Raw genomic sequence first — 72089 nt, forward strand, 5'->3', positions numbered from 1 at the left:
TCAGGGTTCCGTTCACCTCCCGTTCACCTCCACCACCAAAGCACCTTGCAGATCTGCACTTTTGACACATGCATATACTGCAGCTATGATATTGGATTATGGGACTGAGTGGGGACATGAAGTGAAATGTTTTATTGTATCAGAGTGTCTCTCGCGACTCGTGCGAGTGGAGTTCCGCATCATATGCTCGGAAATCTTACGGTATCAAAACCGTGGCTGTTTACACCGTGGTAATACCGTAATACGGTATACCGTTGCATGCCCACTCTGGTGTACTCTGAGGTGTACTAGTATACTGATTTATATCTTGCCTGTTGTCTTATATTCACCACTTGACAGGTCACTGATGAGACACCATAATTGACTCAAAGCAGACCGTTTCACAATTATAAACATGTGATATTTACCATTTGAGTACGTAAACAATTACCTGAAATAAGTGGAGTGCAGGTATGTTATCAAATTGTAAATATTGTAAATATTTGGAATTTTGTTACATTCATTGAGATGGGTGCCTTAAACTGAAGTAAATACGAGACCATTTTAATATTCGGGTGTTTGTGTGTACTATAGAAAAAGCACTGCAATGCAGAATGCCTGCAAAACACTCCAGATTAAACACAGCCTTAAGGCGCACGGCTCAACAATATCATGAAACTGAGAAAACAGCCGGCAGCCAGCGTTTCAACCTAACAGGTCTTCCAACGCTGAGGAAGACCTGTTAGGTTGAAACGCATCTGTTGCTCTATCCGTGTGGAGATGTAAAATAACACTGTGTGAAAAGGACATTTACTGATGTGTGCTGGCTGTTTTCTCAGTTTCGTGTGTGTGTACTATAATAGGCCTACTGCATTCTTGTCTGTGAGATGTTGCCACATTCCTATTCAATAATTGTCATAATTGAATAAACACTGTCAATGGGTACTGTTACAAGGACTTGTATTTATTATTACAATAGAATATGTATATACAGTAGACGGCGACGGACAAATATATGGGTGAAGGGAGGTTGGTTTTGTTTTTAGAAGCATTTCCTGTGGACGATGGAAGGGCCAGCCTCATCATACTCCTGCTTGCTGATCCACATCTGCTGGAAGGTGGACAGAGAAGCCAGGATGGAGCCACCGATCCAGACAGAGTACTTCCTCTCAGGAGGAGCAATGATCTAAGAAGGCAAGAGAAGAGAAGACTCCAGTCAGGACTCTGTACCAGTGTTGCCATGTTCGCTTATTATAAGCGACTTTGGGCTTATTTTTCTGTAAAAGCTGCTCGTAAATATTTGGGCTTGTTTCTAATGTTGTATAAACCAGTGGTTCTCAAACATTTTCATGCCCCATACCAGATTTGTCATTTTTTACAAAGACTCTTTTGAGCTTTTCGATCGGCTATTGTCCAATAGCCAAATAGTCACTTGTTCTGGGCATATACCTGGTTGCTAATTTCTCTCACAAAGTTTGGCAACACTGCTCTGTACATCAAGTGGTTCTCAAACTTCATGTCAAATTTGTTTTTGTTTTTCTTGTGACCCCCAAATGTGTGTTTAGCCATAGAAACCCATCTGAATATATTTTGTGCCAGGGACCCCCATACAAGGTTTATGTTGTTGTTAAAATGTTTCAAAAAAATATTAAAATATTTTCAAAACTATTCAAGATTTTTCAAAACTATAGCAGATCTACAAGTGGTGGAATAAGTAGCAAGACATTTACTTAACCACATAAACCCTAGCATCCCTATTCTGGGGCAAACATTCTGTGAAAATAGCCGATCTACAAGCTCAAACACACATATTGCGATGTTCTCTGAGCTTGTAGATCGGCTAGTTTAGGTGAAGAGATTTGGTATACAGAGGGAAGAAGTAAGGGCTATAGAATCTTGGGATCTCCAGTCAAGTATATTAAGTAAAAGTAGGAATACCACGGTGTAGAAATATTCTGTTACGGGTAAAGGTCCTGTATTCAAAATATGACAAGTATTCAAAAGTACAAGTATTCTCATGAAGAATAGCCCATTTTAGATGAATAAATATGACTTTATTGTATTATAACTATTGATGCCATAATGTGTAGTTAATGTTTCATCTGGAAAAGGATGGGCTTATATAAAACAGTTAATATACTGCAGGGCAAAATGGATCTATATAATACATCCTAATTTATTTATTGATCATATTCTATATTATGTGAATCTGCTAAATAACTAAAGGTACTATATCAAGTAAATGTAGTGGAGAAATAAGTACAACATTTGCATAAAAAATGTAGAGGAGTAGACTTATAAAGTAGCAGAAAATGTACAAGTACTGTACCTCAAGACTGTCCAGTACTTGAGTAAATGTACTTGGTTACATTACATTTCTAATGCTCTCACCTTAATCTTCATGGTGCTGGGGGCCAGGGCAGTGATCTCCTTCTGCATACGGTCAGCAATACCAGGGTACATGGTGGTACCACCAGACAGAACGTTGTTGGCATAGAGGTCCTTGCGGATGTCGATGTCACACTTCATGATGCTGTTGTAGGCGGTCTCATGGATACCAGCAGATTCCATACCTGGTAGGGAAAAGGCCCAAATGATGAGTTTTGAAAGACAAATAAAACATGGGGAGAGAGAGGGCAAACAGTGTAGGCAGGTGATAAGAGCCAAGATTCAAGAGATTGTATTCATCACTGATCACTGGCTCAGACATGTCAAGTCAAGGCACATTTTATTATAGCCCAAAATCACAAATACTGTCCCAAAGGGCTGTAAATAAAAACAGAACAATATTAAAAGCAACAATAATTAAAACCAAGGAGGGCAAAGTTTAAGTATAAACATGAGTGCAATGTATATACAGTACATACAGTACACGGGCACACAAGACTTTTCACCGGCATGTTTCACCGTTTATCCTGTACTGCCGATACATGGGTCATTATTAAATATAATATATAATAATATAATAACTCACCAATGAAGGAAGGCTGGAAGAGGGTCTCTGGGCAACGGAAACGCTCATTACCGATGGTGATGACCTGACCGTCAGGCAGCTCGTAGCTCTTCTCCAGGGAGGAGGAGGAGGCAGCGGTGGCCATCTCGTTCTCAAAGTCCAGAGCCACGTAGCACAGCTTCTCCTTGATGTCACGCACAATCTCACGCTCGGCTACGGGGTGAAAGTTCCCATAGTGAGAAAGAGAATTTTGACAACTGTTGACCAAGTTAAGCCTGATTTATACTGTCGATGATGGGAGTATACTGTACATTCAAAATAAGTATGTTTACTACATATAAGGCGAAGCTGTCTCGAGCATACCAGTTGTGACGAAGGAGTAGCCACGTTCAGTCAGGATCTTCATCAGGTAGTCAGTCAGGTCACGACCGGCCAGATCCAAACGCATGATGGCGTGGGGAAGAGCATACCCCTCATAGATGGGGACGTTGTGGGTCACACCATCACCGGAGTCCAGCACAATACCTAAAAGCGTGCGAATAAGCCCCAGGGTTATTCAGTGTTACATGCATGTCAGGGACAATTGGCTGCTATCTTTAAGTCATTTGTCACATCATAAACTGTGCAATGCCGATGACATCTGACAGATATTCTCCTCGTGACCCTGCCAGGGAGGAATTAACACCATGCCCTCGACAATGAGACAGTGATTCATCTGGATGAGTGTGTGTGTTCGACACTTGCCCTGGCATTACACAGGCTATAAATAAGTATCGGAGCTCTACTATTTCAGGAGACTGGATCAACCCGCCCGCATACTCTCTTAACACTGTGTACATATGGCATAGCTGAAGTGGGCCGCCGAGAGATGCTGCATGCGCGTACTGACCTGTGGTACGACCAGAGGCGTACAGGGACAGTACTGCCTGGATGGCCACATACATGGCAGGAACGTTGAAGGTCTCAAACATGATCTGCAACACAGAGCAAGGAAAATCAGTGGAAGCATGAACCAAAGCCTCACAGGCCAACCTCTGGCAACAAACCGCAAGAACAAGTTAGACGTGACGTTTTTGGGAAAATTAGTCGGGCTGCCCCCCTCATAGTGTTTATTTTTTTCCCATGCTGCATGAAATATTTATTGTATAATGATAAGCACATCTCTTCTAAGCTCTAGATATAACCCTTTAATTCAACTAGTCTATAGGCCAATAGTTTGTGAAATCAACATTAGAATGTGCACTTCTCAACCTCATCAACCTGAAAAGGCTGCTCTGCATGATGACGCAGTTTCACAGATTTGCTGATCAGTCAAGAAATTCCTTTAACTATTAGTCGACGAGTAATTTCTTTAGATGAGGACAGTGCTGAAAATTAGGGATTATGAGGAGGACGATGTGGTTGCCTACCTGGGTCATCTTCTCTCTGTTGGCTTTGGGGTTCAGGGGGGCCTCAGTGAGGAGGGTGGGATGCTCCTCAGGAGCCACACGCAGCTCATTGTAGAAGGTGTGGTGCCAGATCTGACATAGAGGACACACAACAACATTCCTTCAGTGAATAAGTGGCAAGCAGGCTACCGAAACAAAATAATTTGATATGTTAATGAGCTGCCTCGCGGAAGCCCCTGTGATGGCGGCCAAGAAGCCGCGAGCGTGTCGGCCACCAAGAATGTTGTCAATGGGTGTAAGCGCTGCCTTTTGCACACCTTCTCCATGTCGTCCCAGTTGGTGATGATGCCGTGCTCGATGGGGTACTTCAGGGTCAGGATGCCCCTCTTGCTCTGAGCCTCATCACCTACGTAGCTGTCCTTCTGACCCATACCCACCATCACACCCTGGAGAAAGTGAGAGAGTGAATGGAGAGATTAGAAGACCGCAATTGGAGATGGAAGATGCTCCTGTCTGCCATTTGTTTTCAAATGCTGAGCGGAGCCAGCGATGTCTTTCTAAAAAACAGCCGATATGTGTTGCTGTACCTGATGGCGGGGCCTTCCAACGATGGAAGGGAAGACAGCGCGAGGAGCGTCATCGCCGGCGAAGCCAGCCTTGACCAAGCCAGAGCCGTTGTCGCACACCAGTGCGGTGGTCTCGTCATCGTCACACATGGTTAGGCTTTATTGGTATGGTCTGTCGGGCATTGGGAAGACAGATGGTGAGATTAGTGTTAAGGTGAGTGTTTAGCGGCAGCTGTCCAAACCAGTGATTCTCACACTTGGATCTGCAAACCCCCAGGGGTCCATAGGATTTCCAGGGGGTCCACGAAACATCAATGAAACATTATTTTTTTGGAAAGGTCCAAACATTTTAAACGTGTCTGTTGATAATTTGAATGTGGTACTGCTTTATTGGCTGAATTACTACACCTGATAGACACTTGAGGCTACTGCACTGCACTGCACAACACAACACACTCTTTGCAGTGCAAAGCAAACCATCTTTCACATTAAAGGTAAACTCCAATTTGCTGAGCACATGTGTTAATGCACAATATGTTGCTAAATTAAAGGCAGATCAATGCAATGTTTTCCTCCATTTCAGGGCACATAAACCACACGTTTCATGCAAATGGGGACCACATAAACATTCTAATCTATAAAGGGGTTCTTGACTCCAAAAATGCCTTGTACTCTTCTTGGAAGCATAGCACAAAAAAAGGCCCTTCAAAGTGAAAAAAATCACAGACCCTTCATCACTGAAGTGCCACAATGAAGCCACTGGATTTGTTATATCCAGGAAGGTGACACAACCATAGAACATTCAAAGGTATTCACACTGTGATCAAGAGAGCCGTTTGAAATGTTGCCACGTCTGTCTCAAAGCTATTTTGAGAGAATTATCACTTGCAAACACTATAATGCAGGCCACTTGAATGGATGCTATGTATAGAGCGCTAATTAGACATGCCTTTGGATGTTATTTTGGTGCTAACCTTGCTGTGCAACTACTGATAGCATATCTCTACAGTCATGATGGTTCCTGGGACATCTCAGTGTTGCTGAGGTAGCACCAAAAAGGGGCATAACACTACAGACACAAGGCAAGACCTGTGATCTATTTTAAGGTCTACACCCCCCCTGTACCTAAAGAGGGTGAAACAAGTGACACAATGGAACCCCCGCAGAGCCTCTATCTGCTGCAGTTATTTCAGGTTTAAGAACCTGTGTCAGATCCAGGCCAGTGTCCAGCTGTCAGCACATGGGGGCATATTGTTTAATTACATGTCTCGTTGACCGAGCTGCCAAATAGCTTCATTCATTATATAAATATGTCAATTCTGCCCCCTTTTCTTTTTTTAGGTTTGTCATTTGTGACTTGTTTACAAAAAGCCATCTCATTCACAAGCTGATCTGCCCTGCAGAAATTAACTTTAGAAGCACAACATTGTTCCCTTTGCTATTTACTTCAGTGACTATTTACCCTGAGAGTTCATGCCATTTACCATGATTTTGCACTTGGAAGTCGCTCTGCATAAGCGTGTCTGCTAAATGCCTACATTGTAATTGTAATTGAACAGATCAACGACAATGTGTCTTGAATATATCATAGCTGTCCAATCATCTGATTACACATAAGCAGCGACTCCACTGATCAACGATTGCAACTAGTAATTCATTACTATATGAAAAAATATTCTCTAAAGCTGTTGAAATCACAACATCCATTCATTGCTCTAATACTCACTATTGGACAATCCAAACTATTCCAACACATGTGTGGACCACAGGAAGAGTAGCTGTTGCCATGTGTAACAGCTAATTGGTGATCCCAAAAACTTAAAAAACTAAAAAAAATCCATCCATGCTATGCTACATTGTTCTCCCATAGAAACAAGTTGTGAAATGTACTCACCAAGTTATGCTGGAGGACTGATGCTTCCACTGGGACGAGGAGGGAGGGTGAGGCTGGAGCTCTTAAATAATGCTCAGCCTGGGACCAAGGACCAGGGGCGGGGCTTAGGGTTCACACAAGTCCAAATAAGAGCTGGCAGCAAAAATCAACAAGCCATGAGGAGGCGACTGCCTCATCCCATACAGAGGGATGGGAGCCTCCTCTAAAATGGAGAGATGCTTCATTGGAAGGCAGTACACACAGTAAAAACCAGTGGTGGAAAGTAACTGAGTACATTTACTAAAGTACTGTACTCAAGTACAATTTTGAGGTATTTTCTTTACTTTACTGGAGTACTTCCAATTTTCAATAGTTTTACTCCACAGCAATTCTTTGAAAACTTTAGTTACTAGTTAGTTACTTTGTAGATTTTGATTATTATTACAAAACCAATTCAGACCGATATTCTTGCTACTTTCAAAGGATTTTTATACAGTTGAAAACTTAAATCGGACCTTCTGCATAATGAGTACTTTTTTTGGTACTTTAAGTATATTTTGATGCCAATACTTTTGTACTTACATTTTGAATACCGAACTTGTACTTGTAACAGATTATTTCTATAATAGGGTATCGATGTGACTACTACTTCCATCACTGGTGTCAGAAGAGTGTACAAAGGGAAACAAATGGACCCATTTGTACACTCTTCGGAGTTACATTAACACTAAGGATTTTACTGTGTACTGACTCATTTTTGATTAAATTACAGTGGATTTTGATTGCTACACAACAAAATCCTGAGTGTCAGTTTAACTGTAACTATAATCATTGACTCTTACAGGTCTCGTCATAAAGGTGGAAGCTCCAAAAACATCTAAAGATTTTGTCTTCACTGTATTGACATCCTAACAACAATGCATTGCCACAAAGTTCTGTATTTTGACTTTAATGACTGTAATGTAATGTAATGTATTTTAGTTTCCAATGTAACAATAATAATAAAGTCTAGTGTAGTATCTTTTATACAACAGAACATACTCAACCTACAAGGAATGAATGATATAATCATTAACATCAACATAGAACTTCACACACACACACACACACACACACACACACACACACACACACACACACACACACACACACACACACACACACACACACACACACACACACACACACACACACACACACACACACACCACACAGTTAAATCCTTAGTGTTCATTTATCACTTTGTCAGTCTGGGAACCTATTTGAAAGAGAGTCTTGAGAGATTATCCCTTTGTTACCCTGAGAGCATACAAATGGAAGCAAATGGACACGTAAGCGTCCATTTGGTTTGATTTGCACACTCTCAGAGTTAAATTAAAACACAGGATGTTACTGTAGTGTGTACTTATACAGATAATCCCATTAAATGGGATTATTTGTATAAGTACACAGTAACATCCTAATATAATAAGGACCAAAATAAATGCTGACGTGCAACACAAATTTTGTGTTGCACGTCAGCATTTATTTTAGTCCATGAGATGCATCCTATTCACAGGATTGAGTTGTAGTTTTTCTGTTTTTAGTTACAGTGACACACATTGCACCGTCGGTGTGACACTGCGGGTGGGAACCGCCATACAGTATCATAATACAACAGACACACACACCTATAGTAGGCCGGGTGGCCCGGCAGGGACACTGTCACTAGTGACTGGCAAAGGAGACGAATCAGACACCCATTCCTGGTGAGAGGCACTCGTTTCAACTCCCAGACAGTCGTTAGAACATTGTATATGTCAGTGGGCCGTGCTGCGGGGGCTGGTATGCGTGCTGAGCCCCCTTAACGCGTGGAACAGCTGATGGTAATGCCAGCTGGGGCCTATCTCTGATCTGACTTGTCTGAGTGGGCCCTGCTGGTCTGGATGCTCAGCCCCGATTGGCCCGGCATTCTCCTTGTAGGGTCATTGGTGAGCCACGGTGTCATTGATGTACAGCCCCTGAGTTCCCCCCCGGGTGGGGAGTTAGCAAATTGGAAATTCCTTATTTGTTCTTTTCCATTTTCAGGGACATTTTTATTGATGTATATTGTACCGTGTGTGGTAACACTCTCATTTCTTTAAGCAATGTTCCAAACTTGTATATGCTTTTAATTTAAAAAAGAACTATGCATTCCTTTTTAAAATGTAATGATGGGCTCTGAGGTACGGGCAGTTTGTAGCAGTGCCTCATTATTATACTTTGTCGTATAACAGAGTCGCGCACCAAAAATTGCAGATCTACAGGCTCACAACACACCACGGTGCATCACATAGTGAGCTTTTAGATCTGCTATTTTTGCTATATGTATGATGGAGTATAGCTTAAAATAAGCATTAGGTTATGTCATCATTGCAGAGAGTATGTGAGAGCATTCCCCTGTTCCAGGCAGGCTGTCCCACCAGAGTCAGACCCCCAAAGCCTCTTATTTATAGCTGTATTTCCTTTCAATATTCAGAGATAGGTGCTGGATGCAGACACTATGGAGAGCTCATAAGCACCTCAGTCTTCTAATGGGCTTTCACCAAATTGTCATATACTGTAAGTTGTGATGAAGTTGAGGTGGGATGGACATTTGCAGTCATCTATAGATGATCCGACATTTTGTTGGTTTGATTACCGTATTTCAACTAACTGTTGGTTTGTTTAAAGGCCTACTGCTTGGTGATTTGAATATTGGCGTTTGTGTAAGCATACTTACTGTTGTATTATCATTTTTACTTTTTACTTACTGACATACTTATCTTTAAGCACATGCTTGTATTAGTTTGTCATTATTCTTTTCTCTACTGATGTAATAGAAACTAAAGGTACTTGTTTTACGAATAAAAATATTTTCCTCTATAAATTCCTGCTAAACACAACAACTTGTCTGTTCGTTGGAGCAAACAAGCATATGGGTTCCCCATATGCTTTTGGGGGGGTCCCCAGATGACAGTTAAGTGACAATTTAAGGACTTTTAAGATATTTTTTATGTGGAAAATAGCAGATCTACAAGCTCACAATATATGTGAGATATTTTCGCAAATAATTATCTGTGGAACCGAGTCAAACTAAATGTAATGCCTCAACTCCTACAATTCCAAGTGCTTGTCAGTTCAAATATGATAATTTTGGGGGGGTCACAGTCAGAAAATGTTGAGAACCACTGGGAGGATATCAGGATGCAATGCATGTTATACAATATTATGTGAAGCTAGCTGTATAGTGAGGACAGTTAACATAACTTGTCTGAAAACATTTATGTGGAATGGTTTGTGACAAATATACTGGTGAATGAAATATCATATCCAAAATAACCTTTTATTCTAATTGAAAAGGTATAGTTGTGGAAAAGGCAAGCTGAAACCATTTATGAACAGCTGATTAGCAATGGGCTACTCAGCCTATCCCAGTTTAACATGACAAAATTGCTAGTTAGGCGAAGCCAATCACCTTAGTTTTGATTTACAGTCAGCTTGATAAGAGCAGTTTACACCTGTTTAAAGTTTATTTTCTGTACAGACCTCCTCACGAAGTGAACATTTTTTGTTGTAAGTATTGTTTTTGCAGATATTTGGGTTTTGTTTGAATGTTTTTAACTCCAGAGACTGTTGGCTAAAGCTAAACCCAAGACTATATATTTTCATTTTTCCCCCCAGTTGACCAAACCATCGGCCGCATGGCCATCAACGGGCCAAACGCCATCCAGCTGATGGCCACCATCAACCAAAACAGGGTGAGACTATGAAACTAAGAGTAAACACATGAATGTTCATTTGGTTACATTTGTACACTCTTGGAGTCACAAATTGCCTAACACTTTAAGAAAATGTAAAACTTTATTTCCTCTCTTTAGGCCCTGGTTGGTAATTTGAGATCAGAGGGCATGGCCTGCTGTCTCACACCCTCAAAGAGGTGAGTGATGATCACAATGCTTCTCAGCGATAACTTTTATACTGTGGGAAAGCCTGTTTATTTCCCTTTTAAATGGTGCTCCATTTTTATGGAACATGCATTTGTGGGATGAGAGGTGGAGGTGTTAGCCCAAAAAGCAACAGCTAGGGAAGATATTGATCTACCACAATGGGTGCTTATCAACAATCCAACTCATTAACACTCTTCTGCTATTTGACGACACCACATGGCAACGGGAAACCTGAGGTGTTTACATATCAAAGTGAGACTCACAAAGCATTCCTCAGCTGTTGTAGTGGGGGGAAAGAGAGATCCATATGTAGGTGTTTTCAAATCACCTTGACAGTTGCGGCCAGAAAAATTTGGGATACATGGAGTACGGGGGTCTAAATTAAGACCTCCAGGCCATTAAGGGGCCTTTCCACTAATCTTATCCGAGGGACAGGCCTTCATTTTCCCCATATAGTTTCGGGCCACTACGCAGCCCTCACACCGCCAATCCGACCAATATGTCTGAGTTATAGTGTTGGGGGCTTTGTCAGAGTACCTGTTGTACCCGTCTGTCTGTGTCCCTTTTGTGGCCATATATGGAGCTATCTGTCTGTCTATGCACATTATCATATATGGGCATAGCAGTCGGATCTGTGGCTCTGGACAACCCGATCTCTGTATCTGTCAGTCGCTGATGTCTGATGCCATGACAACACATTGAGCTTAGACAACACACTCCATACCATTCTATTGGTATCCTATCCTATATTACAATTGCCTAATAATGTTGATGTAGAAAACATTCAGGGCATATTTGCCAGCACTAGGAGATCCCCATAGATGGAGACAATCGACCCGCAAGTCGTCATAGAGACCTAAACGTGCCACATGCACGGAGTCTGACATCAGCAACCTCTGCCCAGATCTCCATATAAAGAGATAACCGTCACGTCCAGGACTGACAGCATAGTCCCATATTCGGGCATAATCCAAGTGGGCGGTGGATGGTGGCTGGGCGGATCGCGGACCTTGGGGGCCCCATCAGTATGACTCAGACATAACCATATATGGAGTTCCCACTGCAGCTGCACCCAAATACGGCATGTGTCATGCTGACTGTGACAGCAGTTAACTATTTAATAGTGCATCAGATCAGCACCTTCTGATGCTTTTCCATAGTGGCATAAAGGCACACAGCATCTCTGTATCTGTCAGTATCTGTCAGTCACTGATGTCTGATGCCATGACAACACATTGAGCTTAGACAACACACTCCATACCATTCTATTGGTATCCTATCCTATATTACAATTGCCTAATAATGTTGACGTCCTTGATGTTAAAGTCGAGAGCAGTTTCAGGTTTGCTGGTACCATGCCAGCTATCTGCCTGTGAGTCACCGAGGTTTGCCTCCAAGAAGTCTGGTGGCAGCAGCAAAAACCTCGGAGGAAAGAGCCCTGGTCGGAGATACGGATTCACGAAATTGGATGGAAACTTTGCCCATGCTGGCAACATCCTTGCGACACAGCGTCTGATGAGGTATCACCCAGGAGCACATGTGGGGATGGGAACAAACAACACGCTGTATGCCCTGGAGGATGGTATAGTAAGATTCACTAAAGAAGTATACATCCCTCCACCACGCAGCCCGGAGACCTGGAAGGTCATCACCAAGCTGCCCAAAGGTGCCGTACTCTACAAGACCTTCGTCAACGTCCTGCCCGTCAAACAGGAGGGCAAGTTCAAACTGGTGGACATGGTCTAAGCCTGAGCGGACTGCAATAAAATGGGACATTATTCCCATTCTGTGGACTCGTCATTGCCATGGCGTCGTCGGCATTATGAAAGAAATGCCGGCATTACACAGAGGCTGCAGAATATTGGATGGAAAAAAGCCAATCAACACATCAAAATTCTAATATACTGAATTGCTGTTTTGTTCAGACTATTGCTGTTGGATTTAAGTTTTTTTTTCTTCTTCGGTTATGTTTGATTATTCTTTCCATCCACACACGCTGCACTACACCATGTTCCACTCATGCACACTTAGGCTACACAACTGATTTACTGACACCTTACTGACACCTACTCCACACCTTATTGGATCCGTAAATTGAAAATCTGCTGTTATAATAAAGGCTTGTTTTGATAAGACAGATTTGAAGTGTGTAGGATTCTCTCTCTCATCTCTGTGTATTAATATAGACAGTTTAACCATTTTTCATCCTGGCGTCCCTATTTTGGACATGCCAAAACTTTACAAATGCTTCAATTTTTTTAAAGATATAAATCGTTTGAAAAAAGTTTTTCTAGAAAATGCTGTATATGTAATGGTCTGTACAACACATTTCATGTCTTCAATGCAACACTGTAACCCCAGTTTTGTTGTCTGCATTGATATGTCCACGCCCCACTATTGCCATGGTAATGTCCTGATCTACAACCCCATATACGCAATGTTTGTCTGTGATCCACCTACTTAGCACTGACGAAGGTTCCAGGACCGAAACGTTTGCTTTTTAATTAACTATGAGCACGCAGCACTTAATGAGCATTTAAAATAAAGAAAATATATTTTCTTAAGTCTCTATTAAAGGATTTTTCCTTAAATGTTTTTTGCAGTGAGCGAGTCTTGTTTTGCCAGTTTTCCTCTCTATATTTTTGAGACCACCGCACCTGCAGTCAGCCGTTACCAAAGGACAAAGAAGGGCGCAACAGTTTTCCCTGTTCTTTAGTGTTTGATATATCACAGCTATTGGAGCAAATATCAACTATACAGTACATCGTTAAGTATTTTTGGCATGATGTTTAGTATGGAGTGAAAACAGAAGGGGGCACAGTATAGAGCCCTGGGGGACTCCGGTCTAATAACTATAGGGGTTTTAGTGGGTCAAAGGCAGGAAAAGCTATGAGCAAGTTTCAAGTCCCTTCAAGTTGATTTGAATATTGTATTCAAATGAATGGATCCAGTGACTTCCTTAAACATAATAAACCACGGTATGATTTGATCCAATATCATTAGCAGCGCATACTTTTTTGTTTGTTTTTATCCTGAATAATAGTTGTGTTTGGCAGGCCATTACATGGATTGTTTATCAACTTAAACACCTTGTGGGTGACATTGGGGTATAGCTCGGTTTGATTGATTGATGTACTTTATTTAGTAAGACATGAGAACAACAGTACATGGAAGTACAAATTCGCAATACAAGGTTTACTAAACTGGAAGACTCATTAAAGCACTGGGCTTGTTTCAAATTAGTTCCCCACGCACACAAATCATGATGACATATAAGAGACAGACAGATATACACACTACTATAGAATGTCATACAATCAGTTTACAGGTTACTGGTATGAAGAGTGAAAAATATGTACAAAAGAAGAAAGAGAGAGGGGGGGTAGGGGGGTAGGTTAGGTTAGGACATGGGGTAGGTTAGGACTTGGACAGGGGCCATTTTTCAATTGCAGCCTCCTGAAGGTGTATCTTTAGGGCAGTTTTGAAAGAGAGTAGGGTTTTACACTCCTTTACTCCTTTTGGTAGGGCATTCCACATTTGAATAGCATGAGAACGAGTTACTTCCCTTTGTTGAGCCAAAAAAGGGTTGGACAAGGTTTGTGGAGCTGCCTCTGGTGTTGTGATCATGGACATCATTAACATTTTGGAAGTATTTTGACAAATACAGGGGGATCCCAATGTTGTGGTGTATCTTGAAGACTAGGCCCATAGCAAGTTGCTGTACTCTGTCCTCAACCCTAAGCCATCCAATCCTAGCAAAGTGAGCAGGGGTTAGATGGGTTTTGTAATTGAGGCCAAGAAGTAGCCTTACAAGTTTGTTTTGGGATGTTTGGAGCCATGTTTTTAAGGCCTTGGAGGTGTTGTGATACCACAAAGTGCATGCATAATCATCTGTGCTGTTACTTTATCTTATTTGCATTTTTGCACAACAAACAAGTTTGATCATTTAAGCTGTATTGTGTATTCAAATTCCCCTCATCATAGTCTACCAAATCCCATCACTGAATTTAACAACTGAGATGGTCACAGAACATATGTTCATCCAAATTATATTAAAATAAGGGAGCTTTTGATGAAAATGTGTCACGGGCGAGTTAATTCTCAAACGGTGTCCATCGACAACATCCAGCCACTAGATGTCGCACTATACTCAACTATACCAAACACTGCTGTCTAGTTGAATGAAGTGGATGCTTTTAAAGCATTAATTTCGAATGTTGTGAGGAAACAGTAGTAGTGAGGAGACAACTGAATATTTCGTGTTCATTTATGTTGCAACCTGCATAGCTATAGGTTTAGTTTAGGCTGTAACGTTGTCCTATCCACACTTTAAGGACAGGCCCCCCATTTCATAAGATTTTATCTCAAGGAAGGGCCCCAATCTACACTGAGCCTGTGGTGTAATGCAGTGGTGTAAAAAGTACTACATTTTTTACTCAAGTAAAAATAGCAATACCACAATATAAAAATACTCTGCTACAAGTAAAAGGCCTGTGTTCAAAATGTTACTTGAGTAGTACAAAACTAACAACTAAGCTAAATCTAAAATATAGCCTAAAAATAAAAACATGTTTAGTTTAATTTTTGCCAGAATAGACATGAAATTGTCTTTTCTTCCACCAGCTTCAGGAGCGTTATCCAGCGAACATTGAGCGGCAAGAGGGACTTAAAGAGGCGCTGTACCTTGGCCAGGACACGGAGGCGAGGCAGTATACTTTTTTTCGTTCTGCCCGTCAAGATGACGAAACTGGCTGATTTGGGTCTGCTCGACGAGGGATGCCACTATATATCCCTTGAGTAGACTCCAGTTTACCACCGCACCGCTGCGCTGAGGTCGAGGTTCACCCAGTTCGCCCATCTGGAGTCTGTACCTCGTGGCTGTGATGGTGGTAAGGGTGACGCTGACCACAAACTGCTGGGCTGAGCCGTAGGCACGGCTCCGTTGGAGGCCAGCGTCGTGCTGCCTGGCCCGGAGGTGACTCTGCTGGTAGCGAGGGTCCACAGCAGTCTCTTCCTCTTCCTTGGTTGTTGCGATGTGAAATGGCCTGGCAGTGACTTACAGGGTGTAGAGGGGAAAAAAGAGCAGACCAAGTACAGAGTGAAAGGTCAAGTTTACAAAGTATTGTGGGTTGAAGTTGTTAAATGTCTGAAAATGCACATTAACATGAATCAAGCATTAAAAAAAACATTTATTGACCCTGGTTGTAATGAATTTGAACAATGTTCAACTTGCTGAGGTCAAAAATAGATAGCACGTTGCTTGTAAGAAAAAAACTACAATTTAATCACATCACATTAAATAACAGCCTTAATAAACTGGAGCTAAAAGAGAGCGTGAGGAGGGAGGTGGGCTGCTTCCATGCCTTACAAAGACCAAAAATAAAGGTTTACCAGAACCAAGGTTCAAACCCACAACCTTCAGCTTTTGGAACCCCTTCTTTTGTCTTGTGCCAGCAGGTTTTTCACACTAATGCACTGTTTGAGGTAATATTTTATGTTGAAGGGAGAGGTAGCCGATCAAAAGATGAAAATCCACAGCAAACACCTCTCCCCCTGACAGAATGACTGCATCTACACAACTGAAATTTAAGTTACTGTTTAAAACCATCCGTTTTAAACTTTTTACTCTGCACCCCGATTTTCTATGTTTCATTTAAGTAATGTCATTAAGTTTATAGTTTTCCTCATATACTAATTTCTTCAGTTTCAGACAGAGGTGTTGTGCTACTTTTAGAATTGGTTTAGGGCATCTATACCGCTTGTTTCCCTTGACACCAAATATCTTTGCCAAAAATAGCCGATCTACAAGCTCACAATGCATCGCAGCGCAATGCGTTAGATCAAGTTCAAGTGGTTTTGACCAAACCCCAAATCCTAACTACACCCCTGCCATAGCTCTATGGTTTAATTCCTTCAGGGCGATAAAGACTAATCACCCTCTCTGGGTTTATTTATTATTGGAACACCAAAATGCATAAAATAATATTATATCCTTAATTGGTATAGAGGAGAAAGGGGTGGGGTACACTGGGTGACTATGTGGGCTGCACTTGCAATCAGGGTGACTTGTGTGAAACTTAACCAGAGAAATATAGGAGTTGTACATGTACAATTCTTGATATTAGTATCAGTATGATTAGAAGTCCAGAATACTGCTTGATAAAATTGACATCAGAAAGTCTATTAAACATGTCTTTAAAAAAAAAGAAAAAAAAGCAGCAACATGTTGAGAAATTCTTGTTTAAACACAGTTTATTTTTTTCCTTCTCTTCAACAAACAGTTATTTTTTGCAATTGTCCAAGTAAGTATCATAAAATGTATAAATAAAAGGCAAGCATCAAGAAAAAAAATATCTAAAAACGTCCAGTCATACCATAATCAATCGTACATCTTTAAGCTTCTTTTCTACTATCTAATACCAAGCTAAATATAAACCCAAAACACATTGTTTTAGGCTGATATGTTTCAATATTGCTAAGCTCCTTCTAAACCCAAACTAAAGTAAAACATGTTTAAGGCAACAGCATAACAATCTTTCCCAATAGACCCTACATACAAAGCAAATAAAATGGAAAATAAATTAAATGTATATCCTGGTTAATCAAAGAAGGAATGTGTAAGACTTACAGTTTCACCAGCCAAGGTCTGAATAGTACACAGTACAAATCCGGTCTTAATTTACCCGTGTAAAAATTAACCACTTTAATACTGTCACCCCTATTTTGGGCACGTTACTGTACATGCGAGCATTTTCAAAAAAAGTATTTTTTTTTCTCATTACAGAACTACAATCTCACAATGCATCGCATAGATCAACGGTTTAAAAAATGTTTTCGTAAAAAAAGAAAATAGGGCTTAAGTGGTGAACAGAGGGTTTGACTGTGTAGGGACACGATATAAGGTTCAAACTACAGATCGATGGGTTTAGTGGCAGACAGCAGCCTCGTTTGATTGAGAGGGTTCCGAGGAGAACCTCTGTAATGACACGCGTCTTTCTCTGCAACCTGTCGCACCCGAGTCTCCACTGAAACCTTACCGGCCAGGACAGAGGACTGCTGCTGGACCTTATTGGTCATATCACTCAAGGCACACGCCTTGGGTTTACGGGCCACGGTGCTGGGCTTTTTGGGCGGGACCGGAGGCGGCTTCTTTATGACCTTAACGGCGCCGGCGTGGGACGGTCCCGGTGGTGGTGCTTCGCCGTGGAACAGCTGGAGCCGAGCGTCAGAGGAGAGACCACTCTCCATGCTCACTGCCTTCGTTACGGGGCTTCTAAGGCTGGAGGGCCTTCTGCTGTCCCCCAGGAGAGAGTTTATCCGGCGGACAGACTGGCGCACGGGGGTACGCTGGAACTTGAGGGGTGACCTGATGTTTTTACCCTTGGAATCTTTGGGAGAGTAAATGGTGAGCTGGTTGAAGCGTTGGACGTGATCGAGCACTCTGAGCCTCTGGGTCTCCAGGCTACCCTGCAATTCAGGTGGCTGCTGTTCTTGGGCTTTGGAAGAGACCTTCGTGGACAAATTGACGTCGCTGCGTACCGCGCTGTGCTCAGGAGGCGTGGCGAGGTCACCAACAAGTTCCGGGCCTGGCCTGCATGGAGTGGACTGCGACCCCAACGAGATGGCCAGTTTGAAGTGAGCGGGACTCTGGATGTCCAAGGCATCGATCAGTCTGCTGCTGTTCACAGTCTCAATCTCGTCCCTCGTCTGTCCGGCTACAGAGTTATCATTATGGCTGCCGACAACAGCGCAAATGGAGGATTCATTGTCATTCTTAGCGGGAGTGCAAAATGCACCCATGTCAAATAGTGCACTGTCTATATGCAAAGGAGACAACTGGGCAATTTCAATCTGGCCAAATGTGATGTTTTGGTCATAAGCTAGCTGCCTCTGCTGTGTAGGGACAGCGGATGTCTTGGTGTCTATTGACTGAAATTGCAGTATAGGAGTCTTTGGCGGTGGCATCAAGACGCTCTCAGAGGGCTCGGTAAGGTTCTCCCCACAGCGGCCGTTGAGGTCCTGTGCGCCAGCTCGCAGGTCACCGCCGGGTTCTGCCAAGCCCGTCTTGATCTTGAGCAGAGTCGGACGGTTCCGGGTGTGCACTTCGGTGATGGAGGCCTCGCTCTCCAGGCTCTCTGCACTGGAGGCACAGCACAGCTTTTTGGGAAGGCTGACCGCCAACGGAGGCTTGGATACCATGATGGCAGGCTCAGAGGAGTAGTAGTTGCTCTTGAGGCCCCTGGTCATGGGGGTGTCTGTGAAGGATCCCCCGCTGAACACCTGGACTCCGTCGGGTGTCTCGGCGCTCCATGAGGTCTGGAGGGCGCTTATATCACACTGGGGCGTCAGCAGGTTATCTTCAGACTTACTGAAGTACTTAGAACCTACAGAGATGAGGGACAGTAGCATCAAGAGATGAGGGACAGTAGCATCAGTCTAAGATCATTTGCAGCATTATGTTGATTATGAACTTCTAATTCTATCAAAGCCGATCGAGTTCTTTATGCAGACTCACTCTTGGACTCGCTTCCCTTATGCAGGAAAGCAGGGCTGAAGTCTTTGTCTTTGGTAGCGCGGAAACTGGTGGTGCTCTCCTGAGTGGCAAGTCGCCAGCCAATGGACTCGGCTCCCTTTGTCAGCAGCATGGAAATGAGAAATGAAGGATGAAAGATGAAGATCGAGAGATTACACTTAGTTAGTTAGTCGTGTTGTTAAAAAGAGCCCTGCAGACGTTATACAAGTGCAATACATCATGTTAATTCTGTGAATTTTTGGGTTAGTTCTTCAGAGGGTGATCACGTTCACTCAGAAGAAATGAGATTGGTTTGTTGCTCATGAATCATTTTATTAAGTCACAAATATACATAGCAGTAATGCAAAAGAAAATGTCCCCAAGGGGTAGCTGGCTCAGACAGCCTAGTGCACACCTTGTGAACCACAAGGATCCGAGTTTGAATCCAACTTGCAAGTTTGGCAAGTTTCTCTCTGCTCTAGCGGCCTCTAGGGTCTCTCCTCTCTCTGTCCTAACAGTCTCTCCCTCTCTCTGTCTCTTTACACTTTCCTATCTAAATAAAAGGATAAGGAAATCCCTAAAACAAACCCCTAACAGCTCATGCAACCCAAGTACCCAAAACCAAGTTAAGCTCAGTTTAAGTCCATCCGGTGTAATATATTACATTATTTCAGTCTGAATGTTAAAACATTGCACATCCTACAAAATTAGGATTGAGAAAGTAAAATGTGTCATGGCTTGTAAGATTATTTAAATTACAAGTGATATTATTTTTTACAATCATAAATGTAAATCTTTTCCAAAAACCTGAAGGTCATGCTCACATTATTAAAAGAAAAACTAGGAGTCCCACTCATAACCAAGCAAATAGCAAATAAATTCCAACAAAAGTGCCACAGTGCAATACTGTACCCTACAAATTGCACCATACATGCATAGATATGGGATTAATGTTTGATTAATACAATTAATTGAAACGGCATCAATTTGGGGCAAATTGTCATTTGTTCATCTGGAATGTGAATGTTTTTTAGGGTTTTTCAGGCAACCACACTTACAGCTTCTTTGCTGCTTTTCCCAAGGCTAAAACGTGAACGTAGAGACTTGCGAGGTGCTTCTTTCTTGTTGACTTTGGGAGAAAAGCAACCAGCTTTGCCAGACTCCACCCTGAAAGATTAAGTAGATTAATGTAATAAATCAGATTATGTGTAAACTGTACAGTTCTCTTTCATTTTTTTATATATATATATATATTAAAAAAAAAAAAAAAAAATATATATATATATATATATATATATATATATATATATATATATATATATATATATATATATATATATATATATATATATATATATATATATATATATATATATATATATATATATATATATATATATATATTTTTTTTTTTTTTTTTTTTTAATTATTATTTTAAGACCGGTTGTGATTACTTTTTCAATCATGGATAGTCGAGATCATGTTGATCATATAGTACCTGTTGACTGCATGCCTGTTGCTCAGTCGTCTGCTCTTCCTCCTTGCAGACTGTCTGCTGGACATGGCGTTATGGGAGGAATCCAAGACCTCTGAGGAACCACACGCTGCAATTATTAAAGAGAGAAAAGGCAACAATATTCAAAATTCGCAAGTTCATAATTATTATACTAGACAATCTCCATCCTTCCTTCAGCCGTACCACTCATAGCCAGTTCTCCATTAAAGACAGAGGTTCTTTACTCTGGAATGCGCACATACTTAATGCCAACTCCTCATCTTCACTTATAGCCAACTCCTCATCTTCACTCAGTAACTTTAAACATAGACTGATGGCCAGCCTGATGAATCAAGTCTCTCCACTTGCTTCTACCATACAATGTAGCCCTACTTCTGCATGCATAGATATACACACACACACACTCAACTCACGCACCCACACATTCAACTGCACTCAAGGTACTTTTTGTTTGTCGTGTCTCATGTTTGATTACTATGTTTTACTACTTGTTTATTATTTTAGGTGAGAACCTTATAAGCCCTATATGGGTTTACTGTCTCACTTGCACGTATATCGGTGTTTTAATAATGTTACTTTTGTACTATTTTTAATTGTGCGAATAAATAAATAAATCAAAATACAAAAACCATACTGTCTGATGTGTAGTGGAAACACAAATAACAGCCCATTTGACCAAACATCCATACCTGATCTGGGAGTGGAGGTTCCACTGAACAGAGTGTTGGGAAGTAAGTCTATACCAAGGTTCTTTTTAATGGATCTACGTTTCTTGTGTGAGAATCCAAAGCTTTGACCCGTTTCCAAGGGCAGTTTTCGCTTGGAGTTCGGCGTTGCGATCACAGGAGTTGCAGAGGAAAAGACTGGCAAAAATCATAAAAGAATCAATGCACCAACAGTATAATGAGATTTAATGATCTCCTTATTTGATCACATCCGCAAACTCATTCTGCACCAAGATAAGTTAACTCATTGAGTGCCATTCACGTGTTTCACATGTTTTACCGCTATGGTGCAACGTGCCAATCACGTGTTTCACGTGTTTTTGAAAAAAATAGTAAAAAAAAACACCCCCAAAAAAAAAATCTGTTTTTGGTCAGAACCCAAGATATCATTATCTGAAGATTTTCAGCTCCATCCACTCCTTGTTTAACTTATAACTGAAAAAGGCTGTATCTCGCTTCCAAAGCACCTTTTTTTTACTTTGGAAAAAAAGAGAAAAAAAAGAAATCGCACTGGCCAGAAATAGCCAGAAATAATTCTTGCACTCAGTGAGTTAAGAGTAGACAATGAGCAGACGTTGAAGCTCCAGGAAGACAATTAGCACGAATGACAGACAGACAGGCAGGCAAAGAGCGAGGCAGCCCAAATCCAACAGGCAATATTCAATTATTCAAATCAAACATATCATTCATTATCAAGGCAGTTGTGAATCAATTGCAATACAGTCAAGCTCATTAAAAAAAATGTAAACAGGTGAAGTGAAAACTCAGTGGATGCGAGCTAGATAAGATGGTTGATCTGTCATCATGCTACGAGTAGGTCTATGCTACGGTTGAACAGGCGGAAAACACTACCAGACCTCTATACCTACCATATCTGTCTGACTGGGGACTATTTGTCGGTGTTCTGTTCGTTTTTAACTTATTCAGAGCACCATTGACCACATCTGAAATGTGAAACAAACCAAACCATATATAGCATCTCTGTGCTAAAGCCATTTTAAGATAGCTACATCTGCATTTAATTCGATAAATTACATTCTCTGTCATAGGGTTGGGCGATACGACTTATATCACAATTATTTCAAACGTTTGCCTCGATTGCAATTAATTAACGATTATAATAAAAATAAATATTACACTGTGACCTTGTAGATCTAATCATTGATACATACCATTTAAAAATATATATATATTTATCAAAAAAAAGATAACTCATTTGATTAACCTACATGAGCAAGATTAAGTTGTTTATTGGTTCTAAATATCAGTTTCTAAATGTTTTCAGTCAATCGCCAGGCACTACTCTGTCATACCTCCCAAACTGCGCCTACGTCTCCTCTTCATCCCCGAGTTTGTGTCCAGTTCCTCGGGTCCGTCTTGTGGAGGGGACAGAACGCTGGCCTCACTGCCCATCATGGCTGGAACTTTCTCCACGAGGAACTGTGGTAACACTCCTATGACACAAACCAGTACAAAAAGTCAACGATTACATTTTAGTAATCAAATGTGTGTTGTGTCATGTAAACGTTTCTAACATGCGCTACAACTCTATGAAAAATGACAATGCTCGTCTTTATTGTACATTATAAATTTGTTTTGCGGGTAAACATATTGTTCCACTGCAGACAGCTTGGTGGGAGACAACAGTTGTAAACAAATACAGGTGATTATCATTAAATTACAACCATGGCCAATAAGCTGTGGCCCTGCCCTAATGGCATATACATTCAATAATATTCGGCGAAAACAACATCTAACTGAGTTTGTAGATCGGCTATTTGAAGTATATAGGGTAGAAAAGTGGTTAACCATCATTTTGTTGTCTAAATTAACCCATTAAACCAGAAAAGCATCTGTCATTTTAGATGTTTGCATTGGCTCTTCAAAAATAGCAGACATACGTGAGCTTGTACATCTGAACTTTTTTTTAAATCTTGAAAGTGTGAGAACTACTGATTTAGAAGGCAATTGTAGCCTCAGGTCTTAAAGGAATAGTTCACCCAAAAAGAAAAAAAAGCTATCCATTTGTCACCCCATGGAGACTTGAATTAATGGATTTTTTTGTTTTTGTCACATTCCTAAGCCAATAATTTGATGACCAGCGGACCAGTAGGCAGCGGTTCCAGTCGGAGACACAAAGGAGACTCTTTGTGTCTCCTACCGGAACTGCTGCTTGTCATCAAATTATTGGCTTAGGAATGTGACAAAAAATAAAAAATATCCATGGATTCAAGTCTCTATGGGGTGACTAATCGATAGGAGAAAAAAAAGTCGTTTTGGGGGTGAATTATCCCTTTAATGTGTTAATGGAATCGTTTAGAAATGAACTGTGAGTCGTACCGAAGTCCTGAGCGCTCTCAATGAAGCAGTGGATGACTGCTGCCTGCAGCTTGAGGCGCTTCTCTGTGCTGGAGTTCATCTTCTCAGTTCCCTCTCCAGAGTGGAGGAGGTTAGGGGCCAGGATCAGAGACAGGTTGCTGCTGTCCATCTTATTCTCTGCACTCCTATAGGGTAGGCACAAGGCAAGGCAGTTGTATTTGTATATAGCACATTTCAACAACAAGGCAATTCAATGTGCTTTAGCAAAGGAAACACAATTATAAAATGCCATTAGGATGCATACAACTAAATAAGTAAACAATGTATAGATACAGTTACAGTGCAGAAGAGAAAAGAAAATAGAGGGGAAAAAAACTCAAAGGCAGCGGCTTTAGTTGTGTTTTAAAAGAAATAAGAGTGGCAGCAGAGCTGCTGTTTTCTTGGAGTTTGTTCCAGATATGTGGTGCATAAAAACTAAATGGTGCTTCACCATGTTTATTTTTGGTTGTAGGGAGAGAAAGCAGGCCTTTCCCAGATGACCTGAGGGGTCTGGTTGGTTCATGATATCGTACAAGACCAGAAATGTATTTTGGCCCAAACAGCAATCACAGAGTACAATTGGAATCGGATTCCATGTATTGGCCAGGGAATTTGACTTGGTACATTGATCTCACATAGAAGAAAAGATCTGGAAGAATATTAAAGGTATGGAAAATGTTAAAAATAAATATAGGCATAAAGGCAACACCGACAATTGGGTCAGACCAGGTGTGAGCAGTATGGGCAAAGTCAAAATCAGTCTAATATTACCTCTTGGACACATTGTGGAGGAAGTCAAAAAAGTAGCGCAGTACGCCGAGGTTTCTGTCGGGCAGTATGCAAGACAGCAGCAGTGTGGCGGCGGTGCGGTCTGCCTCAGTGGTCAGCTGCTGGGCCTTGAGAAAGGCCTCATGCAGCTCTGTGGGCAGAATGGGTTCCGGTAGCTCCCTGAAAAACTGCTTCACCAGGCCGGCCACGTCACATGGAATCGCAGTTGACAGACACTCCTCGCCCGCATCCAGCTTGGCCTGGGGATCGAAACAATGCCCCCCATTGTGTTACGGTTAAATTTATACTCCAACAGTGTCGCTTCACAAAAATGCATGTTTTGAACTCAAACAATGTTCGCCTTTGGACCTCCCTCGGGGTCGCGGTCACCGAATGAAAGCAAGGTCAACGTAAGCCATCACTCACCCTGAGTGCTTTCAGACGAACAATGGAACCTGACTTTCTGAACAGACCCTCTGTGTCTACGTGCGCCAGCAGCAACATACAGGCATCAACCAAAAACCTGAGAAAGCAGAGAGATGAAATTAAATATTTTGAACAGGAACATTAACGGACATTATCTGCTGGCTTTTAGACGAGCTTTCTCCACTTGCCTTGGTACGCCCCCATGTTCGATGTTATACTGTGGTAGACTCTCCAGCGGCACTCCAAAAACCTTCGCCTGAGGGAGGAAAAATGCATTACACACAGCATTTCAGCATTCATAAGTCAAAAGGACAAATTATAATGCATCAAAAGTGACATTGATTGAATGTGCCTCTTAAGTCTCTCAAGCCCAAACATGTGATCTTTAATCTCGGATGAGTGAGTGTGCTTGGAGTTCCCAAGATTCAAGAGGTTTATTCGTCACATGCTCATACAAGTATGTGCAGTCAGTGAAATGTTCTCTGTGAAGGTTAGATGTCCTTTGCCAGAGGCTGTCAGGTCACAGGTGTTTTTAAATCAAATGGATCTTAGATAGACAGTTGGGCTAATCCCTCCTCTGGATGTCAGTTGGTGTGATTTTACAAAATGAGTCCTGAAATGTGGAAGTTCACATTTGAAAAGGAACTGGCTCTATTGCAGAGCACACCTTGTGACACTTTTAATTTGTTTACCAGTATCAAACCCAGAGTTAACATAGGACCTCAATTGTTCATTTTCAAACTGTGCCCATCTTACAGTATATTGAATTAGGCATCATTACTAGTATATCGTTGTTGTCGGGCAGAAACCTCCAATCTCCATATTTTAACATTTTGTGTTTTTTCATAAATGAACATCCTACTTGATCATACTACTACAGTGTCACACACAAAAGCATTAAAAGTAGTACACAAGCGCGTTTTTGAGCTTGTAGATCTGCTACTTTTGAATCTGAATCCTGAAAAGTAACAGTTTGGACAGGTTTACACCCGACAGAGACCACATCCTGTTAAAAGACGTTAGCTAATACATGACATCTAACTACTTCTGAGTCAACTGTGGTATCATATACTAAGGGAGTCTGTTTCCTATGTTTCTGAGAAACTCAAAAACATCAAACCCATAATTATCACCGCTGTGTATCCCTTTGTTACCAAAACAAGTCCATCCACTTTTCTAAATAGAAACTGGTCCAATTTGGCAGATTTCCTAAAACAGTGGGTCTCAAAGTGGGGTCCAGCTAAATTAATATATATTATCAACATCAGTTTACCTACTTTAACCCTATGAACATTGGCTAGTTGAACACGATGTGCCGAGCTTGAGGATCTGCTACTTTCAAAATAATCTTGAACAAAATGTGACAATTTTGGAAATATTTTTACTCTTGTATGGAGGTCTGTGGCCAAATATGTATAAATGTGGGGGTCCATGACATGAAAATGTTTGAGAACCACTGTCCTAAAAAAACATAACACGATTAGGACATAACAGTACATTGTGATCATAACTTTTCCAAAAACTAGCCTTAACCAATTTTTAAAAAAGTGCAATTTTAGATTTGAGTTAAAAAGCATTATTTTATACTTTGGCTATTCAAAAATAGCAGATCTACAAGCTTGTGGCATGGCACAAAGCGCAGCATGAAGGCACAAATACAGCCAATTGTTTGAGAACCACCGTTATAGCAACATGCGTTTTTCAGAAAACTGTTAGGATTTAGAAGACATGCTAAACAAATGAGATGGCGGGTAAACCGACAATATGCAATTGATATCCAATGCCCAGAACAATACAATAGACCGGATCCCTTCTGTTGATTCAGTGACAGTCTGACACAACAAAGTGAGAAAGTAATGTCAATGCGTGCTAGTAGCTGCTAGACCGGTTTGTTTATCCTCACACTCACTGTGCGTGTTGTTGACTTGCAGATGATGGCGGTTTGCTTGGTTTTGTGGTTCCAGTTCTTGACTTTAATTCCATAGGCAGCGCGGAGCTGCTGCACGGCCACCAGCCTCATCACGTTCCTCTCCACCACCTTCATCTCTTCTTTATCTGAAAGGAAAAAAAAGATCTAATTCACTTGACCAGCAGTTTGTTTTTTCCGATGACGTTAAGTTCTGCAGTTCAATCATTCCCGAATGATCCCGAGATTCCCGACTGATCCCGAGATTCCCGACCACCCCACACACACACACACACACACACACACACACACACCCTTCTGTCTGTCTGGACCAAAACAACCGCTGATCTAGTCTTTTAAACTCCTCGTCCCCTATCCTCAGTGGTGAAAAAATGTACTCACATTTTTTACCTTTAAGTAAAAGTATCGATACCACAATGTAGAAACACTCTATTACAAGTAAAAATCTGCAATTCAAAATGTACTTGAGGTTAAGTACACAATTATAAAGTACTCATTATGCAGAATGTCCCATTTCACAAGTTTTCAAATGTGTAAAATGTAATAAAATAAATTATTTAAAAAACTTCAACTACAAGCTGACCATGCCCATTGTGAGCTTGTAGATCTGCTAGTTTCAATGTAAATAGAGCTGAAGTTGTTAATGTGTGTTTTGTAATAATAACCAAAAATCCACAAACTAACTAAAGCTTTCAAATAATTGTAGTGGAGTCAAAAAGTATAATATTTGCCTCTGAGATGTAGCTGAGTAGAAGTAAAGGCACAGAAAAATACTCCAGTAAAGTAAAAGTACTTAAGTAGGAGTAAATGTACACAAGTTACTTTCCACCACTGCCGCCTATCCTTGTCATATTAGACAACAAACATGCTCCACATACAGTCGTCGACTCACTCATTTATACCTCTTAAATTAAACCGTTATAACAGCCGTTACTAAACTAATCAGCATTGAATGATACACGGTCTGTACACAACAACAGAGCCCATGATAGCATTGCATAACGTTGCTTGTTTAGCTGCTACTGCACTGTGTGGCTATTGGCTAAGGCTGTTAGCCGCTCAGCTAAACCTAAACAAAGACGATAAAACACGTAACACAGCCCGAGATCACCACCTTACCTCTTCTTCTGGAAACGGCCTTGTTTAAACGTATACTATTGTGTTCCTGGTATTTATTCTGTCATAATAATAACGGCTATAAACTGGTTCTATGCTATCCTGCTAACCCCTAACTGCGTGTTAACCATATGTGTTGGCCCGGCCGTGGGTTTGTTTTAGTGTCAGAGCCGAGGCTAGGCTAACAGGCAAGGCTAGGGTTTGTTTTCCGTGGACGTTTCAAACGGCTGCGCTCTCTACGTCCTGCGCTGTGATTGGCTAGAACGGGTTCGAATCAGCAACCGGCGTTGCCATATCTTGTGAGAGGAATAAGCAACCGGGTATAGGAATAGAAGCCCCAAATGTTTTTTATGACAACCCACTGACTGCAGCTCAGAATTTACATGGAGAATGGAAAATGACCAATGGTCTTGAACCCCAAACCTTGTGCTTAGCTTACAAACCACTGACTGCAGCTCTTGTGCCACAGGGACATGGAAATGCAAGTGAGATCGAAATACTTGAGAGTGGTCAAAACCACTTGAACCCCAGCATCCATATTCTGGGGGTACGTTAGCCTAAAATACCCGATGTTGGCTCACAACAGGTAACACTGAGATGCATTGTGAGCTTGTAGATCGGCCATGTTTGGCCAAGAGATTTGGTGTAGAGGGAAACAAGCAGTGTAGATGGCTCCCCCACTTCTAAAAGTAGCACTACACCCCCTGGCTATGGGTTAAACATGAGAGCAGGTTTGGATGAAGGACTGTTGTTACCGGTTAGATCCACAAGAGGGAGTCCTACACTCATTCTTTGATGGCAGCACACCTACATCATTGACTAACATGCACACTTGTACTACTACTAATAATAATAATATCCTGATCCTACCGACTAATAGAACCAAAGTGGTCAATTGGTTATAGTCATAAGAAAGAGACAAATAGAATAGGCTGCCACTTATTTATTGGACTCATTTGAACACAATCATTTGATCCATTCTGAATAGGATATAGGGGTCTTCAACAGGGGCTCCGGGACCCATAGGGGGTCCTCAGAGTTACTACAGGGGGTCCACCAAATCTTTGTGTGATATATTATTGTTTTCCTTAACTTGAACCCTAGCATCCCTATTCTGAAGAGAACTTTAGCCAAAAATAGCAGATCTACAAGCTCACAACGCCTCGCGCTGCAAGGCGTTGTGAGCTTGTCTTGTAGATCTGCTATTTTTGGCAAAGAGGTATAGGTGTAGCGGGAAAAAAGAGCAGACCAAGTAAACAAAAAAAGTTTAATCTGAAATTAAATTTTATACAATATAGAGGGGGGTCCCTGCTTCATCTGTATCAACTAGAGGGTCCTTGGGCTGAAAACGTTGAAGACCCCTGGCCTATAGCATTATTTGGGGCTTGGTATCCTTCATTTAATTAAATAAATAACACGTAGGTCCAGTAAAGTCATTTTTCTTACAGCATAATTATAAACAATAATTTTCGGGGTGAGAGGTCATCATCGTCATCATCATATCGCTTTAGATATTTTTACTGAGTTCAAATATGATTATTTCGGGGGTTCACGGCCTGAAAGGTTGAGATTGAACCACTGTCCTATGCTATAGCAGACAGGACGTTATAAGGCCGTATAGCCATGTGTTTAGCAGATGTTTCTTATATGGAAAAGGATGTTGCTGCAAATGTTGCTGCAAGTCACTAACATTTTCACTTTAAAGTAGGCTACAAAATACGAAATATAAATGGTAGCAGCCAGTGAGAAAGTACTCAAATGTTTTACTTAAGTAAAAGTATCAATACTGCAATGTAGAAATACTCTGTTACAAGTAAAAGTCCGGTAATCAAAATTTACTTGAGTAAAAGTATGAAAGTATTGGCATCAAAATGTACTTAAAGTACCAAAAGTAAAACTACTCATTATGCAGAATGTCCTGTTTCACAAGTTTTCACATGTATAAAAATATTTTGAAAATAGCAGATCATAAGCTCACAATATGTCGCATGGCATGCATTGTGTGAGCTTGTAGATCGGCTATTTTCAAATGGCCATTGTAAATAGGGCTGAAGTGTTTAATGTATGTTTTGTAATAATAATCAAAATTTACAAAGTAACTAGAAACTAAAGTTTTCAAATAATTGTAGTGGAGTAAAAGTACAATATTTGCCTCTGAGATGTAGTGGAGTAGAAGTAAAAGACTAAAAGTACTGAAAATTGGAAGTGCTCCAGTGAAGTAAAAAATACTTCAAAATTGTACTTAAGTAGCTACAGTACTTAAGTAAATGTACTCAGTTACTTTGCACCACTGTTCTAAACAAGGCGCACGAATACCTGGCCTAATAGTAGACCTAGACAAAAATCCGTATAATCACATAGAATAGGCCTATATGTCCTAAATTCGAAGTTTTTTTAATACCATTCCCAGTTGAATAGAATTGCTGAAAATATGAATTATTTAATGGTTAGTCCTAACTTGGAGCTCATTAGCCTACATTTTTGTATTTTTATAATAGCTTTATTATCGCCACCAATTTTAGTGGAACGGTTTCATTGTAGGCCTATAGGAGGATATGTTCGTTTTAAATACAAGCTGAAAGTTGACCTTTAGCTTATTTGCTTAATTAAGAGAGATATATATATATATATATATATATATATATATATATATATATATATATATATATATATATAAATATAAAATGTTTTTTATTTGTACTGATGGCTGCGGTTGGCCCTGAACCAGCGCTTTTAATTGGTTCATATCATATCTGTTACAGAGGTCAGGATACAGCCTAAATACATTAGAATAACACACATTTAAAACATGACATAATAATGTAGGCCTGTATGTCAAAGAAACCACACTTACTTGCATAATTCTCTCTCAGATGATATATATAATGATGCGATCAAATGGTATAAATAACGGCTCCTTCTGGCTAAATGACGGCCAGTGATCGATGTCTGTGACGCAGACTGTTTGAAGAAAAGAAAAATCTAGACATGCCGTTTTTAAAAATGTATAGGACTAATAGTAATAAGGTATAGCCTATAGTGGTTCTCAAACTTTTTCACGTCAAGGACCCCCAAAATTAACTGCACTTGGGGAATGTCAGTCACGTACATCTAAATCTTGTTCATAATTCTGTGCAATCATCATGAATCCAACTTTGGGCCTTTTACTTGTAACAGACAATTGTCTTTACATTGTGGTATTGATACTTTTACTTTTTAAGTTAAAAAAAAAGAAAAAGTGAGTACTTCTTCCATCATCACTGCATGCTTGCGCAGTGTTTTCTTCAAGTGGGTTCACAGACAGGGAAGAGTGTTGAGGAGGAGGAGGGCGGATAGTTTTGACCACCCCCCCCCCCCCCCCCCCCCTCCACATCAAGTCTTAGCCAATGATAATGTAGAGGGATGGTGTTGTGATGTAGAGGCACATCTCAGCTGGCAGACATTTAAAAAGGAGACAGTCCGGCGCTGGAGCAATTTGTATTAAAACCCCCACCAGCCTCCCTCTATGGATGGATCCCGCTGGTCTCCCTCCCACCCAGACACCCACCATCAGTCCCATCCAGACACCCACCCCATAGCTGCTCTGTGGCCGTGGACAGTCCACGTTATCGGCTATTATCTCACTCCTCCTCGGAACCAATTCTAAAGGGCCCACGGATATCATCTGATTTGTGGCTATTATACGTGGATGCTCACAACAGGTTAGTGGATTTGGAATATATATTCGGGAGCATGACTGTCTTTAAGGGAAGTCTGTTGAATTTTGATTGGATTTAATATGTATTTATGTTTATTCAGCTTTCAGCATGATCACAGATGTTTAAAAAGACATGTGCCATTAAAACACTGAATTATTTTGCTGATTACAATGATGAAACTTCAAATCTAAAAAAAAAAATGCAATTGCCTATCTAAAAATCCAATAACCTAAAACACAAATATTAGACGTCATAAGAGAAAACGCATGTTTACGTTTATCAGAGAAACGTCAAGGATATAATAAAACACTACAAAGTCGTGAGACTCATTTCCATGGAGTAGCCTATTAGATCAAGTTCAGTATTAGGCTTCTCCCTGGAAAATGGAAACAAATATTATTTCAATTAATTGAATAGACTTGAACACGACCATGGTCACCTATAGTCAACATAATTAGAAAAAAAAGGTTATGCTAATATTGGTTTATGGTTGTATGCATGCGTATTAATAATAACGAATAGGCTTATGGTTGTATATCCATGCGTATTGCGCAATCATGCACAAGTGTGAGGAAAGACCGCATGCTCCAGCAGTCATAACGTGTCAATTAGGAGATGATTATTAATTCTACACGATATCCTCGTTCTGTCCATATAAGTCAATTAAAACTAGTTATCACTGTGCGTAATTACGCAGCGTAAACCTTTGGATCGTTGTTGTTGTTGTTGTTGTTGTTGTTGTTGTTGTTGTTGTGTGTAACACAGTGGTTCTCGGCGGGGGGTCCCAGGGGGTCCCCAGCTAGATGATTGATAGTCAGATCTTCAGTTGTATTGGTTGGTTATTAATGGTTAGTTTGATTGGTTTCACTAGACTTATCTCCATGATGGTCAGAGACAGTAAGGGAATTCTGGACCAAATGACAGACCATACCCTATATCTTAATGGTTCTCAAACCTTTACATTTCAAAGTATCCCCTTAACTCTGACCGTGTACAAATGGAACCAAACGTTGTCAGTTACAGACTTGACCTGAGGAGTCCATGGAATCAACTTTGAGAACCACTGCCCCATCGGACCAAATCATGTATTGACAATTAAAATATTGTGGTCCCAGCCAGAGATACAACATCTAGTCATGAGGGTCTGTGGCCTATAACAGGGTGTCCTTGAAATCCAAAGGTTTTTGAACATGTCTATCACACTCCAACAGTGTTGAAAGGGTTTACAGATTAATCAGAATACCAAAACCCTCGCCCCAAAGCACAGTTACCCCAGGCAAATCCGGTGACCTCGGAATGGTCGCCACCTGGTATTCCTAAACGTAACCTAAAACTATGCCTAAACGGTTTTGGCATAGTTTTACTGAGGTTACATTTAGGAATAAGGTTAGGTTTCGGCTAAACCTAACCTTATTCCTAAACGTAACCTCAGTAAACTATGCCTAAACCTAACCTTATTCCTAAACGTAACCTCAGTAAAACTATGCTTAAACCTAACCTTATTCCTAAACGTAACCTCAGTAAACTATGCCTAAACCTAACCTTATTCCTAAACGTAACCTCAGTAAAACTATGCCTAAACCTAACCTTATTCCTAAACGTAACCTCAGTAAAACTATGCTTAAACCTAACCTTATTCCTAAACGTAACCTCAGTAAACTATGCCTAAACCTAACCTTATTCCTAAACGTAACCTGATTGATTGATTGATTGATGTACTTTTAGTAGGTAAGACATGAGAACAACAGTAGGCTACATGGAAGTACAAATTCACAATACAAGGTCTACTAAACTCATAAAGCACTAAGCTTGTTTAAAATGAGATCCCCATGCACACAAATCATGATACATATAAGAGACAGACAGATATACACACTACTATACAGAACGTCATACAATCAGCTTACAGGTTACTGGTATGAAGTAAACTATGCCTAAACCTATAATCTTATTCCTAAACGTAACCTCAGTAAAACTATGCCTAAACCTAAACTTATTCCTATAACCTTATCGTCAGTAAAACAAATACAAGAATACAAGAACCGCTGGGGGGGTGGGGGGGCAAGCAGTCCACGAGCGTGTTTTGGGGCGAGCCTTCCGGTTACGGCGATTAATCATTCCCTTATCTGTCCCAACAGGATGGCGAGCTCAACACGCCTCCTCTGCGGCATGGCTCTCATCCTGGGCCTGCTGTCCTCTCCCGTGGACTCCAAGAGGAACCGGGGCTCGCAGGCCGGCGCCATCCCTCATCCTGACAAGAACAACCCGAACGAATCGGAGCAGCAGCCTGGGCCTCCTCCTGCTCCGGCTGCTGGAGGAGGAGGAGGAGCAGGAGGAGGAGGAGGAGGAGGCTCATCGGGCTCCTCCAGGCGAAGGCATCAGGGCTCAGCGGCCGTGCCGCCATCAGCCGCCGAGGAGGTAGATTTCCCTTCTCACACATCAGTGCATCTACGGCAATGCCCCCCCCCCTGCACCTCAAAGAACCCCTTGCCCTAAAACCAGCCACTCAAAGCCGCTGCTCTTCCAACACCAACCTTCTCCTTGTATAACACCAACCTTCTCCTTGTCCCCATAACACCAACCTTCTCCTTGTCCCCAACACCAACCTTCTCCTTGTCCCCAAAACCAACCTTCTCCTTGTCTCCGGCCGGCCAACACAACCTTCTCCTTGTCCCCAACACCAACCTTCTCCTTGTCCCCATAACACCAACCTTCTCCTCTCCTTGTCTCAACACCAAGCTCCGCACCATGGGCGACCGGGCCTTCTGCCATAGAGCCCATGTCTGTGGAATGCCCTCCCTGAACACCTGAGAGCACCACAGTCCACTTAAAAAAAAACTACCTTTTTGCAAAGCATTTTCTTAATCATTCTTGGGTCTTTTTTGCCCTGTTTTTACCTATAGTTTTAATTTGACCCTTTTACTTTAGCCTAGTAGTTGGGTCCCATGTAATTGTTTGGTTGCCTATGCTGTTTTTATGCCATGCCCTTTTGCATTTTAAACCACATTGGTTCTCAAAGTGGGGTCCCATATTTTATACTTTGGCTATTCAAAGGTAAAGTTGTGTTATACATTAAAAATGCATTATTATTGTGGGATCGCTTTATGATCACCCTAATGTTATCTTCACTAGTTATTATTATTGTGGGATCGCTTTAGCGATCAACTAGATACTTTCTAGTGTGATACTATCAACATTCTTAGCGATCCCACACTGTTTCTTCAGGAACAGTATACTTTCTAGTTATTATTATTATTCCGCCCGTTTTTGGATTGGTCAAGCTTCACGTGACATCACAATATGAGGTAATTAATTAATTAATTAATCAGGAACAGTATACTTTCTAGTGTGATACTATCAACATTCTTAGCGATCCCACACTGTTTCTTCAGGAACAGTACTTTCTAGTTATTATTATTATCATCATTATCATTAGGTGCTGGAGTCCAGCCAGGAGGCGCTGCACGTCACGGAGCGCCGCTACCTGAAGCGCGACTGGTGCAAGACGCAGCCGCTGAAGCAGACCATCCACGAGGAGGGCTGCGTCAGCCGCACCGTCATCAACCGCTTCTGCTACGGACAGTGCAACTCCTTCTACATCCCGCGGCACGTGCGCCGCGAGGAGGGCGCGTTCCAGTCGTGCTCGTTCTGCAAGCCCAAGCGCTTCACCACCATGACGTTCACGCTCAACTGCCCCGACCAGCAGCCGAGCACCAAGAAGAAGCGCATCCAGCGCGTCAAGCAGTGCCGCTGCGTCTCCATAGACCTGGACTAAAAAAAAGAGATATGTTATTAGCTCCGATCTGGAACCTCTCCCTCCTCCGCTGTGTGAACCAACATGGGAATGGGCACGTTTTTCTTTTCTTTTTACGCACGGCACTTACTCACACATACCAGCAGTGGTGGAAAAAGTAGGCTACTCTTTTTTTCTTTTTTTAAAAAACTTAAGTAAAAGTATCAATACTGCAATGTAGAAATACTCCGTTACAAGTAAAAGTCCGGAATTCCAAGTTTACTTGAGTAAAAGTACAAAAGTATTGGTATCAAAATGTACTTAAAGTAGCCTACCAAAAGTAGAAAGTACTCGTTATGCAGAATGTCCTTGTAGATCAGCTATTTTCAAATGGCCGCTGAAGTGGTTAATGTAGGCCTAGGCTATGTTTTGTGATAAATAATCAAAATCTACAAAGTAATTAGTAACGTCAAATAAGAGTAGTGGAGTAAAAGTACAATATTTGCCTTTATTAAATGTAGTGGAGTAGTCTAGAAGTAAAAGTAGCCTACTGAAAATTGGAAATACTCAAATACCTTCTTTTTTTTTAACTTAAGTACAGTAGTTACTTAGTTACTTTACACAACTGCATACCAGTAGCCTAAATCGGACTGTTTATTGGACTGCACGACTGTTATACCACCATGACGTTCACGCTGAACTGGAACTGCCCCGAACAGCAGCCGGCCACCAAGAAGAAACGCATCCAGCGCGTCAAGCAGTGCCGCTGCGTCTCCATAGACCTGGACTGAGAGAGAGAGAGAGAGAGAGAGAGAGAGAGAGAGAGAGAGAGAGAGAGAGAGAGAGAGAGAGAGAGAGAGAGAGAGAGAATGACTTTTGTGTTATTATTCAAAGACTGGATCAGAGAAGAAGAAAGAATATAGGCTACACACACCTATCTCCATCTGGGGGATATATTCTGCCGATCCGCCCGCGAGGACCATACATACAAACAGACACTAGGCCTACACATTATGTCTGCCCGGGACCCCAAACTATAGTGAAAATATCAGATCTACAAGCGCACAGTGCGATGCTCCACGCGTTGTGAGCTTGCAGATCGGCTATTTTCACTACTTCTTTAAACATTTGTTTTCTAATTTAGGGAATTTCTTTGATTCTTTTTTATTTTATTTTACTCATGATATTGTTCTTAGGAAAATGTCTTTAGGCCTATATGTTTTTAAGGCATGAAAAGGTGTGATTTTTTGTGGAAATCTTTAGAAAATCCTTTAAAAAGAATGAAAGAAAATTAGGAAACAAATCATAAAAGGGATATTCACACACGACCCACGAAAATGGATCCGCCACCAACAAATGGGTCCCCGACCCACTGTTTGGGAAACGCATCCAGTGCGTCAAGCCGTGCCGCTGCGGCTGCGTATCCATAGACTTGGACTAAAAGAGCTGTAGATGAGGTCCCGCTGCGTAGAGTGCTTCTTACCTCTTTCCGCACATCGTATCCAAAGAGTAAAGGTATTCCCTCCTGCTCTCAGATGTTTTACATTTTAGCGGTCAAGAAAATCAAAGCGACGGGTTGAAACAAGCGTTTAAATCGCTTTTTTAGTCAGCCTGTGGCCAGTCAACCCCCCGTCCGCATGCGCTGCCTACTGCTCCCGTTATAAAAGTTGCATTGGGAAAACATGGCCACAGGCTGACTAAAAAAAGCGATTTAAACGCTTGTTTCAACCTGTCGGTAAAATGTTCTTGACCGCTAAAATGTCAAACATCTGAGAGCAGGGGGGGATACGTTTACTTTTTGGATACGATGTCCGGAAAAGGGTAAGATTCAGAATCAACAATATTGACCAAACTATAATAGTCACCATAGTTGAAATAGTGAAAATAGCAGATCTACAAGCTCACAACGCCATGCTTCATGCCATGTTGTGAGCATGTAGATAGCTATTTGCACTAGGCTACTTCTTTAAACATTTGTTTTCTAATTTATGTAATTTCTTCGATTTTTTCCTTTTTTCAATTTATTCGTGAAATTATTTTGGAAAATCGTTGATTTTTCTTTTTATTCATGAAGAATGTTGCTTTTTGGGGGGAGTTATAAAAATGTGAAAATGTGTCCGTGACCTACAAATGGGTCCCGTCCCACTGTTTGGGAAACAGTGTACTACATGCACTCATGTATCTTCTTACACGGTGTGTGTGTGTGTGTGTGTGTGTGTGTGTGTGTGTGTGTGTGTGTGTGTGTGTGTGTGTGTGTGTGTGTGTGTGTGTGTGTGTGTGTACAGATCAGATCAGTGGGCATGTGAGTTGTAAAACAGACTTTCAACATTTCAATTTTTTTTCTCACCAAACTAGAAAACGAGAAACATTGTTGCACGGGGATCTGAACATGGGAATGGGGATGTTTTTACGCATGGCACTCACTCACATACCAGCAGTGGTGGAAAAGGTACACATGTTTTTTACTTAAGTAAAAGTATCAATACTGCAATGTAGAAATACTCTGTTACAAGTACTCATTATGCAGAATGTCCTGATTCACAAGTTTTCAAATGTATAAAAATCTTTTGAAAATAGCAAATCTACAATTAAGCTCAATGTGAGCTTATAGATCGGCTATTTTCAAATGGGCGAAATGTATATAGGGCTGAAGTGGTTAATGTATGTTTTGTAATAATAATCAATATCTACAAAGTAACTTAAAACAATTATAGTGGAGTAAAAGTACTATATTTGCCTTTGAGATGTAGTGGAGTAGAAGTAAATGTACTGAAAATTGGAAATACTCCAGTAAAGTAAAAATACCTCAAAATTGTACTTAAGTACAGTACTTGAGTAAATGTACTTAGTTACTTTATACCACTGCATACCAGTAGCCTAAATTGGACCGTTTTATTTAAGTAACTTGCCGTTATGGGCAAACATAACCCCCCACCCATTGTGACATGAAACTTCCAGTCTACATGTGTAATGTTGTAGTAGTACGTGTTTATATAATGATTGCTTAATGGGTAGTTTCCACTATGTGGAGTATGATGGACGAGTGGCGATGTTATTCAATGTGATGGGATGCTATGACATGTTAAGTGTTCTTAATTGATTCCTGTTGATTAATGTCCAGTTGGCTGGACATAAATATATGAGCAGGGCTATTTTTTGTACGTTGATGCCCTCTCGATTACATAAATCGTTATCAGGCAATGCTCTTTTGACGAAAGCGTACCATGTACATGTCTTGGTTTAGGCCTATATAGGACGTTGTTATTAAATAGTTGTAAAATGTAAAGCCACTACCATTAATGTTACCGATTTATTTGCTCGGAGTAAGTTAATCTTGGACAAAAATAAAATGAAATAGGCTAGTCTGGATGGTTGTGGATATACTGTACTACTTTTATTAGGTGTCAGCTATAAGGTGCAACAAAGTGCCTAAAATGAAAGAGATAAATCATCTTTTGTCATTTACGAATAACCCAAAGTATCAAATAAAACCATATTGCCAAGTTTTCTCTTCCCTTGAGTCAACCCTTACTGTGGTTTACACGTTTATAGCTTTCTTACGTGTTGGAAATAGCCTACATTTATTATGAAAGTACAGACATTTACGAGGAAAGAGGGGGAAAGAAGAGATTACTTGCCGTCCAGAAAACGTTTCCAACCTCTTGGATCGACGTCATTCAGGTTCTCACTTCTGTCAGGATTCAGAAAAAAAATCTAAAGTCCAGTACTTGGCAATGTGGCATATGTTTTTACACCCAAACATTTATTATGACAAACAATATTCCTTACAGTATCAATACATGTATTTATGCTTTGGGATGTATGGAGCACACGTGCATGCACCTATAAACCAATTACATTTTCTGCCTTAATAATCAAAGGGGGTTCAATTGTGAAAATCCCTTGCCCAGTGGAGGGAAATGTTTTCAAAAATGAATCCATAAGGCATTGTGCATTTGTTATATCATTTATCTTGGCCTGTTCGTTTTAAGACTTGCTGTCAAATTATCCACACAAAATGTTTGTTTGTTTTTTAATAGTGATCCTACATCTAAAAATAAATCTCCCAAGACTCAAGTCTCTCAGATGAATATAATCACCTTTATTTGGCTCTGTGTGTATAAAGTAGGCTAGACAGAATAGAAAAGTTGTGTCAACACATCTTTCCATGCATGGAATACTCCATCCAAATGTTTCTTTTAAGAGTTTGTAGGCTAAATCCATGTTTGAATCCATTTCTTTGATGTTTGTACTCTCGAAAACAATGACATAAAATGATAAGAGCACCTACACAAGAGCTAGATGGACATTGGACAGTATAGGCTATAGGCTGGAACAATTTCTAGATCAGCTTCAGATCAATGTGTTTTTTGGAACACATTTAGGGTCAAACATTTGAAGGTTGTGAAATATCTCGTCTTCACACAAAACAAATGACACAAGGGAAAGACTTATAGGAGGGTAAAGCTTAATTTATAGTCCATTGCACGCTGGTGTAGCTTGCCGACAAGTTCAGTTCTTGTCGGTAAGCGACACCGTTGCACAGAATAGGCTATGAATTAGGCTTAAGACTAATAAAAGGTGCAGTCTTACTATAGATACTATTATAACCAACCCTGTGTCTGATATCAAAGCTCACCGATTTTCAGGTGATATGCTTAATTGATTCTAATAACACAACAAAAAATAACTCTTATCCATCTAGCCACATGCAGTCTAAACAGAAAATTTAAAAGCACCACTGACTTCTTTGTATCTGCTGTTCAACCTGCAATCTGAGTTCTAAAGTAAATCATTGGGGATACATCTTGGCATTAACATTCAAGTAACGTCCACATGAAAGAATAACTTTCATCCGTCAGCTTCTTCAAGTCAGTTACAGCAAAACTCATATAAAAATACACCCTCAACGGGAATAAAGCTGATGGTTTTTGGCATAAAATAAACCTTTCTTTACATAAATAGAGGCTTATCCCTAAGCACCCAGGGATATTATTGTTTTGTTCAACGACGCTTACATCTTACATAGTGAAAATAAAACATTTAGTTCAATAAATATACTACAGCTCTCTTAAAAAGTTAAACTAATCAAAAAGGATGTTTTCATCATGAGGTGGCACAATTCATACATCTTATCATTTGCACGGAAATCATATTGCATAGGAAAAGAGGTGCCAAAAAGTGCAATACATCTGAATTATGTACACGGTTACCATAATGGGAATGTGGTATAGCTATAGCTACTACATACAGCTGTTGAGACACAGGAAAGTGCAGAGGACCATGATATACAGAACATATGACAAGAACAGCATTCATTAAGAGGGATTAACAAGTCTATATAATATATGCTTAATGTACTGGATAGATTGCTACTGGGCCAACTAAGATCTGTCATTTTCTCTCCTGGTTATTTGTTCCTCTAGGCTTTGAGCGTGAATGCCTGTCTGTGTGTGTGTGTGTGTGTGTGTGTGTGTGTGTGTGTGTGTGTGTGTGTGTGTGTGTGTGTGTGTGTGTGTGTGTGTGTGTGTGTGTGTGTGTGTGTGTGTGTGTGTGTGTGTGTGTGTGTGTGTGCGCGCGCATGTTCGTGTGCACACGCACACATGTTTTTGGGGCCTAGGCCAGCAGTCTAACACTGTCTGGCGCTCTCCCAGGAGAGGTCAGTCTGGTGCAGTATACAACAGAACATACTCACCAAACATCCACCTAGTGATTAGCACGCACATGATTTCATTTCATGTACAATGTGTCTTTCATCTGGACACACAGCGTGGCCCAGATCATATTCCTTACAGGCCTATATCGGCAGATCATAACGCACGCTCCCCCGCTAACTCTGAGACACAACATGAGACGTATTTACATGACTCGTAATGAGCCATGGTGGACGGAAAGCTGTTTGTTAAAGAGAACTACATTGGCTATTGCTTTCGAACGGTACCTCTAATCATTCTTGGAATACTGCCTTCTGAGTTATCGGTTCTGTCAACAGTGACATTCCTTTGCGCAAACATCACCAGACAGACGTATTTGTTTACATAACACAGCTATAACACAGACTAGTGTGCAGTATTTGCATAATCTAACTATGAAGTTTTGAATATACATTACATTTAGTCTTAAACGCTTGTCTCACGTCGAACCTCTACAGGAATGAATAGGTTTTTCAGCTCTGAGAGGATATCCCACGTGAGGCCATCACTGTGGGCATGTCAGCTGGAATGGCTGTGAACCCAGCTGATCCCACGTGACCTTTCACAAGCTGGGCACGCCAAAGGTCACGCCAGGCTGAATGAATGAGGTCGACCTTTGAGCTTTAGGACTCCCATCACTTCGGCAGTGTCAGCCGTCGCATCCCCGCTGCAGGCCGACGAGGCATCTTCAGAGGAGGGGTTTGTGCCCTAAAGGGCCCCCATGGGGTTGGAGAGCAGTTCTTCCTCCAGGACGAGGGGTCCAGCCTGAGGGAAGCGACCCGCACAAAGTGCATGTTTTCTGGGGAGGTGGCAGAAGGGGCGGTGGTGGGTGTTCCTTGGTCAGTTGGTACCGGAGTGCTTGTGTCCGGTCCAGGTTACGGCAGTGGGTCTCGTGAGGGTCCAGTGAGGTTTTTGGGTGTGATTCCATTAACCACTTAAATCCTACTGTATATATACTTCGTTGACCAGGGTCCCCCCAGGGCTCTATCCTTGGTGGTCCCCTGATTCTTTTCCCTTTACAAAGAAACTCTTCTCTGAAAATAGCCGATCTATAAGCTCACAACGCATCACAACGTGACACCTTGTGGGCTTGCAGAACGGCTGTTTTCGCTGAACGTTCGCCTATTTTCTGCCAAATTATGACCCATTATGCCCAGAATAGGGATGCTATGCTAGGGTTCAAGTGGTTATAAGGGGCACTGAAGGCGGTACACTACACTATGAGGTATGGATTTGGGTCAGAGGCAGGTGGTGAATGTAGGAGGGATGAAGCCAGGCCAGCGGACGTTCCTCACACACGCCATCTTCTCCCCTTCTCTCCATCCGCCACCAGTCCCCCCCCCCCCCCTCCACTCACGCTGTCACTCATCGTCTCGCTCAGCTGGTGGACACGCTGGCTTCCTTCTGCCGGAGTCGCTCTTTCTGTTGGGAGAGAATCGAGAGCAGTGGTGGAAAAAGTACTCACATTTTGTATTTGAGTAAAAGGACCAATACTGCAATATAGAAATACTCTGTTACAAGTAAAAGTCCAGAATTAAAGATTTACTTGAGTAAAAGTACAAAAGTATTCGCATCAAAATGTACTTTAAGTACCAAAAGTAAAAGTACTAAAATCTGCTGAAAATAGCAGATCTACAAGAGCTTGTAGATCGGCTATTTTCGAATAGCCTAGGTATAAAATAGGACTAAAGTGGTTCATGTATGTTTCATAATATCATAATTTATATCTGCAAAGTAACTAGTAACTAAAGTTTAAAAAGAATTGTGGTCAAGCTTCCAAGAGCACCATTTTCAACTCTAACAAGGTAGGGGTTGGTTTCTCTGCTCCGTGTCCTTCATCTCTTACCAGACTGTTGGCGTTGGTCTTCTTCGTTTCGACGCGCTTCTCCGCAGTGATTTTCTTGATGTTCTCCTGAGCTTCCTTCAACCTATACGTGAAGAGCAAAGAGGTTTAGCCCGATATCTGTAAGGGTTTGTTACATCAACGTTCTATCTCAAGGTCTTGGAAAGGGGTCATGAATAGGAATCTGCTATCACTCAAATCGAGAGGATCATCCAAAAGTACCTTGTCAACACAATAGAGCACTGAAGTCTGACGTAATTTACACATCCTACCTGGTTCGCGGTTTTCCACCCCCATTCTGAATCCCCATAGACGTCTTTAATATCGCGTCACGTAAAAACTCTGTTCCAAAAATAAACAAATGATCCTGGCGGTTTGACTCTTATGAATATGAAGCATCAACTGACGGTGAGAAAACGATTACTTCCGCCGAATTAGTTTTGTTAATTTTTGCCAGAAACAGACTGTATCAAATATAAGTGACTGACTATCATAAACGATACAGAGCCACCTCCCTGAAAATATCGCAGAGACAGTTTGTTTATTTTTGGACCACAATTCTTATATGAGACGATTCTAAGATGACCCAATGTTATTCTCCGTAGAGAAATTACTTTACGAACCAGGGGATGAACGAGTGACGTCAGGACTTCTGTACTCTATACAGAGACACAGGAGAGTCAGGCTGCTAATGAGGACCTTCTCCTCTGGCCTGTCCTCACTCTAAAAAACACTAACTCTGCAGTATAAGCCTTGGGGCAAGCATAGAAAATGCACCACACACAAAAACACACACGCACACACACACACACACACACACACACCACGGCACTGACCCCTCAGAGTTTGTGGCTAGTGAAAGCCCCTCCAGTGTGCGGCGGGGCAGAGTGACAGTGGGTCGATGAGATAATGAGGCAGCTTTTAAAAACACTGGGGCTTTTATGAGTGTGCAAACAGTATTTAAAATAAAGTTAATTGTACATAAGCACAATCAGCTGTGGTTAATGTGGGACGTGATTACCCAGTAAACAATTAAGAGAGAGCACATGGATTCACGGCAGTGCCGCGGAATCGTTACGTTCTCTGCAGAGAGGGACGGATGCCTATGACAGTATACCAACGGTATCATGGACCGCAAAACTGACTTGGAACATGTCGGCGCTTATGAAAAGTCCATAACATGCACCCACATCATGCACTCTGTCTGACCCAAAAAGGAGGCATGAATGATCCACTCAGGTTACAACACCAAAGTGTGGCAGCATTTTGGGTGGTCAGTTAGTGACAGTTCATCTCATCGCCTCTGTCCTGCTTAGTTCACCTCAAGATGATCATGTCCGACTTATAACAGATATCTGTTGAAAATCAGCTATTTTAACTACTTAAAAGGTAGTGATTTTCTTTGGTTAAAATAAGTGTTAAATAGCTCTATATTCTTATAGCACTCATTGCTATACAGTGTTTGTTCAGTAACAGGAGTCTCCATGTCTCTCCACCTCTTTATTAAAGGTAGGGTAAGTGATTTTCTTTGGTTAAAATAAGTGTTAAATACTGTAGCTCTATATTCTTATAGCACTCATTGCTATAGAGTGTTTGTTCAGTAACGGGAGTCTCCACGTCTCTCCACCTCTTTATTAAACAGAAAATGCATTTTCAGTTCAGTTTCATTTCCAATTTTATCCAATCAGGATAGAGAACTCAGTCAGGATATAGATTAAACAAGTGCAATTGGAAGTGATGACACTAAGAAATTATTGGACTGGAACACTATAAAAATGAAGCTGATAAAATGGGTGCTTCCTCCTGATTGGCTGAGATTTTGTCACCTACCTGAAAATGAATTTTCTGTTTATTAAAGAGCTGGAGAGACGGGGAGACCCCTGTGACTGAACAAACACTCTATAGCAATGATTACTATCAGAATATAGTGCTTTAACCTTTTAGTACAAAACTTTTTGTTTTAACCAAAAAATATCACTTACCCTACCTTTAAGCCCTATATTCTTTGACTGGAGTTCCCCATTTCGTCTCTCTACACAAATTCTCTTTGCCGAAAATTGCAGATCTACAAGCTCACAACGAGTTGCATTGCGACGTGTTGGCTTGCATGTAGATCGGCTATTTATGCCGAATGTTTTCCCCAGAATAGGGACGCTAAGGTTCACGTGGTTAATATAGAAATAAAAAACGAAAAAAGTTAAGTATTAGTTAGCTCAAGTCTTCTTCTTCACGTGCAGCACTGCATCACGATGCCGCTTAACAGTACTGCCATGACCAGTGGTGGAAAGTTACTAAATACATGTACTCAAGCACTGTACTTAAGTACAATTTTGAGGTATTTGTACTTTACTTGAGTATTTCCATTTTCCAATACTTTTACTTCTACTCCACTACATCTCAGAGGCAAATATTGTACTTTTACTCTCTTACAATTATTTGAAAACTTTAGTTACTTTGTAGATTTTGATTATCATTACAAGACATACATTACCCACTTCAGCCCTATATACATTTCGGCCATTTGAAAATAGCCGATCTTCAAGCTCTGCGACGCATCGTGAGCTTGTAGATCTGCTATTTTCAAAGGATTTTATACATTTGGAAACTTGTGAAATGGGACATTGTGCACAATGAGTACTTTTACTTATATACCGGTATTATATATACTAGACCATACCCGGTGAAAGGCGCAGGTGAAAGTAGTTGCAAAGTTGGGGTTAATGCACGTCCTGTCGCGCGGTTTCTCCCCCGCGCGCGTCCCGTCATGGCTCCCCTCCCCGTCATGGCTTCCCCCCCTCCTCCCCGTCGTGGCTTCCCGTCCTCCTCCCCCCCGCGGGTCGCATTGCGTCACCCCTCCCCACGGGCGTGTATATATATATATATATATATATATATATATATATATATATATATATATATATATATATATATATATATATATATATATCAGCACGGAGAATGGCCGAGAACAGACAGTTTATCAGGGATCGAAAGTGAGTGTGTACTGTGTAGTGCAGTGGTTCTCCAACGTTTTTATGTCAAGGACCCCCAAATTGACACTTGTTAGCCCGCGGACCCCCATTTGATAGATATGCCAGGGACCCCCATAAGAGACGTATTTTTTTACGGCTCTAGCAGTGAATCTTAACCATTTTAATTTCAAGGACCCCCAGTTTGACATGCATTAGGGCTATGGACCCCCATGTAATGGCATTTCTATGTCTTGGACCCCAATTTATATAGTAAAGTCTATGTTTATTTAACTCTGAGAGTGTACAAATGGAACCAAATGGACCCCTTAGAGTCCATTTGGTTCCATTTGTACACTCTCAGAGTGACAGACCCATAAGGGTCCATTTGGTGCCTAATCTATCATTTAGCTGGGGACCCCCTGGAACTCTGGACCCCACTTTGAGAACCAATGGTGTATTCGTGTGTACACACACACGCACATCCTGTCGTGGAGGCACAGAACACAAACACCCGCGCATATAACAGGCGGAGCCGTCCCCCGTCGGGAGCACGCACAAACACAGACACACACACACACACACACACACACACACACACACACACACCACGGTACATCCTCCCGTCGCGAACACACACACACACACACGGGCGTCGCGTGTGTGTGTATAAAGTACAAATTAAGTACATTGTGACACGTGGCTCCCTAACGTGCATGCGCACGTGCGTGTCCACGCATACACGGCCGCGGACCCAAGTTGCAATTGTGGTGCGATCAGATTCATCTCCCCCCCACCCACACACACAGCACGGAGAATGGCGTACACACACACACACACACACACACACACACACACACACACACACACACACACACACACACACACACACACACACACACACACACACACACACACACACACACACACACACACACACACACACACACACACACACACACACACACACACACACACACACACACACACCACGGTACATCCATGCGGCCCGTGGCCTGTCGCGAACACACACGGGCGATCATCTCCCCCCCCAGCCCCCAGCCACACACACACACCACGGAGGCACGATGCTACTCCCCCCCCGTCCCCCCCGTCGTCGCAAACACACACACACACACACACACACACACACACACACACACACGAAACACAGCAGAGTTTTTGACGCACACACGCTCACTTTTAGATCCAGTCCTATTTTAAAAGTCTGCCTATGGGGGATGCACGTATCCGCGCGCCTCGTGTAGCCGGTGTCTCCCGGTTTGGCTCCAATGGGAAACATGGCCACAGGCTGACTAAATAAGCGATTTAAACGGGTAGTTTCGCTGGCAACCTAAAATATTATGCAGCCGACCAAACCTTAAACATCCGTGCGGTTTAGAATCTACCATAAGTTTTGGGATACGATGTATACAAAAGGGTAAACAGCGGAGCCTTGGCGGACGTTCGCCCGATCCTGGAAGAGAACGACATAGAACCGTTCTTTATGGAGCTAATGTGCATCGTGTGGGGGGGGGGAAATCTGGAGTGTTTACTTTCCACAGTAGAGAGTGGGCGGGGTCTATGGTGTAGCGTCGGCGTCGGTGTTGCCATGTCCGCCGATTGTAAGCGCTTTAGGGCCAATGTTGGTGTCATAGGGTTAGTTTGGTTTGGTCTCGTTTTCATAGACCTTGCTGCTTGTTTCTCTCGCGAAACCTGGCAACGACGCATGCGCAGTTTGATCGGAGACCCAGGACTCCATCCACCCACCCACCGTCAGGTTACTAGAATTATAGTAGGATAAGTATATTTTGATGCCAATACTTTTGTACTTTTACTCAAGTCAATTTTGAATTCCTGACTCTAACTTGTAACAGAGTATTTCTTCATTGCAGTATTGATACTTTTACTTAAGTAAAACATGAGTACTCTTTCCACCACCGCCCATGAAGACACACAGAATTTTTACGGCCACCCGGGCCCTCCTGTCCCCCTGCTAGTTAAGCCAGCCGGCTGCCAGGAGGGCCCGCTGTCCCTCGGTGGGATGCCCCCCGATATGTCGCCTCGGGTCGGGGGGGGGGGAGCGTCATAAATTCAGGCCCAGGCTTTCAGACATGGGAACCAATGTCTTGGCCCTGCCCGTTTGCCTTCTCTTTCTGGAGTGACTTACTGAGAAGCTTCATGTCTCTCATGGAGAATTTAGTGTCGATTCGGCTGTGTGCTTGTTTGAGTTGTTCAGCATTGTGTGTAAAGACAAGGCCAGACAAACAGCCTTGTGGCTGAATCGCATGGTGAGCGTCTGTCTTTTAGAGTTGGAGTGCAGCTGTCAACATTGGCTCCAAACTCACCCATAATTCTTTTTTTTTTTTTTTTTTTTAACAACCCAAAGTGGCATCTTAGTGCATGTTTTTCTTGTTTCGTTTCTAAATTAACTTCTTGCGTTCCACTGGACATTTATAGAGCTGTCCCCTCATGGTCAATGAATCGATTGCGTTTGTCGGCCAAGAGTTTGTTCGTTGATTCGTCCACGCCCCCCCCTACCCCCCCCCACCCCGCACAGCTCTGAACTCTAGATATAACCCTTTAATTCTGACAGTCTATGACAACAGCCAGTAGCGACAGTCAGGGAAAACATTAGAGTGTTCAGTTCTAAAACTCACAAACTGACTGAAAAGCCTCTGCAAGATTGTACGTAGAAAACACTATTTCACACATTGAGTGCACCCGTCGAGTGCCATAAACGAGAATTCTCGTGTTTGGATTCTCGTGTTTTTTTTCCCACAATGGGCGCTCTAACACAACTTAGGAATCATCCTAGGTCCCTGTAAAATGGAATGGACGGATGTGACAAGGTCCCAAGAAACGTCTCTTCCGTCCTCTCCAATGATAGGATCAGGAGAAAGACACGTGCGATCACTCTGCAATGGCGGATCGCGTCAGAAATATTATTGTTCCAGTCGTTAGTCGGGACCCTCGACCATCGTGCACGCACCCTTTGTTTACATCGGCGTCCTCGTGGAGGCCTCTACAGCTCTAAACAGGTAAGAACGCTGGCACTGGATGTGTTTTAAAAAACCTCTGGCACTTGATGTGTTAAGTATTTAGTTGACTACTCATTTCTTTAGTCAAGGATACTACTCCAGTTTTCATGACCTTTGCTGAGCCCGGCTTACCTCTCCTTGGAGATGTTCTTGTTCTCCCGTTTCCACATGTTCTTGAAGTCGTTGCAGAACTCGTACCAGAGCATGAAGACGTAACTGGGGGCCACTTCCTTCTCCCCAGACTTTGGCTTGAGCCCAAAGTAGCTCACCATGTCCTGGAACCTGGAGGGAGAAGGTTCACATACTGTTAGCAGGATGGCGTTAGCAGCATGCACCGCATCACATCAGTCAGCCAATCAGTGAAAAGCAGTGGTGGAAAGTAACTAAGTACATTTACTTAAGTATTTCCAATTTCCAATACTTACCCTGAACCGTCCCACCTGATGGTTTTAGACTTTAGAGACACTTTGATGATCACTTCATTTCAAGTGAAGTTTTACGTTTGCTGCTCTTATTGTTTATTATGATCCGTTTTCATTGCTTTGTTTTAATGTACTGGTTTTATGTATTGCACTATGACCCGGGGAACTACACTTCCTACTCGCTTTTTTGCATTACCTGTAAGAATGACAACACAAACACACCCATAAATATGCTCGCATATTATTTCACGCACGCACACACACACACACACACACACACACACACACACACACACACACACACACACACACACACACACACACACACACACACACACACACACACACACACACACACACACACACACACACACACACACACACACACACACACACACGTTTATGGATCCTTGACATTGTCCACACGGTGTGGTCCTGGTCTTTCGTAAAGCAAATTTATACTTAAACACAGTCATACGACTGAGTATAAATGACCCCTGGACAACTCCACCCTTCACGTAGGACCCCTGGACTACTCCACCCTTCACTTAGAACCCCTGGACTACTCCACCCTTCACTCAGGACCCCTGGACTCCACCACCCTTCACTTAGGACCCCTGGACTACACCACCCCACACGGGATCGGCCCTGCAGCTTCTCGTATACGTCAATGAGATCCTCAGCCTAATTCAATTGTAACCAAAATGTGAAACCCGTATAGCGAGGCTCTCAGCGGGGGGGCGCTTTTCTTCTCGAGGCATGAGAAAAAAACGGACCCGCGCTGCTCCGGGGTCTCTGCCTAAACCAAACATTAAAGACATTTCGTGGCCTCTCCTGTCAGAGGGGCTGATGAAGAGCGGGCCGTGGTTCAGGAGGAGGAGGAGACGATGCTCGGCGCGTCCGCACTGAACTGAAATGAACGCCGACAGAGACGCACGCTGACCTCCAGATGCTAGGTGGCTGTTAGCGACGCTAATCCAAGACACGTTGGGGCGCCGTGCGGGCGGAACGGGACAATGTGCTGCGCAGACAGCTAGCTGCCACAGAGAGGAGAGAGAGAGTGAGACACACACACACACACACACACACACACACACACACACACACACACACACACACACACACAGAAAGAGAGAGAGAGAGAGGAGGCTCCTGTCTCCCTTTCCCCAGTGGTGCATCGTAAGACCAATGGGGGGTGTTGTAGATCATCTGTTGCTCTACAAAAGAGAGAAGGGGAACGAGGGGTCCGTGGAGTTTGGCTCCAGCAGCCTGCAGCGTGGTCCACTACAATGAGGTGGCTCTCCATTCCGCTGGCTCCATTATTGATGCATTATGTCAGAGGAGGCGCAATTATTGTAATGCTATGTTAACTACTTTTGCTGGGGACCCCCTGGAACCCCCCCCCCCCCCCCCTCAAGGACTCCTGGGGGTCCCCGGACCCCACTTTGAGAACCACTGATAGCAAGCTTAACCCCCCCCATGGACACAAACATGCATTCGTTGCAACTAAAATAATATTCCTGATTATTTTGCTGAATATTGTAATCACAATGTTTCTATATTTTGTAGAAACAGTTCTAGATACTATAATCTAGATGATCAGTGCCAAATTTATAGCCAAATAGTACGTAATTAATGAATACGTTTATTGTTCCTCCTGCTGAGTTGGTTTGTACAATATTCTTGTGTAATGTGAGGAGATGAGGGCAAGGAGCAACAGCTGGCAAAATAAGATGTTTGAATTAATTTCAAAGTTTAACGATTACATAATTATACAATCTAAGAACGCAATGTTCGATTACTCTCTATTCATTCTGTAATGATAACATGCATACAAATAAATCAAATAAATTGTAACTGTATTTTTGCACAAATGCACACCGACACACACACACACACACACACACACACACACACACACACACACACACACACACACACACACACACACACACACACACACACACACACACACACACACACACACACACACACACACACACACACACACACACACACACACACACACACACACACACTCCATGCTATGATGGTATTGCCGTGCAAGGGTTTACAACAGTACCCACGTCAGGCATTCCTCACTGACAGCTATATAAAAAAAGAGCCATTACAAAACCATGAGTAACCATGAATATCAGAGAAATATTTGGACAGCAAAATCAACATTCCTCTGTTCCCCCTAGTAAAAAAGATTAGAGTGGTAAACTCCATGTTGAAAGCCCCAAAAACTGGATTCCTTCTCCTTGCCTTCCTATCTTGGCTGGATAAAGTAATACCAAACCAGCATAAACAAAAAAGGAGGGAAAAAAACAGAAGAGAAAGGAAGAAGCAGTGGTGGAAAAAGTACTCAAATGTTTTACTTAAGTAAAAGTATCAATAGTGCAATGTAGAAGTACTCTGTTACAAGTAAAAGTCTGGAATTCAAAATTGACTTGAGTAAAAGTACAAAAGCATCAAAATGTACTTATAGTACCAAAATTAAGTACAAAAATGTTTGGAAAAAAATATCAGATCTACAAGCTCACAGCGCGTCGCATCAAGCTTGTAGATCGGCTATTTTCAAATAACCTAGGTATAAAATAAGGCTAAAGTGGTTAATGTATGTGTTTTATTTAAATTCATATCTGCAAAGTAACTAGTAACTAAAGTTTTCAAATAATTGTAGTGGAGTAAAAGTACAATATTTGCCTCCGCGATGTAGTGGAGTAAAGTAAAAGTATAGACAACTGGAAATACTCCAGTAAAGTAAAAGTACCTACACATTGTACTTAAGTTCAGTACTTGAGTAAATGTACTTAGTTCCTTTACACCACTGGAAAGGAGTCATAAGTGCATATTGCATGTGCAACGCAGCAACAGCCATATGAAATGGAGCGTGATGGGGGGAGTAGGAAACTTAATGGGCTGTAACTGTGGACAGAACCAGGAAAACCATAATGGAACCCTCAAACATGAAGCAGACAAATTAGGACTGCATGTTGAGGAAAAGGACTTGTCGCTCAGATACTGGGTACTACTGAAGGCCACCGTTTCCCCAAACCCATCTTTGGGTCCCAAAGATGAGGTAAATATCAATTGTTTTCCGTTTCCATACATTTAAAAAATAATATTCATATTATTTCAAAAGATTTAGAAAAAGTTTAAACAAAAAAAATCACAACTTTTCCTCAACTAAAAACAATTCCAACATTTTTCCAAAGTATTTAATAAAAAAATCACACCCTGTGTGAAGGTAGCGGCGCCTTTGATACATTTTGTCATCGATATGTATGTTTATAATGTGTTTATAGCCATGTGTCACGTGAAGCTTGACCAATCACTCTGTTGACGGGTCTGACCAATCAGAGCGTTGGCGGGTCTGACCAATCAGAGCGTTGACGGGTCTGACCAATCAGAGCGTTGACGGGTCTGACCAATCAGAGCGTTGACGGGTCTGACCAATCAGAGCGTTGACGGGTCTGACCAATCAGAGCGTTGACGGTGAACACGGACAAAGTCAGGTATAGAGCAGGACCCGCTCTATACCTATAGAGTATAGAGCGGCTAGCGCCGCTAAAAATAAAGAAATCAGGGGCGGTATGGTCATCACAGTGGTCATCACAGTGATGGAAGCTCACTTAAAAAAAAGTATATTTTTTTTAAGTGCATAGTCCTATTTAGAGGTTATTCATTTCATCATGTGTGTCGCTAGCCAATCACAGTGCTGAATAGAGTCAGCCAATCACAGTACAGCTAGGGGTGTACTAATATAGGGGTGTACTAATGTATGAGCCAATCACCCCTGTTACTGAACAAACACTCTAGTCTACAGCAATGATCGATGATCAAAATACAGAGCTATTTAACAGTTACTTGAACAAAATATCACATACTGCACCTTTAAGAACTCAAACCTTATATACTCTGCTGACAAAATCTCTCCACCAAAAATAGATGATGTTCTATTTTCACCTCAATGTTCGCCCCCAGAATAGAGCATAGCAGTGGTGGCCATAGTGTGGTGCCACAGATAGAAAGCCCATTAATTTCAATATAAACATTTCAAATTATTTTAAGCCTGGAACCAAGCCACCCAGGGTCCTGGTGGATCATGACCGTAAGACATTTCATTCTGTGTCAAAAAAAAAATTTAAACCGCAAAATAACAGGCATTTATTAAATATAGTATATAATATAAATAAATATTCTTTTTTCTTTACACTGCTATGCCCTAAAGGGATGCTAGGGTTCATGTGGTTAAATGTTTGCAAACTATCACAAACAGTAAGAACAGGTAGTTCTAATCACCACATCAGCCACTGCGGAGTCCCAGAGTGAGTCAGACATGGATGACAGCTCAAATATCATAATATAATAAAAAACCCAACCTTTGGTTAAACAAGACTAAGCGTCTAAAACAGTGGTTCTCACTTTTTCGTGTCAAGGACGGAGGACCCCCAAATTGATATGTATTTGGCCCGCGGACCCCCATCTGAATGTATTTTGTGCCAGGTACGTTCAGAAGAGAAGATTTATGTGTATGTGTGAAGAAAAAACAATCGAAATAAAAAAAATAAACAAAAACAAAATAATAAACATTTTCGTTATTTTTCTAAAGATTTCAAAAATAACAGATGTAAAAGCTTGCAGTGCGGCACGAAGTGACACGCCGTGAGCAAAACAATGCTCTTGAACACACCTCTTAGCCAATTCAACGCTTAGCCAATTAAAGCCGAGAGAAAATTCACCCCGGCAGGCTTGAGAGCAACAGATTCATGGACAGCGGGTTGCCTTCGGGGTCACGGGGATCAAAACAGGAGAAAGCTACTAACTCCTCCCGGGGCTGAGGGTGAGACGTATTAGGTAACAGTAGGGATGTGGTGTCTATTGCCTTTATTAACACCCAGCCGTAACAGAGTTGCCACTGCTGCTCCCGTGTGTGTGTGTGTGTGTGTGTGTGTGTGTGTGTGTGTGTGTGTGTGTGCGTGTGTGTGTGCGTGTGTGTGTGCGTGTGCGTGTGTGTAGATACACCTCATCCAGCACAGATGTGAGAGAGCCCACCCAGAGCCAAGTGAGCCCACCGTCGCCCATATTCATCACCGGCGTGTCACTTTTACGAGGTGACTCTGTGGGAACCCGAGAGAGACAGAGAGACCCCTAGACCCCCCCCCACCCCCACCCCACCCCACCTCTCCTTATATTAGCTCCAGTCAGTCAGCCGTCTCTCCTTAGCCAAAATTAAAGGAAAACTTCATTAAAGTCAAAGGCGCTGTCAGCCGCGGGGCCCTTTTGATCAACACGCCCCCTCCAAGTTCAACACCTTCACTACAGGAGTGGCGCTCTCACGCACACACGCACACGCAAATAAAAGCATCTCTCAGCACAAGAGATAGAGCCATCATTATACCAACAGGACAAATAGAGAGAGAGAGAGAGAGAGAGAGAGAGGAGGAGGAAAAACAATAGAGACGGACAGAGAGAGAGAGAGATCTATTTCCACGCCTCACTGGTTCTGCAGAGAGCAAGATGAAACAGAACCATTTGGAAACATTAGCCGTTAGTTAAAGTATTGTCCAAAGCAATCAACCTCCTAATTGTTTATAGTTTCCATTTCCCCGGCGTCCGGCATCTTCCACGTTTCTCCTTTATGTGCTTTTCGTGATTTATCTCGGAAGTGGGAGGGTTACAATTTAAAGCAAACAATTCCACTCCCTATCTAAACAAGGGGGAAAAATAATCTATTTGCTTTATTTGTCCTTTCCAGCATCATTCCCCCCCGCCCCACCGCCAATATGAAATGTTCCAGATATGATTTTGTTCTAACGCGAGTCAAAGCGGCCGCCAGTGTGTCTTGCGCCTATAAATCAGACGCCTCACGCAGTGGCTCCTGGGAGTTTTCGTGAGAAAACATGGCAGATAAGAGTGATAGCGGAGGAAGCACGGTGTGTTCAGCGTCAACACGCAGCATGTTGCAAGTTGTGTGTGTGTGTGCTGTGTGCTGTGCGCGCACGTGAAACGAGCACCGCTCGTCACATGTTCGCCACATTTTCGCTATAGGATAAAGTTACATTTCGTAGATGCGTATATGTGTACACTGTGTTGCTTGAGCCCACCCCTCCCTCTGTAGCTTTGTATTCCTGTCTAGCAGTGGTGTAACGTAACTAAGTATATTTACTCAAGTACTGTATTTTGAGGTACTTTTACTTTTTTTTTAATTATTTGAAAACTTTAGTTACTAGGTTACTTTGCGGATATAAATTATTGCATTATAAAACATACATTTACCACTTTAGCCCTATTTTATACCTGAGCTTGAAAATAGCCAATCTACAAGCTCACAACGCGTCGCATGGCGACGCATTGTGAGCTTGTAGATCTGCTATTTTCAAACATTTTAGTACTTTTACTTTTGGTACTTGAAGTACATTTTGATACCAATACTTTTGTATTGGTATCAATAGTGGTAGTGGAATTCCGGACTTTTACTTGTAACAGAGTACTTCCACATGGCAGAATTCATACTTTTACTTAAGTAAAAACATGCGAGTACTTTTTCCACCACTGCTCTAAGCTGGGATGCAATCTCGTGGCTGAATCCTGGGAGGCCTCACTCACTGCTGCATCCCCTGTCCAACCACGGCCCTTATCAGCCGGCGCTAATGACTACAGGCAGCCATACAAATTGCTAGCATTACTGCTATCAGATGCCAGCTATGTTATCTATGCGAAGCATGCTAAATAACCCCGATGACGGCTATGCGATGTTCGCCCATCAATAACACTTGGCACGATTCCCTAACGTTGTTCATGGGAGCCCCGACACAGAGAGCATTACTGAGATATTACCCCCAGAAAACTGCAGAAGACGTCAAGATTCTCTGTGCAAACATTATGACGCTTCGGCTCGTAAATTGAAAGAAGTCTTTGGCCGGCGGCGGGTCAGTAACGTATGTTGGTTTCCTACCTTTTCTGTGCCGCCTTGATTCGGTCGTCTTCTGCCGTGTGTTCCTTTTGAGCTGCAGAAAAGGAGGGGAAAAAAAGAAGAAGAAAAAAGTAAAAAAAGTATTCTGATCAATTAAGGAAACAGATCGAAAAATCGTGGCAATGTGTGCAAATCTTTGAATATATATTTTTTTAAAGCGAACATTTTTAACTCAAATCTTTACTTCTGGGGGTCCCTGGAACAAAATATTTTGATGGGGTTCCGCGGCCAAATACATATCATTTTGGGGGTCCTTGACATGAAAAAGTTTGAGCACCACTGATATAGAAACATACGTTTTTCAGAATACTGTTGAGATTTAGGAGACATGTAGAATCGTCTCAATGGGTTAAAACCAATTGGGACTGATACCAGGAGGACACTGGCATCACCTTCTGGGTGGAGAGCACAGACTGAGGGGGTTGGAGGGGGGGAGGGAAGGGGGAGGGGGGGGGGGGGGCTGCTGGCCCAGAGAGGAAGCGGTTGAGATGTCTATGGTGCAGCGAGCCGAGCATGTTATGGATGTGTCAGTTAAGCGCATTGTAAAGTCTGACATGTTTCTGTGCGAGTGTGTTGACACAGGGGAGTGTGAGGTTGTGATGCCTGGGGTTGGGGTGGGGGGGGGGCAGTGGTCTGTGTTCTGGAGGTGTGTGTGTGTGTGTGTGTGTGTGTGTGTGTGTGTGTGTGTGTGTGTGTGTGTGTGTGTGCGTGCGTGTGCATGTGTGCGTGTGTGTGCACGCATATGAGGGGAGCCGATGCAGGGGCGCAGGGCTGAATAGCCAGGCTTGGGAACTGGAGGCTCCTCCAGTGGACTCCTGCCATGTAAAAGTGTCTAAATGCAAGGCAGATGTGTGCGCCGGGCCGGGCTGAGGTGCAAGAATTTATCTAGGGCCAGAGAGTTGCCTCTGATCTCAGATTTATTGCATTTTTCCAGATTCATCCTTTTTACAATGATGGGGGGGACCTTTCCCACTTGAAGATTTAAGAGGGGGAAGTCTCCAAAAAATTGTTCAAAGGCAGGTTTGGGGGTCTTCTGGGAGAGGGTGAGCTTAAGTCTCCAACCAACCTCCCCTCTCTCTTTTTGCTTTTCCTGTATATGGGTAAGGGGGCTGAGGTACACTTAATGAAGGGGGTGGCCGTGGCTGGGATAGGAGGAGGGGGAGGGGGAAGGGGGGGGCGTGACCAATGGCGTTAGTCTCAGTGGGGGTCAGGCTGGCGCCTGAGGTACCCCTCTGGTGTGACTCTTTGCAGAGGTGGCACTGGGGCTGAGAGAGGGTGAGAGAGCAAGAGAACGAGAGAGAGAGAGAGAGAGAGAGAGAGTGAAGATGTGTGTGAAGTTTCTCTTCACACTGCTCTCCGTGTAAACATGAAACCAGTAGTGGCTAACTAGAAAGTTATGAGACACGCACGCTGAGAGGAACAATAAATTAGGGCTTTAAAACTCTGACACACTTTTCCAAACCACTGCTTTACCTAGCGGGCAGATGCAGATCACAAAGGGCGACGGAGGGAGAGAGAGAGAGAGAGAGGGGACGCGCGTAGGTCTCTCTGTGATGCGTCCGCTGAAGCCGAGGCGTACGACAAGTCTTCGTCTTCTGTCAACCCCTACATGACTCATCACAGCACACAAGTGAGAAGCATCTCGAAGACGTCGATGCGATAAGTGCCTCGATGAAACCGGTTCCTGCTAGCCTCGCGTGGCCAGACAATATCACACGACACAATGCAATTTTGTCAAAGGCAGATTCGTCTGGAACCATGCTAGGTTCCTGCCTTATCCCATTGAGACCGGGTGGGCACGCATCTGTGTGTGTCATTTTAGGATTTCTTTGGGCTATTCAAAAATAGCAGATCTACAAGCTCATAGCGCGGCACCGAGTGCCGCGCTATGAGCTTGTAGATCTGCTATTTTTGAAAAATCGTGAAAATGTGTGCAAATCTTTGAATATGAGCTTGTAGATCTGCTATTTTTGAAAAATCGTGAAAATGTTTACTCAAGTACAGTACTTAAGTAAATGTGAATATATCACCTATATGAATGGATATGTACATACTGTGAACAGTGGATATGATGCTAATATACAGTATGTACAGTGTCAGCCGACCTTCAATCATCATGGGTATCTGGCTAATATAATTTATGGACAGTCTATCAACAATGAACCGCTGTGCAACAGCCACCATGATCTCAACACGCACTTAATCTGAATAAGTAAAGCTTTGGTGACTGGGCTGTGATTCACACAGCGAGAGAGAGAGCGTGAGGATTCAAAGACAATCGTGCATTCCCTGAGAGAGCCAGCCAAAGGAAACATTACACAACCCAAGATTAAAGGCAGGAATTTGTTTTCAATTAGTCGTGGTGTGTATTCAACACTCAAAATATGCCCCTCAAAATGTCCCCAGAGGTTTCAAAGAGCTTCTATTAAAGGGGAAACAGAAAGGTGGTTGATTGTTGACTTGGGAGGCTTTCCCCCCCCCTTTTCTTTCAACTCAACAGTAAATAGCTCCGAAAGCAATGAAACGCTGTTTCTCAATGAGAGAACTGTTGAAGTCACTGAGAGTGAATCCAGAGTTACCACACGTTTATGGACATGGGGAAATGGAGAGAAATTAAAGTGGCAATCCATAACTTCTGCACATTTGAACTACAGCAAAGATGGTGCAGCATTTAGTGTAGATTTCAGATTTTTATTTTTAAGGGATAGCCCCATTTTCGAGGGGGTCACATAAAAACATGAACAACAGACATAGAATATTACATACAATAAAAGTATACGGATACATTCATACACAGATAGCTTGCTCACCCTCTCCCACCCACCCCACCAACCACCACACCATCAGCTGTTAAACAGCAGAAGAGAAAGAAGGGTACTGTACAAATACATCAGTGTATCCCAGTGTATCCCAGTACAGTCAATTTAGAAGCATAAACAAGTATAAGTAAAAAGTAAAAGTAAAAATGTAAAGTAGCAGGAAAATGGTAATAATCAAGTTCAGTACCTCACAATTGTACTCAAGTACAGTACTTGAGTAAATGCCCTCAGTTACTTTCCACCACCATACAACAGGATGAATCAGTTCAGCCCTGAAGCCCTATAATACTTCCTCATATGATGAATTACAAGAATAGCTGATTTATATGTGTTGAGATCGGCTATTTTTGCCATGTTTGAAAACTTGAATTCATTTGTAAAATTCCCTATAATGGCAAGCCCAAAACAGCTATGCCATGTTGAAAGTGATTCATTTTAGACATTTAGTACGTTGCGTGTGTGTGTGCGTGTGTGTGTGTGTGTGTGTGTGTGTGTGTGTGTGTGTGTGTGTGTGTGTGTGTGTGTGTGTGTGTGTGTGTGTGTGTGTGTGTGTGTGTGTGTGTGTGTGTGTGTGTGTGTGTGTGTGTGTGTGTGTGTGTTCAGGGCGTTGGGGTTCACCTGCAGACCCTGCTGTGCGCCTCTCTACAGGCTGTGGGGGTTATGGGTCAATGCTACACACAAACACAAGGCTCCCACAGAGTCTGTGACTTATGGATTCATATAGTGGTATACATCGGTACTATATTATGAGAATGAGGACCTTATGGATTCATATAGTGGTATACATCGGTACTATATTATGAGAATGAGGGCCTTATGGATTCATATAGTGGTATACATCGGTACTATATTATGAGAATGAGGGCCTTATGGATTCATATAGCGGTATACATCGGTACTATATTATGAGAATGAGGGCCTTTTTTTGTGTACCTTTATTTTTGATTATGTTTTGATTATTTTATCTGTGTTTCTGTATGTGGGTTTGTATGTGGGGAGGGGGGAGGGATCTGGGGGGGTTGTATGTTTACTTTGTAAAAATGAAAATGAAAAAAAAAAGAAAAAAGAAAAAAAGAGAATGAGGGCCTTATGGATTCATACAGTGGTATACATCGGTACTATATTATGAGAATGAGGGCCTTATGGATTCATATAGTGGTATACATCTGTACTATATTCTGAGATATTCATATACTGGTATACATCGGTACTATGAGAATGAGGGCCTAACATTCTATGTAACACCAACTACTACCCCACGTTAAGCCCTCTATGCATGTGGATCGTGCGCACCCACGCGCACACACGGACACACATGGACACACACACACACACACACACACACACACACACACGCACTTCATGACGGCATGATTAAATGCCACCCCTTCCAAAGCATAGACAACAGCGAAATTAATGATATTCAAATTCACAAATAGCCTATTCATTGTAATTCACATTTAAGTTCATGATGTGTTTTGTTACATGAATGCCCTTTCCCAGCCAGCACTGTCCCCCACTGTGTTTTTTTAAGATATTTCAAATATCATATTATGATATTGACCAATGCTCCTCTTTTTCTGTATTAGCAACCAAACCAAAGGCATGCCAGTGCATATATATCGCTGAAAGCTTGAAATGAAATGGTTTCTTGATGCAAACTGTTGGCTCACACAATTTTCAAATGCTTCCACCTGGAAGTCTGTACTTCGGAAGTGCTGACAAAGAAAATAAAGCAGTGAGCTTAATTGTCTTCCTTTTTGTATTTGCATAATGCTAATTTGCAATAAGCCCCCACTGTAAATCAAATCAATGGACTCCAGCAGCTTCCTTGAAAATCAAACAACGGTATGCTTTGGAATAATGGTTCGGCCCGGCGGTATTCAGTAATGTCAGGTAATCGTCGCCAACGGGCTAAATGTACCAGACCGTTGGTATAGTCCTTTAGCTTTTCAAGAATGCAGTGCAAACATGACTTCCCCTCATTTTCCAACATGTGGCTACAATCAAATCACCTCATGAGATACCTCGCCTTCATCTTTTATAGAAACAGTCTACTGTCTCACCATACCTCGTCCTGCTGCAAGTAACGCTGTCAATAACCCTTTAACCACCTACTTAAACCCCAACATCCGTATAAAGAAAATAGCAGATCGACAAGCTCACGATCTGCTATTGAGGGACTCCGGTCAGGGGAATTGAGGGACTCAGTCAACCAAATAGGGTTTAAGTGGTTAATGGTCTATAAAGCTTTAAATGGTTTAGGGGCCAAAATACATGTCTGATCCTGTACGATATCATGAACCATCCAGACCTCTAGTATCAGGTCATCTGGGAAAGGATCTGCTTTCTCTCCCTACAACCAACAATAAACGTAGGGAAGCAGCATTTAGTTTGTATGCACCACATATCTGGAACAAGCTCCCAGAAAAACGCAGGTCTGCTGCTACTCTTATTTCTTTTAAAACACAACTAAAGGCCTTTCTGTTTGTCGCTGCGTTTGATTGAGTTATTTCATATTTTTCTCCTCTGCACTGTAACTGTATTTATACATTTTACTTCTTTTGTTTTATGCATCCTAATGCCATTTTATTATTTTATTATTGTGTTTCCTTAGTTTGGTATTCCGTGTAAAGCACATTCCAATTGCCTTGTTGTTGAAATGCGCTACACAAATAAAATTGCCTTGCCTTGCCTTGCCTTTAATGGAGTACAATGGAGGTCACTTTCAGAGCCATAAAGGAGGTTATTATGATAGAGCCCAGAAACAGTATTTGATACTGTTATTAGACATTATTACCCTGTCCTGCTTTAAGCCAGTGATTCTCACTCTTTTTTCATTTCAAGGACCCCCAGTTTGATATGCGTTAGACCCCCCAATCCACACTTCACAATCCTCAGTGTTCATTTAACCCTTTAAGACCGGGAACGCATCTGTGTGTCATTTTTAGATTTATTTGGGCTATTCAAAATTAGCAGATATGAGCTTGTAGATCTGAATATTGTTTGGGGAAAAAAATCTTGAAAATGTGTGCAAATCTTTGAATATATAATATACATTTTTAACTAAAATCTTTGCTTCTGGGGGTCCGTGGAACAACATATTTTCAGATGGGGGTCCGCGGCCTAAAACTCATAATTTTGGGGGTACTTGACATGAAAAAGTTTGAGAATCACTGATATATATAGCAACATACGTTAAAAAAAAACTAAAACAAAAAAACTGTTAGGATTTGTAGAATCCCCCAGAAGCAAAGATTTGAGTTTAAAATATATATATATGTTTTCAAAGATTTGCCCACGATTTTTCAAAAATATTTGCAGATATACAAGCTCATAGTACGGCACCGAGTGTCGCGCTATGAGCTTGTAGATCTCCAAAGAAAGAAGAAGAAAAGAAGAAAATGACACAGATGCGTTCCCGGTCTTAAAGGGTTAAGGTATTACTATTACTGTTTAACCACTTAAACCCTCTTTTCTTAGCACAAAGTAAGACGGAACCGAGTTACAACTGTACTTGGACGGCCTTTTTCCGTCTACACCACATCGCTTCGCCAAATAATATAGCAGATCTACGAGCTCGCAAGGCGACGCGTTGTGAGCTTGTAGATCTGCTTGTAGATCCGGAATAGGGATGATGGATGGGGTTCAAGTGGTTAAGGTATTGTGCTGCTTTGCTGCCTCCGACGACTGAAGGTCCTTCTATCCATCTATTTAACTTTGAGAGTGTACAAATGAAACCAAAATGGACCCATAATGGTCAATTTGGTTCCATTTTTTACACTCTTGGAGTTACAGACCCGTAGGGGTCCATTTGGACCCCTGGTGGTCCCTGGAACCCACGCTGAGAATCAGTGCTTTAAGTAACACCATCAATTAACCCTTTAAGTACTTTCAACCTGGTGTCCCTATTTTAGGCACGTCACGTCGTTATAGCCACACAATAAAAGAAAAACTGTTAAAAAAAAGTGCAGATCTACAAGCTCGCGGCGCAACATGTTGTGAGCTAGTAGATGGGCAATTTTCTCTGCTATCCGTCGTACAACAAAGAATATGGAGTTTAAGTGGTTAATGTGGTAAAATGGAGACCTCCTTGGGGGATGCTGGCATATTAGTCACTTTCAGAGACATAAAAGAGCTCATGATACTGCCCAGAGACACACGGATGTCCAGTCTGACCCTATGGGCCAAGCATGCTCTGTTAACCCCTTAAGACCGGGAACGCATCTGTGTCTAATTTTTTTAGATTTCTTTGGGCTATTAAAAAATAGCAGATCTACAAGCTCGTAGCGCGGCAAATATTTGAATCTGGGGGGTCCCTGGAACAAAATATTTTGAGATGGGGGTCCGCAGCCAAATACATGGCATTTTGGGGTTCCTTGACATGAAAAAAGTTTGAGAACCACTAATATTATAGCAACATAGGTTTAAAAAAAAAACCCAAATAGTATTTAGAAGACATTTGTAAAATGCCCAGAAGCAAAGATTTGAGTTAAAAACGTTCACTTAAAAATATATATATATTCAAAAGATTTGCACAAATGTTCACGATTTTTCAAATATAGCAGATCTACAAGCTCATAGCGCGGCACTCGGTACCGCGCTATGAGCTTGTGGATATGCTATTTTTGAATAGCCCCAAGAAATCTCAAAATGACACGGTATGCATTCCCGGTCTTGACGCGTTAACAGCTGCTCCTTCGTGGCGTGCAGAAATGTTTGATAGTTCTTGCCCTGCAGCGTTTATGCAAAAGCCATGAGTATAAAGATTGCATGCAGGTGCGCCGGCCGCTCAAATGGTGACCGACGCCTTCAGTCTACCAATGTCTGGCCCCCTCCGTGCACGTTCTGACCGCTATGCAGCGCCAAAGATATAGTGAGAGCTTGGTTGGAGAGGGCAACACGCACCACTGGATCAACTGTCGTGACAAAAAAAAACGGGATGCCCTTGTTGGCATGCTGTCAAACGCAGGAGGGAGTTTCTGTATATAATAAAGCATTGGAGACGCAAGCATGTGGAGCCTGGTACGCAACAGCTATAGCCTAACATATAGTAAGCCTTTGCTCCGTGTCTGCAGCGTATACGGATGTCTAATGCATGGCGAGGTGCACTGCAGTTTGTATGATATGTTGAACCATCGTTCATGGAAATAATATACACAATCACCTCCGATAAATAACTGACCCTCCGATAAATAACTGACTGAAGCACCTCTGTTTAAATTACGATACTCTTACCCCTCATTCGCCGATGATCAAAAGTCATCGTTGTTCAACTCGTTGGCCCTGGAGAAGTGAATCAGAAAACCTCTCTTTCCTGTACGGTGCCCCCCCCCCTCTCATTCTCAGCAGACTGTCATCACCCCCTCGCTCTGCACACCTTGTAAGGGCCGATTACTTTCACAACGCGAGCCTCAACTACTTAAACCCTACAGTAATATATGCTCTGTTGACCGAAGCCCCCCCAGGGGTCCATACTTGGCCCCCCTTCCATTGTTGCCTACATATACACCAAATCTCTTCTCCAAAAGTGTGTAGATCTGATATTTTTGGACCAAATGTACGCCGCCTATTATGACATGCTCAGAAAAGGGACGCTAGGGTTCATGTGGTTAACCCATTAAGACCTGGGACGCATCTGTGTCACTTTTTGATTTGAGCTAAATAAAAGCATTATTTTACACTTTGGCTATTCAAAAATAGCAGATATACAAGCTCATAGCGCGGCACTATGAGCTTGTAGATCTGCTATTTTTGAAAAATCGTGAAAATGTGTGCGAATCTTTGAATATATATTGTTTTAAAGGGAACATTTTTAACTAAAATCTTTGCTTCTGGGGGTCCCTGGAACAAAATATTTTGAGATGGGGGTCGGCGGCCAAATACATATCATTTTGGGGGTCCTTGACATGAAAGTTTGAAAACCACCGATATAGAAACATACGTTCAGACATTTTGCAGAATCAAAACCTCAGGCCTCAATGGGTTGATGGATTAGCTAATGCATAAGCAGCTTGGTAACTAATACCTCGAAGGGCGAGTCAGTAAGAATCAGAGGAGTGGGCTGAGGTTGATGTTGAACGTCGGTAGAACTTGGTTTGTATACAGTAGCTACTGAGGGAGAATTGAACTATATTATATTATTATGGTCGTTTGTAGCCAACCTTCACTTATAGTACCTTATGTTGTTTATCGGTGTGCGTTGCGATACGATATCATATATTTTGAGGCTTGTAAGAGCCAAGATGTCCTGTTTAGACTTGAACGCTATTGTTTTGGTACAGCCTGTCTTGTTATGGTTCAGCTGGTCCTTGTAGCAGCTATAGAGTATAACTATGGTCTGATCCCTGTCTTTGTTGGCAGAAGCTCCACACCACCAACCTGAGTGTTATTGTGCTTATCCCCCATGAGATCATGTATATTGAAGCATAACCATCACCAACTTGAATATTGTCTCAGAATCCTATTGCCTCATCAATTACTGATTGGTCAAGAAGGCAATACCTGGCCGTGATAGTAATAGTCGTCAATTGCTCCTTTGCTCTGTGAGTGGTGATCAAGGGATTGTGTGTTTTTCTCCATGGTGAAACATGGATTAAAATCGCACTTGTTAGTGGATTGTGCCAAAATGTAAAACTAATTAGTGCTGTAACTTAGTTTTGGGAAAATGACCCATCAGATTCTGTGACATTAGAGGGTGCTCAAGATTCATATCACATGATTAGAACATTTTGTAACTTTCCCAGAACCAAGTATCAGGGTGGCTCATTTTGACATGGCAAATCAGCAGAATCCGCTTTGTTAGTGTTTGATTGTGTGCTAAAAGCGTGAAACAAGAGACCCGTTTCGCCACACAATGACAGTAGCCTAAATGGAGAGCCACAACAAACACAATCCCTAGTTCCTCGCTCACGGAGCACAGGGGCAATATTTGGACTTAGTATACCATGGCCAGGTAGCAATGCATTACCCAAGGTTCTACCAAAGAACTGCAACATCACTTTAAATGAGTTAGTAATATCCTCATGTGGCAGTTACTGTACCTATACTGAGGGGTGGAAGCAGTGTTGCCAGATTCTGTGAGAGAAACAAGCAACCAGGTATAGGAAAACCAGCCCAAAAGAAGCAACTATGGGCCACATGATCACTTTAACATATACATCAGCTATTTGAAAACAGCAGATCTACAAGCTCACAACGCGTCGCGATGCGACGCGTTGTGAGCTTGCAGATCGGCTATTTTCAAATAAAACCTTGCGGGGAAATTATAACAAGCAGATCTGGCAACCCTGGGTGGAAGAGGGAGAGCTGAAGGCAGTGGGGAAGTACAGAGGCCAGGATGATCAGAGCCCCCCTCTCACGGTGGTCCTCTGCCATGTTCTACTGAGGCCAGCCTGCCTTTACAAGGCCACAGCCATGGATGTCCTGCTAGCTTTATGGCAGTCTAGAGTACATGAGAACCCCGTTAGGGGCAATGTGATCCCTTCTACATGCCTGTAGACTCCTGTCCTCGCGCTGTCTCACAGTCCACCAAGACGCCCTCTCTCAGCAAGTAGAACACGCACGCACGCACGCACACACACGCATAACCAATGCATGCGCACACAAACAAACACACCCTCTGAGCCACCCAACTGACCGCCTGACGAGGCAAAAAACATAATTATACCTTTGCACTTTTTAAAGGTCCCTTGCTGAGTTTCTGCAGGGAAACGGGGCTTTTCTAGCTCTCCGAGCCCCGGGTTTCATGGCGATCTGCTCAGTTGTAAATTGTGGCTCCAAAAGAATGTTTCGTCTTTGAAGACCACGCAGTGTTTTCTCAGATTTGCCTCACGACTCCAGAGGTGACGGCCGGGGCTGGCGTACGAGCGTGACTGAGGACGAGGATCCATCATCGCTATCTAGCAGCGGGGACATGGGAGTGTGTCATCGTGTATGATTTGAAGGGTGCCGGGAGAGGATTAGACGACTCATCGCTCAGCGCGGTTCGACAAACACCCTTGGTCGCCGCAGATGGTGGGTGCGACATGAAGGCATTTTTAAATTTTATAAATCAGCGGAGGCGTACTTCATAGAAGACAACACATCTGAATACGACTCCCTCGTTGAGTGTCAGCGAGCAGCATGTCTTTGTTCTTCTTTCACAATGAGTTACACCATGAATAACTAAAGCATGCCATTTATACTACGTTGCCGTATAATTACAACGACACTGAAGAGTCTAAAAGCCCTGCTGGCAGCAATTTTGGAAGGGCGGTGCTAGAGGAAAGGCCACGGGGTCATCAAAATCAGTAGGCTTCATCCTGGAATCTGGCTATTAGACAATGAGACGTGTTTTGTAAAAAGATGACATTTTGGCCTGAGGGTGGAACTAGAGGAGCATGAATGCGTGTCATAAGCTTCATGGCAATCTGTCCATTATATTTTCAGAAAACTTTGTTTGGAACTGAAATGTTTGGCCTAACGGTGGCGCTAGAGCAGTGGTTCTCAACCTTTTCTTAAAATTGCAGTGTTTTGCCAATTATTTGAGGGCCCACGCCCCCAAATAATACCCACGCGTGGCCTACCAGTGGTCCCCGGGCCCACAGGTTGAGAATCACTGCGCCATAGGAAAGACCGTTAGGTCACCAAAATCAGTAGGGTTCATCCTCCGAGGTGGACGGATGGATGGACCGACCGACAAAGCCATCCTTTGAGCCCTGCTGCTTGCGGGGCTATGAAGTAGTGTTGTTCCGGCGAGTATGCCAGTCTGTGCCGATCCAATACCACGTCATTTATCACATGGTATACACTGGTATCGGAGCGGTACTCTGTATCGGTACATCTCTACTATAAAGTACAAAATGATTCAACCATGACATCCGTTACTGAGTGTCTGTGATAGCATTGAGTTTGTGTGTCGTCACACAGACTCACCAGTGGTGACAAAGGCCTCCATGTTGTCCTTGAAGGGCTGGAGGTGTTCCTCTGAGGAGTTGGCACACACCTTCTTCACGTCCTTCTCACAGGCTGGTAGAGGGGAGAACACAGGAGAAAGAACTGTTCAATATCAGGTTGGTAGAGGGGAGAACACAGGAGAGGTTCAATATCAAACACCTTGGTGGAGATGAGTTACTGATCTTCCTGATGAAACACAAGACAGATTTAACCCTTCGAGACCTGAGGCTGATTCTACAAACAGTTTTCGGAAAAAAAGTATGTTGCTATATTAGTGGTGCTCAAACGTTTTCATGTCAAGGACCCTCAACATTATATGTATTTGACCTCCGAACCCCCCACACCCCCCCGCCCTGTTTGCTGAATATGTATATATTCAAAGGTTTGCAAAAATGTTCACGATTACAGCAGATCTACAAGCTCATAGCTTGTAGATCTCAATAAGCTTGTATATCTGCTATTTTTGAATAGCCAAAGTATAAAACAACGGTTAAAAATCTTAAATGACAGCGATACTTTCCTGGTTTTAATGGGTTAAGAGTGAGCGGAGAAAAAAAAGAAGAGGAAAGAAATAGAAAAGTTAAACAAAGTGTCTGCAGTGTGATCTAGGATTTAGGTCACTTTTATCGCCAGATCCTCGTACTGGAGTTAGGTATATAAAACGATGTAACAAGTGCAACTCCAAAATGGCAATTACTTAGAGACATATGATACTGGGTATCACGTTACCAACACCTGACTAAGAGGCCTGTGAATCACAGTACAGTAAAAACGCTGGCTATTAAACCAAGCTGGCAATCAAAACTGTGAGGTTCTGTGGTAGACAGTAATGAGGAAAAATTCCATAATCTACTATATAAAGTTCAAGTTGTGCCAGGCGGACGGGTGGCCTGATTATGGCCAAATATGGACAAGCTGTGGGCGGATCATGTGCGCAAATCGGCATTGTTAGACAACGATTTCAGCTGTGAGTGACGTCAGAGCAGAGCTCGATGTCACATGCCCATTTATGGAGATCCCCAACCTCAGCAAAACTCTGTGTTGTCTTCCTGGTGCCCAAGACATTAAAATACATTAACAAAAATATATAAAAAATCACACCCAGTGTGAAGTGGGCGGTGTGTGGTCATCACAACATGACTCACTTTAAAAAAAGGATAATGACTTTTTTTAAAGGCCATACTGCTATTCATAGGGCTGCACATGTGTCATGTGTTTCGCTAGCCAATCACAGTCCTGAATTTGCAAAGTCAGCCAATCACATTACAGTTAGTGGTGATGACACTAGCTGTAATGTGATTGGCTGATATGAAAAAGTATCGATTTGCATTAACAATGGAAGGGTTAGGGGGTACACACATTTTTTGGTCGGTGTCCAAAACTCACTTATAGGGGGCGGCTACACCGCCCCAAAAATCAGAGCTTATTACTCAGCTTGCTTGAATGCTTGATTCTGATTGGTCAATCACTGAATTCAGCGGTGTGTCATTTCTTGATAATGACCGATGAGCTCTATAACAGACCGCTGTCTAATCAAAGGCTCAGAGCACCTGGCTCATATCAATCTATGCTGCTTGATTGTATGCTGTATCCAACATGACAGCCATGTAAACAAACACACAATGTCATTTACAACTAAATGTTGCTCTCAAGAATGTTTTTGAAAACATTTGAAGCGAGAAATAGACGATGTAGTAACCGAAAATGTATTCTATTTGATCAACACTTCCTTGTTTTCCAAGGCGACCGTGTCCGGCCAGCGCAACACTTATGGAATACTTTCATTGCCGTAAGCAAGGAAATACTTTGTTTTGTTGTTACATTTGGGTCAATTTATCAATTTATTTATTAAGTAGTCGTGTAATAATTCAGGATGATTAGGCACCTCCGCTACGTGTCGGAGCCTAATCATCCTGTCGGGATTTATTTATCAATAATGACCGGCGACTCGTCAATTATGCCTTGCGTATTACAAAGAAATAGTAAAAACAGCAACAAAAAAACATCACATAAAAAGAGATACCAACATGATACAACAGATTTATAAAGAAGCACTATCAATCTGGTCAAATATGTTACTGTATGTTTTGAGTGTACAGTACATGAAGTTGAAGTTTCTTTTGACCCATTAAGACCTGGAACGCATCTGTGTCATTTTTTTATTTGAGCTAAAAAGCATTATTTTACACTTTGGCTATTCAGAAATAGCAGATATACAAGCTCGTAGCCCGGCACAGAGTGCCGCGCAACGAGCTTGTAGATCTGGACGCAGTAAATACTTTAACGTGCTTATGACTAGGAGAGACATAGGGAGGGAAAGAGGGAGAGAGACTATTTTACCCACACAATAACTCAGCCAATGTTAACTCGGTAAATTATATGCATTCCGCTTTTTTTTACGTATAAGTAAATGCATGAATGATTATATAATATGCTTCTGTTCTGAGTGAATAGATACTAGGATGTGGTCTTCATGATTTAACCCTCTGGGCTGAGTGGTTGGCATAAAGAGTAAAAATGTAAATGCGATCACTTTCCTAATCTGGCCTAATAGGCAAACATTCAGCAAAAATAGCAGATCTGCAAGGTCCACAAGATTGTAGATTGGTTGTTTATGGTGAAGAGAGTTGGTGTAGAGGGAAAATATTAGGGGTGCAAGTAAGAGCCCTGGGGGACCCCGGTCAACTAAGTATATAGGTTTTAAGTGGTCAATCTACAGGTGCAAACCATGACAACTCCTTCAGTAAACCTAATTATTGGTAACTAGACAGTGTGTGTGCGCGCAATGCAATTATATCAGGCTTATTGGTCAGTGTGTGTGTGTGTGTGTGTGTGTGTGTGTGTGTGTGTGTGTGTGTGTGTGTGTGTGTGTGTGTGTGTGTGTGAGAGTGCGTGCAGCTGATCTATTTGCTGTTTGTGGATGGGCCTTTGTTGTGATGCCAAACGCACCTCAAGAGGAAACCGCCATCTCCAGCCAAAACCTTTTCATTTCCTCCCAAACAATTAGCCTGCGATGGAATACGCAGAGAGACGCCTGCTCAAATCACTTTGGCACATTCTCCCCAACCTGCAAGTCATTAATGGTACGCAGTAAATACTTTAACGTGCTTATGACTGCATTGCTTAAGTGGCGTAGTGGTTCTGCAACATAACAAGAACATTACTGGGTCTTGCCACGGTCTCGGTTCACTGCGTTGCTGCCGTTAGATCTGTGTCGGTTTTCTCACATCTTCACAGGGAAGGCGAGTTACACCTGCAGCTCGGGCACGTTCGGTCGCACAGCGCACATTTCTTCCATTTTTTGCGGGATGGATTGTGAAAACCTGGCTATTATGTAGCAAAACGTACAGCATCGCGAGTCAACGCATCTCTCATCCCCAGTTTAAAAGAGCCCCGGGGTTTTTAAAGCAAGAACAAGAGCAATCTGTCATATCGAAAAACCAACCAACCAAACAAAAAAACTAAAACAAAACAGGTACACAGCCGCAGAAACACGACAAACAAAATATCCTGTTTAGAAAAACCATGCTTCCCCAACCAGAAATCCCCCTACTCAAGAGAGCCATTAAAACAGTGTTCAAAACAGCAAGTCTACAATTTAAAGGCGGCTCTCCTCCAAATGTGGTCCAGACAGTGAAGACCACAAGGAGGAAGCCCACAACACAAACACCAGCAGCTGCAGGGAATCAAAACTAAAGGGATTTTGCTTTGGGAGACAATTGTCTTCCAATCCAATGATAATATACACTGTATGTGCTGTACAGTACATTGGTAGAGGAGGAGACTGACTGCTGTCATGTTAGCAGACCTGAAGGAAGACTTGCAATGTCAAGTTTACTGTACTCACAAGTAGAGTTCAGGCTGCTACCAGTGTTGCCAGATTCTGTGAGAGAAACAA

General features: G+C 42.2%; 5 protein-coding genes across 7 annotated transcripts in view; 2 read left to right on the forward strand and 3 right to left on the reverse strand.

Moving 5' to 3' along the window:
• Positions 1 to 927: 927 nt before the first annotated feature.
• On the reverse strand, positions 928 to 6819 carry actc1b (actin alpha cardiac muscle 1b). The gene is made up of 9 exons (XM_084043841.1): positions 6781 to 6819; positions 4908 to 5058; positions 4638 to 4766; positions 4342 to 4452; positions 3822 to 3906; positions 3296 to 3457; positions 2954 to 3145; positions 2371 to 2552; positions 928 to 1165 (listed from the first exon to the last, which is right to left on the reverse strand). The coding sequence occupies exons 2-9, from the start codon at positions 5034 to 5036 to the stop codon at positions 1022 to 1024; spliced, it is 1134 nt and encodes a 377-aa protein (XP_083899967.1). The 5' UTR covers positions 5037 to 5058; positions 6781 to 6819; the 3' UTR covers positions 928 to 1021.
• Positions 6820 to 10460: 3641 nt separating this feature from the next.
• Positions 10461 to 12452, forward strand: LOC311036105 (large ribosomal subunit protein bL27m-like; the record flags this gene model as incomplete). Its single annotated transcript, XM_084044627.1, has 2 exons — positions 10461 to 10517; positions 12033 to 12452. 2 exons carry the CDS (start codon positions 10461 to 10463, stop codon positions 12450 to 12452), a joined length of 477 nt encoding a protein of 158 aa, XP_083900753.1.
• A 4488-nt stretch (positions 12453 to 16940) lies between these two features.
• On the reverse strand, positions 16941 to 28246 carry arhgap11a (Rho GTPase activating protein 11A). 2 transcript variants are annotated; one of them, XM_084043972.1, is made up of 12 exons: positions 28058 to 28246; positions 26921 to 27066; positions 25200 to 25267; positions 25012 to 25108; positions 24589 to 24845; positions 23800 to 23963; positions 22773 to 22913; positions 21424 to 21597; positions 20717 to 20822; positions 20277 to 20385; positions 19222 to 19336; positions 16941 to 19090 (listed from the first exon to the last, which is right to left on the reverse strand). In XM_084043972.1, exons 2-12 carry the CDS (start codon positions 27053 to 27055, stop codon positions 17616 to 17618), a joined length of 2841 nt encoding a protein of 946 aa, XP_083900098.1. In that variant the 5' UTR covers positions 27056 to 27066; positions 28058 to 28246; the 3' UTR covers positions 16941 to 17615. The 2 variants fall into 2 exon arrangements, with proteins under 2 accessions (XP_083900098.1, XP_083900099.1); XM_084043973.1 differs by having other exon boundaries at positions 28053 to 28246.
• A 3310-nt stretch (positions 28247 to 31556) lies between these two features.
• On the forward strand, positions 31557 to 37124 carry grem1b (gremlin 1b). Of its 2 annotated transcripts, XR_014599791.1 has the most exons (4): positions 31557 to 31755; positions 33891 to 34170; positions 35189 to 35964; positions 36020 to 36057. XR_014599791.1 is itself a non-coding variant. In XM_084044303.1 (3 exons), exons 2-3 carry the CDS (start codon positions 33892 to 33894, stop codon positions 35525 to 35527), a joined length of 618 nt encoding a protein of 205 aa, XP_083900429.1. In that variant the 5' UTR covers positions 31557 to 31755; position 33891; the 3' UTR covers positions 35528 to 37124. The 2 variants fall into 2 exon arrangements, 1 of the variants encoding a protein (XP_083900429.1); XM_084044303.1 differs by having other exon boundaries at positions 35189 to 37124.
• Positions 37125 to 39227: 2103 nt separating this feature from the next.
• Positions 39228 to 72089, reverse strand: part of LOC311036541 (formin) — a 75246-nt gene continuing 42384 nt past the window's right edge. The window contains exons 13-17 of the mRNA XM_084045279.1: positions 68171 to 68263; positions 56418 to 56469; positions 49164 to 49313; positions 43025 to 43106; positions 39228 to 42600 (exon numbers count right to left, since the gene is read on the reverse strand). Coding sequence (XP_083901405.1) covers positions 42556 to 42600; positions 43025 to 43106; positions 49164 to 49313; positions 56418 to 56469; positions 68171 to 68263 — 422 coding nt within the window. The 3' untranslated portion in view covers positions 39228 to 42555. The remainder of the gene's footprint in view (positions 42601 to 43024; positions 43107 to 49163; positions 49314 to 56417; positions 56470 to 68170; positions 68264 to 72089) is intronic.

The sequence above is a fragment of the Gymnoscopelus microlampas genome, assembly GCF_963454915.1.
Source record: "Gymnoscopelus microlampas genome assembly, chromosome: 20".
Lineage (NCBI taxonomy): Eukaryota > Metazoa > Chordata > Actinopteri > Myctophiformes > Myctophidae > Gymnoscopelus > Gymnoscopelus microlampas.

What these genes read in the sequence shown, in the direction of transcription:
- arhgap11a (XM_084043972.1), bottom strand. Translation starts at nt 27,055, where the DNA reads ATGAAGGTGGTGGAGAGGAACGTGATGAGGCTGGTGGCCGTGCAGCAG. An exon ending in AACAGGCATGCAGTCAACAG is followed by an intron (nt 20,386 to 20,716) that starts GTACTATATGAT and finishes TTAATCTTTCAG; the next exon opens with GGTGGAGTCTGGCAAAGCTG. An exon ending in TAAGGGAAGCGAGTCCAAGA is followed by an intron (nt 19,091 to 19,221) that starts GTGAGTCTGCAT and finishes TCATCTCTGTAG; the next exon opens with GTTCTAAGTACTTCAGTAAG.
- grem1b (XM_084044303.1), top strand. Translation starts at nt 33,892, where the DNA reads ATGGCGAGCTCAACACGCCTCCTCTGCGGCATGGCTCTCATCCTGGGC. An exon ending in CGCCATCAGCCGCCGAGGAG is followed by an intron (nt 34,171 to 35,188) that starts GTAGATTTCCCT and finishes CATTATCATTAG; the next exon opens with GTGCTGGAGTCCAGCCAGGA.
- actc1b (XM_084043841.1), bottom strand. Translation starts at nt 5,036, where the DNA reads ATGTGTGACGATGACGAGACCACCGCACTGGTGTGCGACAACGGCTCT. An exon ending in TTGGAAGGCCCCGCCATCAG is followed by an intron (nt 4,767 to 4,907) that starts GTACAGCAACAC and finishes CACTTTCTCCAG; the next exon opens with GGTGTGATGGTGGGTATGGG. An exon ending in CTACTCCTTCGTCACAACTG is followed by an intron (nt 3,146 to 3,295) that starts GTATGCTCGAGA and finishes TTCACCCCGTAG; the next exon opens with CCGAGCGTGAGATTGTGCGT.